The 72089-nt window shown below is 43.9% G+C and overlaps 1 protein-coding gene across 1 annotated transcript; it reads right to left on the minus strand.

The window, feature by feature from the left end:
- Positions 1–21229: 21229 nt before the first annotated feature.
- LOC137368838 (gonadotropin-releasing hormone receptor-like) lies at positions 21230–53553 on the minus strand. Its single transcript, XM_068029044.1, has 3 exons — positions 53008–53553; positions 40368–40575; positions 21230–21474 (listed from the first exon to the last, which is right to left on the minus strand). The coding sequence occupies exons 1-3, from the start codon at positions 53551–53553 to the stop codon at positions 21230–21232; spliced, it is 999 nt and encodes a 332-aa protein (XP_067885145.1).
- Positions 53554–72089: the final 18536 nt, after the last annotated feature.

Raw genomic sequence — 72089 nt, forward strand, 5'->3', positions numbered from 1 at the left:
GGACAGGACGAGAGGTGAGCCACCACAAACAGTACAGCTCACAGATTCAGAAGGGGACACATTACCTGCATCCTTCTTAGTCAGAGGTGGAGAGACAGTGAGCTCACAAATAGCTCGTGACAGAATTACAAATGTCTTTGATACTCATATGCTGACTTCATTTCATCAAAGATTGAACGATGAGAAGACTGGGTATGGTGATTATCAAGTTTGTGACTTCTGTCTTCCAGGCCAGTATACAAGTGTCACAGGACATCCATGAGGACAATTCTTCAGAGGACCTCATTCCTCCTGAGGGTGCACTACCACAGGATATACAACCATAAACCAGTGTAGATTCTCGCACTTTAGTGGATCCAGTTAGACAGTTAGCTGGGTCTTCACCTGGTGACTTACATTATCAACATCAACTTACACAATCCTGGGGTTTACCATTGACCAGAAACTGAACTGGAGTAGCCATATAAGTACCGTGGCTACAAGAGCATGTCAGAGGCTAGGAATCCTGCAGCAAGTAACTCACCTCCTGACTCCCCAAAGCCTGTCCACCATCTACAAGGCTCAGGTCAGGAGTGTGATGGAATACTCTCCACTTGCCTGGATGGGTGCAGCTCCAACAACACTCAAGAAGCTCAACACCATCCAGGACAAAACAGCCCACTTGATTGGTACCCCATCCACAAACATTCACTCCCTCCACCACCGATGCACAGTGGCAGCAGTGTGTACCATCTACAAGATGCCCTGCAGCAATGCACTAAGGCTGCTTAGACAGCACCTTCCAAACCCGTGACCTCTACCACCCAGAAGGACAAGGGTAGTAAATGGTTGGGAACACCACCTGCAAGTTCCCCTCCAAGTCACACACCATCCTGACTTGGAACTATATCGCCGTTCTTTCATTGTCGTTGGGTCAAAATCCTGGAACTCCCTTCCTAACAGCACTGTAGGTGTACCTTCAAGAAGACGGCTCACCACCACCTTCTGAAGGGCAATTAGGGATGGGCAATAAATGCTGGCTTAGATTAAAAGAACAGGTTTAAAATGTTGCAAAAAACAGTCATAGAGTGATACAGCACTGAAACAGGCCCTTTGGCCCACCAAGTCTGTGGTAACCAACAACCACCCATTTATACTAATCCTACATTAACCCCATATTCCTTATCACATCCCCACCCTCACTCAATTCTCTTACCGCCTACCTACACTAGGGGCAATTTACCTATCAACCTGCAAGTCTTTGGCTGTGGAAGGAAACCAGAGCACCCAGTGGAAACCCATATGGTCACAGGGAGAACTTGCAAACTCCACACAGACAGTACCCAGAACTGAACCCAGGTTGCTGGAGCTGTGAGACTGTGGTGCTAACCACTGCACCACTGTGCCACCCTGAGGATTGGGAGTGGTTTAGAAACCAGGAAAGGGCCACCAAAAAGGTGACAAAAAGGGAAAAAATAGAATGAGAGTAAATTAGCCAGAATTATAAAAACAGATTCTAAGAGATTTTATAAGTGTAGAATAGCTAAAGTACACGTTGGTCCCTTAAAAACAGAGACAGGAGAAATTATCATCTTCACAGTAGAAAACACAAGTTTTATACCAGAAGTAAACGGCTAACCTAGGGGCTAAAAAGAGTGAGGAAATTAAGGTAATCAATATCAGCAGAATAAAAGTATTGGAGAAGCTTAAGGGACTAAAATCAAACAAATCCCCAGGACCTGATGGCCTACATCTTAGGTTTCTAAAAGAGATAGCTGCAGAGATAATGGATGCACTAGCTATAATTTTTCCAAAATTCCTTAGATTTAGGAATGGACCCATCAGATTGGAAGTTGGCAAATGTTACACCGCTTTTCAAGAAAGGAGGGAGAGATAAACTTTGAACTATAGGCAAGTTGACCTAACATCAGTCATTGAGAAAAGACTGGAAACTATTATTAAGGAAGTCTTAACAATGCACTTAGAAAAGCACAGTATAATTAGAACAAGTCATCATGGTTTTACTAAAGGGAAATCCGGTTTGACAAACTTATTAGAGTTTTTTGAGGATATAACTAGTAGGGTAGATAAAGGGCAACCAGTATACCTGGATTTCCAAAAGATAAGGTGCCACACAGAGGTTATGAGGCAAGATAATGGCTCATGAAGTTGGGGGTAATATATTAGCATGGATAGAGGAAGCAAAGAGTGGGCATAAACGAGGCATTTTCAAGTTGGCGGGCTGAGAATAGTGGAGTGCTGCAAGGATCAGTGCTGGGGCCTCAGCTATTTACAAAGTATATTAATAACTTAGATGAAGAGACAGAGAGTAATGTATCTAAGTTTGATGATGATTCAAAGGTAGGTGGAACGATAAGCTGTGGGGAGGACACAGAGAGGCTGCAAAGAAATATAGACAGGTTAAGTGAGTAGGCAACAAAATGGCAGATGGCGTGTAATGTTGGGAAATGTGAAGATATTCACTTTGGTCGTACGAATAGAAAAGCAGAATTTTCTTTTAAAAGGTGTGCAATTTGTAAGTGTTGTTGTTGCTTGGGTGTGTTCGTACAAGGAACACAAAAATTTAGCAGGCAGATACAGCAAGCAACTAGGAAGGCAAATGGAATGTTGGCCTTTATTGCAAGGGGATTGGAGTACAGGAAAAAAGATTGAGGTGGGTGGAGTTGTGTATGTGGACAATGGGAAGTCACTGCTCTTCAATTCTATGAATGAAAGCATTGACACGGATGTGTTCATTTCACCGTCTGCCTTATGAACACAGTTATATTGTTAGAATAACATGGTTCTCACATACCCAACTTTCGCACAAACTCAGGAGCAGGGGGAGAGGATGCTGCTAAGGAAGGCTTTTGCTGCTCAACAGCTGAATCTGCAGCACCAGCAGCAGGCAGCACGACAGTGAACAAATGGGAGTGTCAGCTGAGCCTGCATGTTCAGCCATGTCTAACAGACTGGCAAGTTCAAAATTGGACACCAACATGATCATTCATTAAAAACTTATCGATGAAACACAACATCGTTACTTCCACATTAAATGCAATGTCTGTACCTCCTCTGTAAACATCAAAGTAAGCCAACCATGAGGCATGCCATTACATTTAGCTCTCTGACTAAGCTAGTCCAAACAAATGTAGGTGATGCACATATGAATAATTTAGAACATAGCTGAAGGACACCTGTGCCACCTTTGTGATCTCAATAACTCTTATTTGTGCTTATGGCCACTACGTCTTGGTGCAAGCCCAACATGAGCAGCTGACTTGGAGGCTGTCTGCTCAGTGCGCTGCCTCATTGTCTGTGATGACTGTGGCAGGCATCCTCTGGAGGTCCGGGTTTTGGCCTAATGGAGGTCTTCTACACTGGTGCAACGGCATCCTCCTTGGCCATGCTTTCTGGATGTAACAGTGTCAATGTCGGAGGGAATGAGGAAAGGCCACTCACCCTGGGGGTGTCCTGAGACGATGGCCCTGGGGAAGTTGGCAAGCATTTCTCATCCAACTGGGTGTGCAATGGCACCTGCCTGCCTCGCTGAGGGGTAGAGGCACCTGGAGGGAGGCCCATGTGCCTTGTCCCCCTTTCACCCAGCCACTGTTGCACTGAACCCATGGCTGGAGTGATGGAATGCAGGTTGGAGTGCATATGGATCGAACGATCTTCCTGCCTCTCCATGGGGGTCACCAACCTATCCATGGAAAGGCATGTGCTCACATGCCTGAGATATGGTGGAGCGCATGGCTTGAACAGACTCCACCATCACCCACGCAAAGCTGCATGTGACCTCTGACATCTCCGAGATGTGTTCCCCTACCTTTTGCTGCATGTCCAGCAGGTTTCTAGAGGCTGCTACCAGAGGCCCGTTATCAGCGTGGGTCTCAGCAGGGGCCTGGTCCTCAGCAGTCCTCCAAGTGTCAGGGGACCCGGTTGTCACAGCCTCCATCCGCTGCTGCAACGTGTTCATGTTGTGATCACCAGATTGTGATGCTGAACGCAACCTCTCTGTGACCCACGTGGGTGAAACTGTGCTGGCGGAGGTTGATGAAGAGGCAGGTGATGGTGCATTCTCTGGGACAGTGGTCTCATCGTCCCGGGAGGTGGAGTCTTCAGGCTCCTCCCGCGGTTGAGGCCTGGCCCTGGGATTGTGATGAACTACAGTAGTCAACAAACAGAACCACATTAAGGTTCATCACAGTATGAGGGCTGCACATCTCTTCACATTCCACCTGTGTGTCCAAATACTATCATCAGGTTGAATGTATTTTAATGCTTAAGTCTAGCCTTTAAGCCTTGCCCTCTGCTACTGCTCTTCCTCCCTCCTCTCCTGCGAGCTGCAAAACCTCTTCCTCAGCAGCGGTGAGCAGCCTCAGGTCAGGAACACCACCTCCTGTCTTTGACCTCTCTCACACATTATGGGCTGGATTTTATGCAGGAGGTGGGGCTCCTTGCAGGGGCCGAAAAGGCAGGGGGAACCCAGCCTCTGCATTTTTTCTCACACCTGGAGCGATCCTCCAGTCCTTTGGGGTCAAAATTTAAGAAGGCGGGATCCCTGTCCCTTTAAACACTTAGTAGGGATGGGGATTCCGCCCCCAAGAGCTGCCAGGACCGGCAGCTCAACACAATCGGCAACGCCACTGGGGGCAGTGTCCACTGCCAGTACTGCACAGGCCTCAGACCCAGACCCAGCGTTGGAACTGCGACCTGAGGTAGGTGAGGTGGGATTGTTGGGGCCGGTCAGGAAGGCCCCGGTGAGGGTGGGTGAGGGGTGGGCATTCGGGCCAGGGGGAGGGGTGTGCCGGGGATACAATAGTTCCCAGGGTGGGGAGGGGGCTCCTCTGTCAGCCACAAAGGAGGGACACCCCCTCAATTCCGCAGGGAGGGTACCTCGTCTTCCAAGGTGTCCTCCCTGTGTGGTGGAGGCCACCCCTACCGCAGGTAAGCTCCCAGCAGCAGCAGGAAGAGGGCTTTAATTGGCCATTAATAGGTCACTTAAGGGCCTCAATTGGCCTCTGGGCACGAAGGCTGATGTCGGCCTATCCTGCCCTCGGGAAGATCGGGTCCGGCAATCCCGGCATCAGGTTCCGTGGCGGCCACTGCCGCACTGCTTCTCAGGCACCTCCCTGCCACCATGGAACCCGACATTGCGCTGGGAACAAAATCCAGCCCTATGTCTCTGCTTACCCTGCAGGGAGGTGGTGGCATAGTGGTAATGTCCCTGGACTAGTACTCCAGAGCCCAGGCTAATGTACTGGGGGTAAGGTTCGAATCCCACCACAGCAGATGGTGAAAGTTAGTGGAGCAGTCTTGAAGGGCCGAATGGCCTACTCTTGCTCCTATTTTCTCTGACAAAGTGCAGAGTTATTGACATGTCAAGTGATACCTAACCCCGTTTTCTGCATGCATCCCCATCACACAAGCTGTCCTGTCAGTCTGACGTTGCTTCCAAGTGCTCACATATACCAGACTTTCACACGATTTGATGTCAATTGCCATGCAACACATGCCTGGCATACTTGCCCACTTGCAAATATAAATTGTTGTTGACACCACAAGAGACTCTTTGGTCCATGCAACCCTCAAACTTACTCTGGCAGTTTGGAGCAGGTCATTGACCCTTTTCCTAGACTGCACCCACATTCTCCGATGGACCCCACAGTTGCTCCCCTCCTCTGTCACCTCCATCCAAGATGGTTTCTTGGTGCCATCTAGGGTAGATATCACCTCTCACCTTTCCATAACGGCTTGGAGGAGAACCTGCAGGGTAAGATCGCTGAACCGTGAGGTCTATGTCTGCTCACAGACATTGGATGTGATGGGGTGGAGGTCAATGGCGATAAATAACAATACAGAAATGAATGATGGGGTGAGAAGTTTTAGCCGGAGTGAGGGACAACATCTGTTGCTCGGGAGTAATAGATAATTGACTAAGAGTATGGAGTTGGGCAGGAGCGTTGTAGCCATGATGCAGAGCATCCCTGTTTGTCCAGGGGGCCGTTTCATTGCACGGCCATACCTACAGCATTGTTAACTGACGGCGGCTTTCACCAATGAAAAGCTTCCTCTGACGTGTGATCGCATACGTCTCCCGTGCCTGCTGCCGACCCTTTATATTTTAATATTAATCGTGTGGGAACCGGCTCCCAACGCAAAAGTGGAAGTGCTGCCCACTAGCACTTCCGCCATCGGGAATAATGTTCCACGAGTCAAATACCACCCGCCAAGTGAGCAAGAGAAGACACTAGCGGCAGGGACAGCTGTGGAGAGTACACATCAGGAGGCACAATCCTCTCCAAACTCTGCTCAGATGGACACAGATGCTGAACCCCAGGGACCATTGTTGGGAAGGAGAAAGCTGGAGGTGCATCAACAACTTAGCCAGTTACTGAAGAATATACCATTCACCCTTTCTATAATAACAGGGAGGATGGAGGAGTCCAACTCGATTGCTTGTGGACTAGTGGCGTGGGGAATTACAGGAATGGCTGCCATGGAAAGAGGGCCACCTCCATGGAGCATCAAGCAAGACTCTCAAATGAGTTCATACAGACCATAATCATGGCCATGCAGACTTTGGATGCAAACTTGACTGCTGCCTTAAACAGGATGACAGATACCTTACAACGTGTCTATGATCTTCACCAAGCTGGTCTACAGCAGGGTGCTAGGAGTGATGTAGCGCTGTCCCAGGGGAAGGATGATGGTGAAAGTGTACATGAAAGTGGGGCCTCACACAAAGTGCTCCCGCCACTCACCTGTTGCCACCCACCACCACGCTCGCAGCCCCCTCACGCCCTGCCAGTATCTGACATGTTGCCTTGTCTCTCGATGGACAGGTTTTTCCTTGCACAGGTGCAGGTGGAGCGGAATTTGACAGGCCCTCAGGGCCTCCAAAACCCAGAGGGCAGAGCCCAAAAGCATCTCAGCAGTCAGGGAGGGATCCGAGCAGCCTGCCTCTACCTCTGCTGAAGCTACACAGGATGCACCAAATAGAAGTGGTAAGAAGCTTAAGTTCAAGAAATTGGAATTCACCAAGAGCATGTACGTCAGTGTTTGCCAAAATGATAAGCTTTCTTTCATTCTAATTCCACATAAAATTTATTGATTAGCATCACTTCCACCTCTTCACCATAATGCATCCCAAGTATCAACTTGCCCTTTCACTTGATTCACAATGAATGTCAATACATGACGGTCCCATTGTGTGGAGGTGCGATGTGTGGATGAGTAGTTTAAGGACTGTTTAGTGCAAAGGGAGGAGAGGTGGTGCTGGTGCTGGTCCTGGTGGTGGGAGCAGTTCGCTAGATTTCATTTGTTATGTTTCACACTAGGTGAACATTAGCGATATTAGGTCATCCCTGGTATCTCAGGCAGCAATGTAAAACTAGTCTGGTTGGGTGCCCCATCCTCAATCTCCTCCTCTTCCTTCTGTTTCTCCTCCTCTTCTATGCTCTCCTCATCCAAAAATGAGTGATGAACCTCTTCGTCCTCCTCTACCTGCAAACCTCGCTGTGCTGATCCCCACGGCATGTTGTCACTGCCATAGATGGTGATGGTCTTCAGCAATAATAACAACAATAACTTGCATTTAAATATTGCCTTTAATGTAGTAAAATGTCCCCAGGCACTTAACATGGGTTATGAAACAAAATTTGACATAAAGCCACAAAAGGAGATAATAAGAAGGTGACTAAAAGCTTGGTCAAAGAGGTAGGTTTAAGGAGCATCTTAATGGAAGGTAGAGAGGTGGAGAGGTTAAGGGAAGGAATTCCAGAGCATAGGACTTTGGCAGCTGAAGGCATGGCCGCTGGTGGTGGAGCAATTAAAACCAGGATGCAGAAGAGGCCAGAATTGGAGAAATGCAGACATCAGTGTTGGTTGCAGTGTTGGAGGAGGTTACAGAGATAGGAAGGGGCGAGGCCATAAGGGGATTTAAAAACAAGAATTTTCTGATGTGTTGTCAAACACATCCAACACACCTCCCATCCTGAACTTGCCAATTTGAAATCAAAGGTTGATAAAATAAAACTGTATCCACATAAACATTCTCTGCCAAATGTTTGCCAGTGAGAGTCAAGACACCAGTTTCAATAATTGATCTTTTATTTAGATGGGGCAAGAAAAGTTTAAAAACCCACCTGAACTGCTGCTTAAACTTACCTCCATTTTTCTCGTTAGTTTCTTGAGTCCAGAAGACGCGTGCTATTCATGTAAAAATTGGAGACAAGTTAAGAACAATTTAAGAGATACCTTGTTAAGATCACCTAAGCATGTTAATTATGGGAATAAGTACCTGCCCCCATCCAATTAGGAAATCCCTGACTTCGGTGAGTTGATTTCTTGCTAGCATTCAAACGTGCCTTCTTTAAACCCCAAAGTGGGCATGTTGGGGCCAGGTTATGCTCCCTCTCTAAAAATCAATTTTTTTTTTACCCCCTCTCAATCTGTCCATTCTTGAGGGTTGAAATTCCTCCAACCCCTTCCCTCCTTATGCCAAGCAATATGTAAGCAAGCTGAACCCATAGTTTCAGATGGGATCAGTATTAGGGAAACTCGAAGTCAGAATCCTACCCTAATGCACCCTTGGCAGCAAAGCAAGGAAGCAGGGATTTCAGGGCCTAAATCTGTATGTTTAGGAAGGTGGTAGTGTGGAACAGATGCCAGGTCATCACATACAAAACAGTTCATTCTTCATGAGCAATCTATTGCCAAGCCGCCGAGGGAAGACATGGGCCTATGGAGGTCAGGGGCATTACATTGAACTTGTGGGATGCTATGTGTCATGTCAGCTTTTTCTAAGTTGGCTGTTAAACTCTTAAAATTGTTCACCTTGTGAGAAAAACTCTAGTTCAGCCTCAACTGGAGTATTGTGTCCAATTATTCTGGGCAACACACTTTAGGAAGGATGTGAAGGCTTTTGGAGATGGTGCAGAAAATATTTACAAGAATGGTTGCAGGGATGAAAGACTTCAGTTACTTGGATGGATTGGAGAAGCTGTGGCTTGTCTCCTTGGAGAAGAGAAGGTTGAGAGGATATTGGATAGAGGTGTTCAAAATCACGAAGGGTCTAGATGGAGTAGATGGAGAGAAACTGTTTCCACTGGTGGAAGAGCCGCGAACCAGCGAACACCGATTTTAAGGGATACGATGGCATAGTGGTAATGTCACTGATCTAAAAAGACACAGACTAATGCCATGGGGACATGAGTTCAAATCCCACCACACCAGTTGGTGGAATTTAATTCAATTAATTAATAAAAATCTGGAATTGAAAGCTAGTCTCAGTAATGGTGCCATGAAACTATCATTGACTGTTGTAAAAACCTATCTGGTTCACTAATGCTCTTCAGAGAAAGGAATCTGCCATCCTTACCTGGTCTGGCCTACATGTAACTGCAAATGTGGTTGCCTCTTAACTGCCCTCTGAAATAGCCTAACAAGCCACTCGGTTGTCAAGGGCAATTATGGATGGGCAACAAATGTTGCCCTTGCCAGTAATGCCCACATCCCATGAAAAAATGAAAAAAAGGTGATTGGCAAAAGAACCAATGGTTCAGTGAGGGGTTAGAATTGGAATGCACTACCTGAGAATGTGGGAGATGTAGATGCAAACAGGGCTTTCAAAAGGGAATTGGATAAGCATTGTAATGGAAAAGATTCGTAAGGCTACGGGGAAAGGACGGGGAAGTGGGACTAACTGAGTTGCTCTTGCAGAGAGCTGGCAAGGACATGACAGGTCAAATGGCCTCCTCTCTGCTGTAACCACTCTATGATTCTATCATTCATCAAAGGTACACATCATGTCCTCATTTGATACATAATTGAAATGTCTAAGAAAATTACATAATGTCAAGCAGGAATAGCAGCCACATATAATTTTATTATACAGTCACAGAATCATATAGTTATACAGTACAGAAACAGGCTCTTCGGCCCATCGTGTCTATGCCAGCCAGCAAACACCTATCTATTCTAATCCCATTTTCCAGCACTTGACGCATAGCCTTGTATGCTGTGGCATTTCAAGTGCTCTTCTAGATACTTTTTAAATGTTGTGAGGGTTCCTGCCTCGACCACCCCTTCAGGTAGAGAGTTCCAGATTCCAACCACCCTCTGGGTGAAAAATGTTTTCCTCAAGTCCCCTCTCAACCTCCTGCCCCTTACCTTAAATCTATGCCCCCTGGTTATTGACACCTCCGCTCAGGGAAAAGGTTTCTTCCTATCTACCCTATCTATACCCCTCATAATTTTGTATACCTCAATCAGGTCTCCCCTCAGCCTTCCCTGCTCTAAGGAAAAAAAACCCTAGCCTATCCAGTCTCTCTTCATAACTGAAATGCTCCAGCCCAGGCAATATCCTGGTGAATCTCCTCTGCACCCTCTCCAGTGCAATCACATCCTTCCTATAGTGTGGCAACCAGAACAGTACACAATACTCCAGCTGTGGCCTAACCAGCGTTTTATACAGCTCCATCCTAACCTCCCTTCTCTTATATTCTATGCTTTGGCTAATCAAGGCAAGTAACCCATATGCTTTCCTAACCATCTTATCTACCTGTGCTGCTGCCTTCAGTGATCTATGGACAAGTACTCCAAAGTCCATCTGACCCTCTGTACTTCCTAGGGTCCTACCACCCATTGTATATTCCCTTGCCTTGTTAGACCTCCCAAAATGCATCACCTCACACTTCTCAGGATTAAATTCCATTTGCCACTCCTCTGCCCATCTTACCAGCCCATCTATATCGTCCTATAATCTAAGACTTTCCTCCTCACTATTTACGACACCACCAATTTTCATGTCATCTGCGAACTGACTGGTAATACCTCCTATATTCACGTCTAAATCATTAATGTACACTACAAACAGCAAGGGTCCCAGCTCTGATCCTTATGGGACACCACTAGTCACAGGCTTCCATTCGCAAAAACAACCCTCAACCATCACCCTCTGCCTCTTGCCACTAAGCCAATTTTGGATCCAATTTGCCAAATTGCCCTGAATGCCATGGGCTCTTACCTTCTTAACCAATCTCCATTGCGGGACCTTATCAAAAGCCTTACTGAAGTCCATGTAGACTACATCAACTTAAATAAAAGCAAAATACTGCGGATGCTGGAAATCTGAAATAAAAACAAGAAATGCTGGAAATACTCAGCAGGTCTGGCAGCATCTGTGGAGAGACAAATAGAGTAGACTACATCAACTGCTTTACCCTCATCTGCACATCTAGTCACCTCCTTGAAAAATTCAATCAAGTTTGTTCGACACAATCTCCCCAAAGCCATGCTGACTATCCTTGATTAATCCCTGTCTCTCCAAGTGGAGATTAATCCTGTCCCTCAGAATTTTTTTCAATAGCTTCCCAACCACTGATGTTAGACTCACCGGCCTGTAATTACCTGGTTTATCCCTGCCACCCTCTTTGAATAATAGTACCACATTCACTGTCCTCCAGTCCTCTGGCACCTCTCTTGTGGCCAGAAAGGATTTGAAAATTTGTGTCAGAGCCCCTGCAATCTCCTTCCTTGCCTCACATAGCAGCCTGGGATAGATCTCATCTGGGCTTGGGGATTTATCCACTTTTAAGCCCGCTAAAACTGGTAACACCTCCTCCCTTTCAAAGCTAATTTGTTGAGTATATCACAAGCCCCCTCCCTGATCTCTACACCTACATCATCCTTCTCCATCGTGAGCACAGATGCAAAGTAATCATTTAAAACCTCACCTATGTCCTCCAGCTCCACACACAGATCACCACTTTGGTCCCTAATGGGCCCTACTCTTTCCCTGGTTATCCTCTTGCCATTAATATACTTATTGTTATTATTATTAACAAGTATTATAAAAATATTGTGATTTCATTCTTAACTAGCCATTTATGTAACCTGGTAACATTAATTAGCTGGACAGTAAAACCAGCTGATTGAAGGTGCCTGAAATGTCCATCAGCTATAAAAACTGTGGGAGGCAGTGGAGAACTTCCAGCAGCTTAGATCAGCTGATAGTTTTAACGTGAAGTCCGGTCAACCTCTGCTGCAATGTCTTGGTTCTGTTTGTGTCTCTGTCGTCCACCTTGTCTATTCTCTTTTCCATTGGTCAAGTGGCTGATTTTTCACCCAGTGACAACAGTTGAAATTGCCCCCAGTGTCCTCTGCACATGCAATTTTCTTGCACTATGTGGCAATCTTCTGCCATTGGAGCAGCTACAATGATGATCTGCCTTTTTATGTTGCAAAGTGAGATGCTGATTGGAGGTTGATTGTTATGTTGATTGGAGGCAGCTATATGAAAGAATTGGCTTTTGGAAAGCTGGGGGGGTGGAGGGGGATGGGGTTGGTGGGGGTTGGCCCTACTCTTAACTATTGTTTGTAAAGTATGGCCTAGCATTACTTACATTTCAAGTAATGAACAGAATTAGATCACAATAAAAACATTAATACCATTTTTGAGGCACCTTTTTAGCATCAGATTGTTTGGGTTTGCACTATTTTCATTTTACACCATGGACTGGTACAGATAGTAATCAATAGAAATAAACGGTGGGGTAGACTTTAAACTTACTGCCAGGGTGTGAAACTGCCGTTGCAGATTGGACCAATGCAAATGAAAATCAATGGTTTCTCTAATGGGTGGACAATCTGTAACGCCGGTTCTATGCCCGAACGGCCATTTTAAAACCTGCCAATGTTTCTTGTATGTGATTTTCTTTTGCTCTTGAGTGTAATAGTGTGAAATATAATGACACAAAACCCAAATGAAAAGTAAAAATTGATTCTAAATTATGATAATTACATAATCAAGTGCACGGCTTGGTTTGCAATACTGTTGTCTACAAATGAAGGGACATAAAATTATGAATGATTGTTTGTGATATTTATGGACTTATGTTAATTGTGCATTTGTATAGAATTCTTTTGGTAATGGTGACATTAACAGTATCAACCTTGGCTCAGTAGTAGTCCTCTTGCCTTTGAGTCAGAAAGTCATGGACTGAAGTCCTCACTTTAGGGATGTTAGAGGAAAATGAAGGTTAACAGTCCAGTGCAAAGCTGACAAAGTGCTGCACTATCCAGATGAGCTGTTAAATTGAGGCCTTGCCAGCCCTCTCAGGTGGCACTACTTGAAGAAGAGTGAGGGGAGTTTTCCCTGGAGTCCTGATCAATATTTATCCCTTAACAAGCATTCACTAAAACAAATTATTTGGTTATTATCAGGTTCCTGTTTGTGGGACCTTGCTGTGTGCAAATTAGCTACCACGTTTCCTACATTATAACAGTGTCCACACTTCAAAAGTATTTAATTGGATGTGAAGTGCTTTGGGATTTCCTGTGGTCATGAAAGGTGCTGCAGAATTACAGGATTTCTTTGTTTAGTGAGGGTGGACACAGAAGTTTTTCCATGTATGAAAGTGTATTTTAAACTGCACAAAACCAAAATGAAGGATTTAAATAACAGAATGATTACAAACATTTGATGTGGGATTTAACACAAACATCTTCAAGATTATGAAAGTCAGAACAGATTGCAAGGGCAATACTTTGAAAAGCAGCTCTGAGATTTTGGGTTTGAGCCTTCATGCTGTTAATACAGTGAATCTGCTATAGGGTAGTCATATCTAATGGGAAATATATGATAGGCTTCACTCTTACATGTTACACAGAGTGTATGGAGTATAGAAGTGCCACTTTAGTGGAACAGAAGTGGTATCACTTTAGTGGCAGTGATTAATGGAAGGTTCTATATAGCGCTTCAGTATCAGAGTCAAAGTCCCAACGCATGTTAGATAGAAATAAAAACAGAAAATGGTGGAAATACTTAGCAGGTCAGGCAGCCACTGTGGAAAGGGAAACAGAGTTAAGGCTTCAGGTTGTTGATCTTTCATCAGAACTGGAAAATGTTACAGACGTAACAGATTTTAAACAAGTACAGAGGCAGGAAAGGGGCAGGTGGGGGGGGCGAGGGGGGGGGGAGCAGGTGCGGGGAGAACAAAAGGGAAGGTCTGGTGTAGCATGGAAGGCAGGAGAGATTGAGAGATTAAATGACAAAAGTGATGAAAGGCAAAAGGAAATGGTAATGGGACAAGTAAAGAAACAAAAGGTGGGCTAGAGGAGGTGTAAATGGGAATAGGAGATTCATTACCATCAGCTGCTGTCCAAAGAAATGGGGGCAGAGATTATGGTCTGAAATCGTTGAACTTAATGTTGAGTCCCAAAGGTGGTAAAGTGCATAATCGTTGAAGGCCGAAAACAGAGAGGCCAGGGTGGGACAGAGATTTAAGATGACAGGCGACTGGAAGCTTGGGGTCAGGCTTGCAGTCTGAAAATGGAGGTGTTCCACAAAATAGTCACCCAATAACTGTTTGGTGTCTCCAGTGTGGAGGAGACCACATCATGAGCAGTGAATACAGTATAGTAAATTGAAAGAAGTACAAATAAATTGCTGTTTCACCTGGAAGAAGTGTCACAGAGGACACAGTCCCTTCAAAATGCTGACAGGGGAGGGAAAGATGGTGGTGGCATCACGCTGGAGGTCGCAGAAATGGTAGCGGATAATCTGTTGAATGTAAAAGCTGATTGGGTGGAAGGTGAGGACAAGGAAAACCTTATCATGGTCCTGGGAGGAAGGGGAAGGGGTGAGAGCAGAAGTGTGGGAAATAGAATGAACAAGATATGGCCTGCACAACCCTGCTACTTAGTTACCTTAACAAAACGAAATGATAAGAAAGAAACATTGGAAATGCTCAGCAGTTCAGACAGCATCTGTGGAGCGAGGAACAGAGTTAATGTTTCAGGTTGATGACCTTTCTTTAGAAGTCCTCTCTCCACCAATGCTGCCAGACCTGCTGAGTAATTCCAACATTTTCTGTTTTTATTTCAGATTTTCAGCATTCACAGTATTTTGCTTTTGTAAACAGGCAATGATGCTGTATTTTTGTTCCCAACCGGTGTTATAGATCTTTAATATCATGCTGGGGGTGATGGTATTACAACAGGATGATGAACTAGCCCAATATAGAAACCTCCCATTTTCAATACCATGGATCCAACCTGCTGCTTCACTGACCATTTGGTGAAACGAAAATGTATTTCTCACCACATGGAACTTTTTAAAAGAATCTCCATCAAAGACCAATTTTTGCCTCGGATGAAGAACAGGTGGATATTGACTGCTACCATCACTCCCCCAATTTTTGCCATCGTGAGACCTTGGCCTCATTCACTGGCTCTTGGAGAGATAATGCAAGTAGTTAGTATTGATTCACTCAAATGCAAATTAGATGGATTTCTTTCACAAAATAATATTCTGGGACACAGTATTTGAGTAACTTGAGGCATGACATGTGGTAAGCATAGATTACTTTGGAGAATCAAGTGACTTCAGACCTATGGCTCCCATATCTCGCCACCACTGGGGATTCCTTGCCTTATGTCTGGGTCTGCTATAGACAAATTGATCGAGATTGATTGCTATGATTGTCCAATAACTCCATTATTAGTTTATCATGGATGGTAGAGGTGAATCATGGTCTTTTTTCATCTAGCAATTCCTATGTGTCTGGGACGATGGATTGAATTAGCATCAGATAAAATCAGGTTTGGTTTGAAACAATAAGTGTCTTTATTCTACAGTAAGGTGAATGTACACAGCAACAGACATGATCATATACACTTATTTTCAACAGGTAAAAGTTATTTTTACACAATTATGTAAAAATAATAAACATGCAATACTACCCCAGTGAGCTGTGGGAACCCTGATACAACTTGCCAGTTGTGGGTGGGCAGGAGGTTGGCTGGCTCCAACACTGAGCTGGCTGACAGTTGGAGCCTGGTAAGGGATTGGGGGTAGTGGCTTAGGGGCGGGGTTGGAGGTGGGGGTGAGATCACCCTACGGGAACCTTGGATGAGCTGGAATTTTTTTTGAGGCCTAGCACCTCTACTCCCCATGGTTCCCATCATAAAATAATTAAGCACTGCTTGGATGGTTTACTGAGAGGACTCCAGCCTGCCCTTTAGGATCGCTGGTTATGATGTGATCTATGACTTTAACCCCTTAGAGGGACTAAACCACATCAGGCGTACATCCCTATGAATCTTCTTTAATTAAGTTCAAACTGGACAAATTCTTATAGACACTTATTTGGGTCCAAATAATTGAACTAGTTTTCCCTCAAAGAAAGAAAACTAACAGAGAATATTACCATTTTTCAGATAGCCTATTTTTAGTAATTATGGCTAAGTTATAAATATCCCAGATATTATAAGGATCTGGGAAACTTTCTTCAATATGTATCTCTCCACTTAAAGAGACACAGGCAGGGGATTCTTGTATACAGAATACTACCTGAGACAATTTATTAACTTTTATGTATTTATCTAAGAATTGAACATGCAATACACTTTTAAGTGGGTAAGTATATCACAATATCAAATATTACTAAGAGATGTAACACACAATCTTATTTCTAACATAGAATCCAAAAGTTTAACCTTGCTAATATTACAGCAAAATATCTTAGAATATCTATTAATAATTCAAAGTAAACTTTTACATTAAATTCCCTGAGCCATAGGTTGAGAAGTATTGTTGAAGAATTCAACACTTTTTTGCTTCAGAAACCCTCATGTTTATACTGTTTCTGAGGTATCATCTGACCTTTTAGCATATAGGTGTTACCTTTCTGTGTGTGTTTTTCTTGCTTTCAAGATCCATATATGGGAATATCATTAACTATCATCTCCATTTAATGTTTTGCTGGAATTCCCCTGCTCTTGAAGTTGTGAGCATTTTTCTGGTCAAAATATTTATAATTGGCTTTACTTGACATCTGTTTTTGTAAGCTGCTTCTTAATTTATTTTATTATCTATAATTGTGTTTTATGGTAGGTTGAACCCTCTTTGTGGGTCAATCTGCCTACATTTACCAACAGCATCAATTAATTAAATTTATGGCTACCTTTTACTAATGTCATATAGGACATTTCAATGTGCATTTATCCTCCCAATTCCCTGGCAACAGAAACACTGAAATGGATTTACCAACTTGTTTCTGGTTCACATTCTATTGTAACAGGGACCTTGAAAGACCTTGAAATTTCTAACTCTACCTTTTTAAAGGGGAATTTCAGTGAGTCTTGAAAACTAACCATTTATTCAATCTTTAATTCTAAAAGGTATAATATATTAACAATATCTAAATTCTACCTAATTAAGCCTATTATATCTATATTCCATCACTGTTAGGCTGTTCAGCACCTGTTACAAATGGGCGGAGCACCATCCATTTGTACTTTGAAATGGTGATCGGAGACCTCCAACATACATACCACATGCGAGCTTCCTCCTAAACAGGTAGGTTCTCCTACCCAAGATGGTGATGGCTGGAGCGCCAGTACAAATGGGATGGTAAGTGACCTAATGCCATTTTGGAGACACTACTTCTCAGTTCAGACGGATAATGGGAGTTATAAATGGCCCTCATATTTTACAAATTGCAATGTTTTATTTATATTATATACATCTTCCAGTACTTGCCTCCCCTCACATGCACCTTGCAAACTGATTCACTCCACATGATATCAAGAAACGGCTGAAGGCACTGGATGCTGCAAAGGCTATAGGCCCTGACAACATTCCGGCAAAAGTATGAAGACATGCTCCAAATCACTCTGCTTCTCTTTCCACAGATGCTGCCAGACCTGCTGAGTGATTCCAGCATTTCTTGTTTTTGCTCCAAATCAAGCTGTTTCAATACAGCTACAACACTGGAAGCTACCCAACAATGTGAAAAATTGCCCAGGTATGTCCTGTGCACAAAAAGCAGGACAAATCCAACCTGGCCAATTACCGCCCTATCAGTCTACTCTTGATTATCAGCAAAGTGATGGAAGGGGTCGTCAACAGTGCTATCAAGCGGCACTTGCTCAGCAATAACTTGCTCACTGACGCTCAGTTTGGGTTCCGCCAGGACCACTCAGCTTCTGACCTCATTACAGCCTTTGTCCAAACATGGACAAAAGAGTTGAACTCCAGAGGTGAGGTGAAAGGCCCTTGACATCAAGGCAGCATTTGACTGAGTATGGCATCAAGGAGCTGTAGCAAAAATGGATCAATGTGAATCAGGGGAAAAACTCTCTGCTCGATGGAGTCATACCTAGCACAAAGGAAGATGGTTGTGATTGTTGGAGGTCAGTCATCTCAGTCCCAGGACCTTGCTGCAGGACTTCCTCAGGGTAGTTTCCTTTGCCTAACCTTTTTCAGCTGCTTCATCAATGACTTTTCCTCCATCATAAGTTCAGAAGTGGGTTGTTTGCTGATGTTTGTACAGTGGTCAGCACCATTTGCAACTCCTCAGATACTGGAGCAGCCGATGTCCAGATGTAGCAAGACCTGGACAACATCCAGGCTTTGGCTAATAAGTGGCAAGTAACATTTGTGCCACACAAGAGCCAGGCAATGACCATCTCAAACAAGAGAGAATCTAACCATCTCCCCTTGATGTGCAATGGTATTACCATTACTGAATCCCCCACTATCAACATCCTGGGGGTTACCATTGACCAGAAAGAGAACATAAATGCTGAAACTACAAGAGCAGGTTAGAGGCTGAGAGTTTTGTGGCAAGTAACTCACCTCCTGTCTCCCCAATGCCTGTCCACTATCTACAGGACACAAGGCAGGAGTGTGATGGAATACTATCCACTTGCCTGGATGGGTGCAACTCCAACAACACTCAAGAAGCTTGGTATTATCCACAACAAAGCAACCCACTTGATTGGCACCCTATCCACCACCTTGAACATTCACTCCCTTCACTACCGATGCACAGTGGCAGCAGTGTGTACCATCTACAAGATGCCCTGCAGCAACGCGCCAAGGCTCCTTAGACAGCACCTTCCAAACCCGCGACCTCTACCGTCTAGAAGGACAAGGGCAGCAGATGCATGGTAACACCACCACTTGCAAGTTCCCCTCCAAATCACACACCATCCTGACTTGGAACTATATCGCCGTTCCTTCACTGTCGCTGGGCCAAAATCCTGGAAATCCCTTCCTAACAGCACCGTTGGTGTACCTACACCACAAGAACAGTGGACGTTCAAGAAGGCAGCTCACCACCACCTTCTCAAGGGCAAATATGGATGAGCAATAAATGCTGGCCTGGCTAGCAACACCCACATCCCACGAACGAATTTAAAAAGTTGTTTTTTGCAATAATGAGGAAAGCAATGGCCCAGAGATTTGTCTGGGCCCAAACAGGAAGGTCAGGGTCATGACATTCACTGCATGCACCTATTGGCATGATCACACAGATCATGTTCATTTGGTGCTGCTAGAACTACTTTCATTACTCATTGGCTTCACACCTTTTGGAGTGGAATGGTTGGGGCTGTGATATCAGGCTGGATGCAATTTAAAGGCAACCAGCACCTCTTAAAGGGGATCTGCACACTTGTTGCCCCCATTATCCCCGATGCCACATTAGAGGCCCTGGTTCAGGCACTTGACAGGAAGAGGGAGATACTGTTCCCACGGCTGGCAGGAAGCTTTCCAGGCAACACCTCTGGCAGTAGCGAGAAGAGGTCACAGAGAAGATTAATGCTTGGAGTTTTGCTCCCAGGACACGGTTCCAAAGCAGGAAAAAGTTCAATGGTCTCACCAGCATCGTCAAAGTAAGAACCCTCAGTTCGCTTACTCTCTGCTCACACTTCTACCATATGCAGCCTCACTGCTCACAACATTCCCTTCCCTAACTTCCCTTCAGTCTCCTACTGCACCACACTTCACTTTGCCTATTCACACAACCTGAATCTCCTACTCTCACTGCTATTGGAACCCTTACTTCCCTACACCTCACATCTTACATGCAACATGAAAACTATTCTACCATGAAAGGCATTTCCCTAAACACCTCACAAGACTCTCACTAACACACTTCCTTCTTGGAGGAGAAGGCTGTGCAACAACCTGTGCAAGGCGGCTGCAAATTGAGGAAGCTGCTTGCACATCCTGACCCTCGTGGAAGAAAAGGTGCTAGTCATCATGGGCAGAGGCAGAGTCTCAGTTGTGGTGACTGGCAAAGCTGGAGTTGATGTCACACGGGGTTTCATCACACTTATACTCGTTTTCCCTTCTCACTTTTATTTCATTTGACACATTCTGCAAGAGAACCAACAAATGTTTTCACCAGCCACTTCTCTTTCTGCTCTTCCTTTAGCTACCCATGTTCCTCTCTTTTATTTCAGATACTGATTAAATGGACACCCGTGTGATATTTCAGGAAGAGGAGACGAGCATTCCAAAAGATGCAGCATTTTGCAAGCACCAGCTCAGATACTGGCACCATGCATACTTCAGAACAGAGGCAAGAGGAGGGGCTTCATTTGGTGACTCATTGGGCACAAATGTGCATGAGCTCGGGCAGAGGGATAGGCTGCAACAAGTGCCAATTCACTGGAGGGCGAGAACTTATGCTAATTGTGCTGCAGAAGACTCAGCTTCTACCTTTCAGCCCCAGCTTACCACAGAGGGGCAATGGGCAGAATCCAGGAAGTGCTAGATGCATTAGGCAGCCTGCCAACAAGCTTCAGCACACTGGATCAGAGGAGTCCAACTCCAATTTGTTTTTGTGCTTTATGCAGAGCACGGAGACCATTCTGTACAGCATGGAATGACTGGTCAGCTCTATGAACATGCTAGTCCTACAACAGGCATAGGATCCTTGTCTAAATTACATAATGAGCATTTTAATACTTCTGGTGCACGCTTTGGATGCCTAAGGGGAGCTTGTTGAATATTGTGGGTGGAGCACATTCACTGCCAAATGAGCGCGTGCATGTTGACCCCACACTGGGCCCTGAGGCACCCATTTTATGTATGTACTGGCACAGAACTATCCATTCCTAGATACCCCATAAGTGTCCCAGTAAAGTACTCTAAACAAGAAGTTACCTAAAAAATTGGAACCTAAATAATTTGTTGCATGGATCATCAAGACATGGATTATACGTATGTGGGTTGTCACAACATGGACTGTACAAGTGCTGGGACAGTCGCAACCAGGCGACCAGACTGTCACAACATGGCTGGCATGCGTGTTCGGGATGTTACAGCATTACTAGGGTTCTGTGTCTGAGCTGAGATGATGGAATTGTGCAGAGACTGAGAGCAGCAAAATAGCTGGAGTGGTGAACCATGTATCATTAAAAGACAAATGTCACATTTAAGAATGAACTAAAGAGAAAAATATCCATAAATAAGTGGATCAAAGCAAGGATTTAGTAACCCAAAGACAAATAAAAAGTGATTAATGGGTTCAGGCAACTTTATGTGCAGATCTGGATCAAACCAGTACCAAATGCCCATAACATAGTATGGAGTCCAGCAGATCATGAAAGAAGTAGCAAATGCAATGGTCATTTTTATTGTTTTGATGCGAGCTTGTGGTAAGATATTCCTTGATCGACTCAGGTCCATCTCTGTAAGATAAATATTTAGAGAAATTCAGCACTTTCAAAAGTAAAGTGGAGGTCAGCAGTGATCACCAAAATTAACAACATGTAAAACAAGGCATAAAGTTTTTGTAGATTCTAAGATAGCCTTGAGGAAGAACATTGAACTGTGCAAGTCAACTGGCAAACCAGCTGGTCTCAATTGAACCAGGCGGTAGTATCTTCTGACATGTAATTATCTTCACAGACTACTCCATTCTTCCCCAACTTTGCAGTGGCACTATCCATCGCCAGCCATAATTCTGCACACAAAATGTAACACTGTACATGCTAAAAAGAAAATGGGAGTGGTTGGTGCTATGCTAGTATATTGGTCTTTCACATCTGGTACCTGGGATTGAACCCAGCCTAGACTGATAGAATGAAATTACCCTTTTATCTATAAGAGTACTATGGAAAACGAGCTTGGCAATCTTCACCAAATTGGGATTGGTATTTTCCATGGGAAAAAGTACTCCCAATTTAGTATTGCTAGCATTAAATTGGCAGCTTCACTTAGAAGGGTAGAAATTCCTCTTGGGTGGTAGTGTAGAACAAGCAATATTGCACAGGCTGCCTATTATATGCCAACTCCCTTGAGAGGCAACTCTATTGAAGTCAGAGGCTGATGCAATTCTGTCAGTTTTGCATTGCGCCCAAGCCAAATTTCAACCCCAGAAAAGCTCGCATTATGGCAGAGTGTGGCACTTAGTTTACTGCCACTTAGTTTACTGCTCATATTTTTTTTAACATTCCCTGAAAAGTTTTAGACTAAGGCTATATCACACAAGCCAGGCACAGTGAAAGCATTTTTTTCCCAGAATGCCATGCATGAAAGTGAAACAATGGCAGCTCCACCTACAATTTGATAAGCTGTATTGTCCATGTCCCCACAACACACACTTCTAAACACTAGCCTGAGGTTTTGATAGAATTGCAGTATCATACAGGATAGAAGGAGGCCAATATTACCCATTATGCCTACCTCGGTTCTTTAAAAAAGCAATCCAATTATCCTCACTCTTTTCCCATAACACAGAAAGCTTTTCCTTTTCAAGCTTTTACCCCATTCCCTTTTGCAAGTTATTATTCAATCTGCTTCTACCATCCTTTCAGGCTCTGCATTCCAGATCGTAACCACTATCTGCATAAAATAAGTTCCCATCATCATCCCTCTAGTTCTTTTGCCAATTATCTTAAATCTGTGGCCTCTGGTTATCAACAACTCTCCTGCCAATAGAAACAATGGCCTTGATATTGACCCAAACAGCCTCGCACTCCACCTCCCCACCCCACCCTCTCCTGTGAGTGAGAGAAGGTTGAATGAGTGGCTAAAATGCAAATATTCCTCAATGTGCTCCCAACCCGAAGCTGTGCGACCATCATAATTTTCATGGCTTCTGTTAGCTGGTCTGAGGACATTTCTATGTAGAGGCAAGAGCCTCATAAATGTATTTAAATTGGTGTCCAATGAAGCAGAGATAACTTCAGGAAAAACCTTTTTTATGACGTGTGTAGCTAGGATCTGGAATGCACTGCCTGAGAGTGTGGTGGCGGCAGATTCAATCGCTGCTTTCAAAAGGGAATTGGATAATTATCTGAAGAGACAAAAATTGGAGGGCTACAGGGAAAAAGCCGGGGAGTGGGATTAGGTGAGTAGCTCTTACAGAGAGCTGGCACAGACACAATGGGCCAAATAGCCTCCTTCTGCGCTGTAACCATTCTCTGTTTCTAGGATTCTATGATGCGTTGAGGAGGGAGCTGCAATTGGTAGCAAAGAAGGCAGCAACGGAGGGTCTGTGCTCACAGAAGACCATAACCACCCATCAGTGTGTTCAGGCAGAGGATGAGTTACCTTCATCTCGTTGAGGAGCAGTGCTTTAGGTGGCTTGAGATGACATGTGGTCACTGACTTCTGCAGCCTCCTCGAGGAAGACTTTCTCCAAGCTTCACCTGACGATTATCAGTTAATGTTACCGGTTAAAAATTATCACTTAAAGTAACCACTGCCATGAATTTCTTTGCTTCTGGCTCCTTCCAGGCTGCCATACGAGACATATCAAGAGTGTTACAGTCGGCAGCTCACACTGTAGTAGGCAAGTGATGGATGGATTATTTCCTAGGGCCAGAGATATATAATGTTTTTGTCTGATGAAGACAGTCAGACAGAGCAAGCATTGGGGTTTACATCTCGGACTTCCCACAGGTGCAAGGCATCATAGATTACATGTACATAGCAATCAGAACAGCCCCCGACCAGATAGCAGCATTTGTGAACCACAAGGCCTTCCACTCCATCATAAAAAGAGGTTCATGCAGGTCTGCACACAATTCCCTGGATTCTGGGAGATGCTTTCCTAATGTGGCAGTCGAATATCCCTACAAGGTTTTGAATTGGGATCAACCTCATGGTATGGCTGCTTGGGGACAAGAGAAACGCTCTTCAACTGTGGCTCTTGACACCTTTGAGGAACACCCTGCACTCAACAGCAGGAGACACATCACCATGCGATGCATTATCAAGCAAGCCATAGAAATTCTGAAGCTAAGGTTCAGGTGCCTTGACAGGTCTGCAGGTTCTCTATGGCAATTGCCAACCAGGGAATTGTTGCATGCTGCATCCTATACAACATAACAAGGCAAGGAGTTCTGGAGGATCATAATGAAGAAGACACTCATGACTCCCCATCAGATGAGGAGAACAATGATAATGGAGAAGATGGAGACCCGGATGCATGGCCACTGGAGTGTAAAGGATGTAGTAACAGCACACAGATTCACTTAGACCAATATTAATGGCACCATTGTCGCCACACCCACCATAGCCCCTCACACAAGCTGTCATGTGGTCCTCAATACCCTGGTCCAACATCCCTTAACTTCTGAGATTCAGAACATCTCTTGAACCTGCACACCCATTAAGTTAAATCCTGACTGTGAAGTCTCCATTCAGTCATGGGAAGCACTGGAAGAATGTGAGTTAAAAAAGTTTAATGTGCTCCAAAAATCAAAGGATCAAAACAAAATAATGTGTTGACCCTCTGTGATCTAAATATTCTTTTTCTATGCCTGTCACTTCAATGTACTGCTGCTCCAGTGGCCTCAGCAGAGATGGTGGCAGGCTGCCATGTACCTATTTCAGACACATGAAGTGTTCATGTGTGACGATCTCTGGGTTTTGGAGCCTGTATAGTCCCTGCTATTGACTCATCCTGTATTTGTACAAGGACAGTGCAGGCCAGCTGAAGTGGAGGCACCATCATGGGCATTGCATGAGGGGGTGGCAATGGATAAGATGTTCAGATCTCCTAAGAAACATTAGTCCTTGCCTCACCTGTTCTGCCATTCTCTCTCCCCAACAAAGTGCAGTCCAATCTGTTACAGCCACATGGTGTGACGTTGGTGGCTCCCACTGTTCAACTTGCCACCTGACTGCAGCAAGTGTATTTGTATTAGAGTTTAATCCCTTTGGTGTTTTATTTTTCACATAAACAGACAGCGATAGGTTTTCTTGTATGTTTTATAAACAGAAAGTCAATTGTTTACTGATCATCATGCATTTATCCCGAAATTGTCGCAACATCATTCACTCATACATTCACTCACACATACACACACAAGAAGAAACAGATAGAAAAGGGAAAGATGTAGGTAGGTTTTAGTGGGAAAGAAGGGGTCCGACAAACCTATTGAATTCTCTTGAGACTCAAATTCTAGATAGTTGCAGGCCTGAGATGATTGTAGATGTCTCTCTTGATTGAAGGTTCTAGTGAAGATGGTGGGTCACTTCAGCTACTGTATAATGTAGATATTAGATATTTTCCAGCAGTGCTGTGCTTTCTGGCTTACTGGAAGGCCAGCTGTTCCAAGTAACTTCACCTTCTGGGTCAGTCTCTCTCTCTCTCTTTCTCTGGCTGCTTTTGTTTTAAGATAAAACTGTGTTACCTCTCACCTCCTTTTAGAAGCCACTCTGGTTTGTTCCCCCTGGTGATTGCCCAGGATGTGGCTACTTCATACCTCCTTTGTTTTAGAAGAAAACATTCAATTCTGGAATATTTTCAGAATAGTTGTAAGATGGATTTCATTAACACTTTTTGTCTTTGAAGATTTTTCCTTTGTCTTTGTCATACTGTGGCTACAAGAGCAGGTTAGACGCTGGGAATTCTGTGGTAAGTAATTCACGTCATGACTCCCCGAAGCCTGTCCATCATCTGCAAGGCACAAGTCAGGACTGTGATGGAAAACTCTCCACTTGTCTGGATGAGTGCAGCTCTAACAATGCTCAAGAATCTCAACACCATTTAGGATAAAACAGCCAGCTTGATTAGAATCCAATCCACCACCTTAAAAACTTTCACTCCCTCCAGCACCGAAGCAAGAGTGTGTACGATTTACAAGATGCACTGCAGCAACTTGCCAAGCATCCTTTGACAACATCTTCTAAACCCACAACCTCCACTACCTAGAAGGACGAGGGAAGCAGATGCATGGGAACTCCACCGCCTGCACGTTCCCCTCCAAGTCACATACCATCCTGACCTGGAACTATATCACTGTTCCTTCACTGTTGCTAGGTCAAAATCTTGGAACTCTCTCCCTAATAGCATTGTGGGTGTACACCACATGGACTGCAGCAGTTCAAGAAGGTGGCTCATTAACACCTTCTCAAGGTCAATTAAGGATGGACAATAAATGCTGGCCTTGCCACAAGAATGAGAGTTTTGTGGATTGCACATTTATAAAGCGGTCACCCCGCAGCTTAAGAGTATTCAGACAGAGAACGAATGGATGACCGTTAGGCAGTCAAAAAGGACCAGGCAGGTATTGCAGGTGACCCCTGGATGCATCTCACTCTCCAAGCAGTATTCCATTCTGAATGCTGGTGAGAAGGATGGTTCCTCGGTCAGAGTCTGGACCACAGCACCACAGCTGGTTTAGCTGTACAGCAGGACAAGAGGACTATTGGAAAAGCAATAGGAATAGGGGATTCGACAGTTAGGGGAACAGACAGGAATTTCTGTGGCTGCAGACTTGAGTCCAGCATGGTATGTTGCCTCCCTGGTGCGAAAGTCAAGGATGCCACTGAGCAGCTGCAGAGCACTTTGTGGGGGACAGGGAGGGTGATCAGCAACAGTCGTGGTCCACATCAGACATCAGTACCAACAACATAGGTAGAAAGAGAGATGAGGTCCTGTAGGTAGAGTTTAGACAGCAAGGGAAGAAACTAGCTAGCAGGACTTCAAAGATGGTAATCTCTGGATTACTCCCAGTACCAAGTGCCAGTGAGCATAGAAATAGGAGGATACAGCAGATGCATGGCTGGAGAGATGGTGCTGGAGGGATTCCTGGAATGTTGGGACTGGTTCTGCAGCAGATGGGTGGTCTACAGGTAGGCCAGGTTGCACCTGAACAGAGCTGGAACCAACGTCCTTGCTGGACAATTTGCTCGTGCTTTTGGAGAGGGTTTAAACAAACTTGGCAGGGGTGTGGAAACCAGGAGGTAATGTTAGAGAGGAAAACCAAGGTGCATAGAGAATTGGGAAAGACAGATGGCACTACAGTAGCAAATAGTAAGATATTAGGTGGGGTTAGAATGTATTAAGGACAAATTTAGGTTTACTGTGCATGTATATGAATGTGTGGAATGTCGTAAATAAGGTTGGTGAGCTGCAGATGCAGATAGCCACATGGAAATATGATGTCTTGGCGATAAATGAGGCCTGGCTCAAAATAGGGAAGGACTCAGTACTAAATATCCTTAGATCCATAGAGCCACAGAAAAATTACAGCACAGAAGGAGGCCATTCAGCCCGTCTTGTCTGTGCCGGCCGAACAAACTAGCCACCCAATCTAATCCCACCTTCCAGCACCTGGTCCATAGCCTTGCAGGTTACAGCACTTCAGGTGCATGTCCAGGTACCTTTTAAAAGAATTGAGGGTTTCTGCCTCCACCAGCATTTCTGACAGTAAATTCCAGACACCCATCACCCTCTGGGTGAACAAGGTTTTTCCTCATGTGTGACTTTGTACACCTCTCAGTCTCCTCTGTTCTAGGCAAAAAAACAACCCTAGCCAATCCAATCTTTCCTCATAGCTGCAACTTTCAAGCCCTGGCAACATTCTTGTAAATCTCTTCTGTACTCTTTCCAGAGCAATTATGTCCTTTCTGTAATGTGGTAACCAGAACTGTATACAATACTCCAGCTGTGGCCTAACCAGCATTTGAAACAGTTCCAGCATTACATCCCTGCTTTTGAATTCTATACCTTAGCCAATAAAGTAAAGCATTCGATATGCCTTCTTCACCACTCTATCTACCTGTCCTGCCACCTTCAGGAACCTGTGGACATTCACTCCAAGGTCTCTCACTTCTTCTACCCCTCTCAATATCCTCCCATTTATTATGTATTCCCTTGCTTTATTTGTCCTCCCCAAATGCATTACCTCACACTTCTCTGGATTGAAATCCATTTGCCAATTTTCCGCCCACTCAACCAAACCATTGATATTTTTCTGGAGTCTACAGCTATCCTATTCATTAGCAACTACACGGCCAATTTTTGTGTCATCAGCAAATTTCCCAATCATGCCTCCCACATTTAAATCCAAATCATTAATACACCACAAACAGCAAGGACACAACACTGAGCCCTGTGGAACGCCACTGGAAACAGTTTTCCATTTGCAAAAACATCCGTCGACTATTACCTTTTGTTTCCTGTCCCTGAGCCAATTTTGGATCCAACCTGCCACATTCCCCTGTGTCTCATGGGCTTTCATTTTACTGACCAGTCTGCCATGCGGGACCTTGTCAAATGCCTTACTAAAATCCATGTAGACCACATCCACTGCACGACCCTCATCAATCCTCCTTGTTACTTCCTCAAAAAAGTCAATTACGTTAGTAAGACATGACCTTCCCGTAACAAATCCATGCTGACTATCCCTGATTAATCTGTGCCTTTCTAAGTGGCAGTTTATCCTGTCCCTTAGAATTGATTCTAACAAATTACCCACCCCCAAGGTCAGACTGACTGGCCTATAATTATTAGGCCCATCCCTTGTACCCTTTTTAAACAATGGTACAACGTTTGCAGACCTCCAATCCTCTGGTACCTCGCCCATATCTAGTGAGGATATGAAGATGATCCTTAGTGCATCCATTATTTCCTCCCTAGCTTCCTTTAACAACCTGGAATGCAATCCATCCGGCCCTGGTGATTTATCCACTATCAAGGATGCCAGACCCTCTAGTACGTCTTCTTTCATTATGCTTATCGTATCTAATATTTCACATGCATCCTCTTTAACGACAATGTCTGCATTAACACTTTCCTTTGTGAAGATAGAGACAAAAAGCTCATTAAGAACCCTTCCCACATCTTCTACATCCACGTATAAGTATCCTTGTACATCTCTGATAGGCCCTACCCTTTCCTTAGTTATCCTCTTGCTCTTAATGTACTGATAAAACATCTTCGGGTTTTCCTTGACTTTGCCTGCCAATAATTTTTCATATCTTCACTTTGCTTTTCTCTTCACCCCTACACTTTCTATACTCCTCTAGACTTTCTAAAGTATTCTTGGATACAACATATTCAGGAAAGATAGGAAAGGAAGCAAAGGGGGAGGGGTAGCTATATTGTTTAAGAAGAACATTACAGTGCTGGAGAGAAAGGATGTCCTAGAAGGGTTGAGGACAGAATCTATTTGGTTGGAGCTAAGAAACTATAGAGGTACCATTACTGGGTATATTCTATAGGCCACCTACTAGTGGGAAGCATATAGATGAACAAATTTGCAAGGAAATTACAGAGAGGTGCAAGAATTATAGAATAGCTATAAATGGGGGACTTTAATTATCCTAATATAGACTGGGATAGTAATGGCGTAATGGGCAGAGAGGGGGTAAAAGTTTCTTGAGTGTGTTCAGGAGAATTTTCTGCATCAGTATGTTTCCAGTCCAACAAGGAAGGAGGCATTTCCGGATCTAGTTCTGGGGAATGAGGCAGGTCAAGTGAATCAAGTGTCAGAAGGCGAACATTTAGGGGACATGATCATAGTATCATAAGGTTTAGGTTGGCGATGGAAAAGGACAAGGAGAAATCCAGGGTAAAAATTATTAACTGGGGGAGGGCCAATTTCAATGGGGTGAGAATGGATCTGGCACAAGTAAATTGGCAGGCAAAACTGTAACAGAACGATGGGCTGAATTTAAAGGGGAGATAGTTCAGCTACAGTCAAGGTACATTCCCACAGTGTGGGGGGCAGTAGGGGGGGAGGTGCTGCGAGAAGGGGGAGGGTAGGGCAAATGAATCCAGATCTCCCTGGATGATGAAAGGGATAGACCAAAGAACAAAGAACAGTACAGCACAGGAACAGGCCATTCAGCCCTCCAAGCCTGTGCCGATCTTGATGCCTGTCTAAACTAAAACCTTCTGCACTTCCGGGGACCGTATCCCCCTATTCCCATCCTAATCATGTATTTGTCAAGATGCCTCTTAAACCTGCTTCCACCACCTCCCCCGGCAGCAAGTTCCAGGCACTCACCACCCTCTGTGTAAAGAACTTGCCTCGCACGTCCCCTCTAAACTTTGCCCCTCGCACCTTAAACCTATGTCCCCTAGTAACTGACTCTTCCACCCTGGGAAAAAGCTTCTGACTATCCACTCTGTCCATGCCACTCATAACTTTGTAAACCTCTATCATGTCGCCCCTCCACCTCCGTCGTTCCAGTGAAAACAATCCGAGTTTATCCAACCTCTCCTCATAGCTAATGTCCTCCAGACCAGGTAACATCCTGGTAAGCCTCTTCTGTACCCTCTCCAAAGCCTCCACGTCCTTCTGGTAGTGTGGCGACCAGAATTGTACGCAATATTCTAAGTGTGGCCTAACTAAAGTTTTGTACAGCTGCAGCATGACTTGCCAATTTTTATACTCTATGCCCTGACCAATGAAGGCAAGCATGCCGTATACCTTATCCACTTGCGTTGCCACTTTCAGTGACCTATGGACCTGTACGCCCAGATCTCTCTGCCTATCAATACTCCTAAGGGTTCTGCCATTTACTGTATACTTCCCACCTGTATTAGATCTTCCAAAATGCATTACCTCACACTTGTCCGGATTAAACTCCATCTGCCATTTCTCCACCCAAGTCTCCAACCGATCTATATCCTGCTGTATCCTCTGAGAATCCTCATCACTGTCCGCAACTCCACCAACCTTTGTGTCATCCACAAACTTACTAATCAGACCTGCTACATTTTCCTCCAAATCATTTATATATATTACAAACAGCAAAGGTCCCAGCACTGATCCCTGCGGAACACCACTAGTCACAGCCCTCCATTCAGAAATGCACCCTTCCACTGCTACCCTCTGTCTTCTATGACCGAGCCAGTTCTGTATCCATCTTGCCAGCTCACCTCTGATCCCATGTGACTTCACCTTTTGTACCAGTCTGCCATGAGGGACCTTGTCAAAGGCTTTACTGAAGTCCATATAGACAACATCCACTGCCCTTCCTTCATCAATCATCTTCGTCACTTCCTCAAAAAACTCAATCAAGTTAGTGAGACACGACCTCCCCTTCACAAAACCATGCTGCCTCTCACGAATAAGTTCATTTGTTTCCAAATGGGAGTAAATCCTGTCCCGAAGAATCCTCTCTAATAACTTCCCTACCACTGATGTAAGGCTCACCGGCCTATAATTTCCTGGATTATCCTTGCTACCCTTCTTAAACAAAGGAACAACATTGGCTATTCTCCAGTCCTCTGGGACCTCTGGGACCTCACCTGTCGACTGTCAAGGCCCCAGCAATTTCTTCCCTTGCCTCCCTCAGTATTCTGGAGTAGATCCCATCAGGCCCTGGGGACTTATCTACCTTAATGCTTTTCAAGACGCCCAACACCTCCTCCTTTTTGATAATGACATGACCCAGACTATCTACACTCCCTTCCCTAGACTCATCATCCACCAAGTCCTTCTCTTCGGTGAATACTGAATACTCATTTAGTACCTCGCCCATTTCCTCTGGCTCCACACATAGATTCCCTCCTCTGTCCTTGAGTGGGCCAACCCTTTCCCTGGTTACCCTCTTGCTCTTTATATACATATAAAACGCCTTGGGATTCTCCTTAATCCTGTTTGCCAATGCCTTTTCATGGCCCCTTTTAGCCCTCCTGACTCTTTGCTTAAGTTCCTTCCTACTGTCTTTATATTCCTCAAGGACTTCATCTGTTCTCAGCCTTCCAGCCCTTACGAATGCTTCCTTTTTCTTTTTGACTAGGCTCACAATATCCCTCGTTATCCAAGGTTCCTGAAAATTGCCAGACTTATCCTTCTTCCTCACAGGAACATGCCGGTCCTGGATTCTAATCAACTGATGTTTGAAAGACTCCCACAAGTCAGATGTTGATTTACCCTCAAACAGCCGCCCCCAATCTAAATTCTTCAGTTCCTGCCTATTATTGTTATAATTAGTCTTCCCACAATTTAGCACCTTCAGCCGAGGACTACTTTTATCCTTATCCACAAGTACCTTAAAACTTACGGAATTATGGTCACTGTTCCCGAAATGCTCCCCTACTGAAACTTCGACCACCTGGCTGGGCTCATTCCCCAATACCAGGTCCAGTACGGCCCCATCCCTAGTTGGACTATCTACATACTGTTTCAAGAAGCCCTCCTGGATGCTCCTCACAAATTCTGCCCCATCCAAGCCCCTAGCACTAAGTGAGTCCCAGTCAATAAAATCACCCACCACTACAACCCTGTTACCTTTACATCTTTCCAAAATCTGTCTACATATCTGCTCCTCTACCTCCCAATGTCTGTTGGGAGGCCTGTAGTAAACCCCCAACATCGTGACTGCACCCTTCCTATTCCTGAGCTCGCTATTGTCTCGCTGCATGACTCCTCCGAGGTGTCCTCCCGCAGTACAGCTGTGATGTTCTCCTTAACCAGTAATGCAACTCCTCCACCCCTTTTACATCCCCCTCTATCCCGCCTGAAGCTAGAGAGTAAGATGGAGCAGAAAAAGGGTGCTGATGAGAGATGTCAATTTGATAATATAAGCGAGAACCAAGCTGAATACAGAAGGTTCAGTGGGGAAGTGAAAAAACAAGTAAGGGAAGCAAAGAGAGAGTACGCGAAGAAACTGATGGCTAATAAAAAAGGGAATCCAAAAGTCTTCTACAGGCAAATAATTACGAAAAGGGTGGCAAAAGGAGGAGTGGGGCCAATTAGGGACCTAAAAGTGGATTTACAAATGGAGGCAGTGGGGCATGGCTGAGATACTAAACGAGTACTTTGCATCTGTTTTTACCAAGGAAGAAGATGCTGCCCAAGTCATCGTGTAAGAAGCAGTAGTTGAGACACTGGATGGGCTAAAATGAATGAAGAGGAGGTATTAGATTGGCTGGCTGTACTTAAAATTGATGTCACCAGGACCAGAGGAGATGCATCCAAGGATACTGAGGGTAGTGAGGGTGGAATTTGCAGAGGCACTGGTCATAATCTTTCAACCCTCCTTAGATACACCGGTTGTGCTGGAGGACTGGAGAATTGCAAATGTTACACCCTTGTTCAGAAAAGGGTGTAAAGAAAACCCAGCAACTACAGGCCAGTCAGTTTAACCTCAGTGGTGGGAAAACTTTTCGAAACGATAATTTGGGACAAAATTAGCAGTCAATTGGTCAAATGTGGATTAAATAAGGAAAGCCAGCATGGATTTGTTAAAGGCAAATCATATTTAACTAACTTGCTGGAGTTTTCTGATGTGGTAACAGAAAGGGTTGATGAGGTTATTGTAGTGTACACGGACTTCCAAAAGGCATTTTATAAAGTGCCACATAACAGGCTTGTTATCAAAGTTAGAGTTCATGGAATAAAAGGGACAGTAGCAGCAAGGGTACAAAATTGTCTGAGTGACTGGAAACAGAGTTCTGGTGAACGGTTGTTTTTCAGACTGGAGGAAGGCATACGGTGGGGTTCTCCAGGGGTCAGTGTTCGGACCCCTGCTTTTCTTTATATTAATGACCTAGACTTGGGTGTACAGGGCACAACTTCAAAATGTTGATGTCACAAAACCTGAAACTATTGTGAACTGTGAGGAGGGTGGTGATAAACTTCAAGAGGACATGAGCAGACTGGTGGAATGGGCAGACAAGGGACAGATGAAATTTAATGCAGAAAAGTGTGAAGTGATTCATTTTTGTAGAAAGAATGAGGAGAGGCAATATAAAGGGTACAATTCTAAAGCTGGTGCAGGAGAAGAGGGACCTGGGGGCATATGTGCACAAATCATTGAGGGTGGCAGGGCAGGTTGAGGAGGTGGTTAATAAAATATACATGATCCTGGGCTTTACATATACAGGCATAGAGTACATGAACAAGGAACTTATGATAAACCTGTATAAACACTGGTGCAGCCTTAACTGGAGAATTGTGCCCAGTTCTGGGCACCACACTTTAACAAAGATGTGAAGGAATTAGAGAGTGTGCAGAAAGGATTCACGAGAATGGTTCCAGGGATGAGGAACTTCAGTTACGTGGATAGGTTGGAGAAGCTGGGGCTGTTCTCCTTGGAGAAGAGAAGATTAAGAGGAGATTTTATATAGATGTTCAAAATTCATGAGGGGTCTGGACAGAGTAGATCGGGAGAAACTGTTCCCATTGGCAGAAGGTTCGATAACCAGGGGACACCGATTTAAGGTGATTGGGAAAAGAACCAACGGCAACATGAGGAGAAACTGTTCTATGCAGCAAGTGGTTAGGATCTGGAATGCACAGCCTGAGAGTGTGGAGGACGCAGATTCAGTCATGGCTTTCAAAAACAAATTGGACAATTATCTGAAGAGAAAAAATTTGCAAGCTATGGGGAAAAAGCAGGGGAGTGAGACGAGGTGATTTGCTCTTGCAGAGAGCTGACACTGACACGACAGGCCAAATGACCACCTTCTGTGCTGTAACCATTCTATAATTCTGTGATTCTACACTCCAAGAGAGAATTTAAAAATTACAACCAAGGTGCTGGTATCTGCACTAGTTCCTGCAACACTTGTGTCATGTGACAGTGTATCCTCAGCGAGTATCAGCTCTTCTGAGGAGTCGTTGTCCTCTCTCATCAGGAGCTCTTAGTTTTGTTGTGATGGAGGAGAGAAAAAAGGGATAATGTTAAGTGATGGAACTTTGAAAATGTACAGGAAACAAACACTGCAACAGAGTTGTCAATGTTCTACAGTCCACTGAAGGTAAAGTTGTTTTATGGTAGATGCGGGTGTGAAAAATTAATGTTCTCACCCTCTTCGCTAGACTGCCAGCCTCACCATTGCAAACACTGAGAGAGCTTGATATGCTACTGACCTCAAGTGCCTCCTTCTCCACCAAGGAAATCTCAACTGCTTCATAAGGTCCTCCACTGCTCCCCTGATATTCTGTGCTCTCTTCTCCTGCAAGGGTAGTACGAAATACTTATGAGTAACTCTGTGGAATGTGTACATTTGATGGATGTAAATGGTGAAGGTAAGAATCAGGCACATGCATAAAATGTGTGAGTGGCATTCCTTTGAGGATCGAGCTAACAGTGTCATTCCTGGATATATGAATGACAGTAGTTGGAGGTGACAGAGGTCATACGAGATGAGATGAAGATTGGCGTCACTAGCACTGGTAGAGATGGAAACAGGAGGTGAGCATGCCAAGGGAGTGCGAGTGAGAGGAGTGAATCGGTCTAATTTGCTGTGATGAAGGTGATGTCAGGGTAAGGAGTAGTGTGAATGGCATAGGACTGACAAGACAAAGTGAGAGGGGGGTGCAGTGCAGAATCTGGGAGAATATAGCCATATGCTCACCTTTCCTGACCTGGTCAGGTCATTGAACTGCTTACGACACTGAATCCAAGACATTGGGGTTACACTCCTGCTGCTCACCTCCTCTGCCAGCTCCAGCAAAGCCTTCTTGATGGAGGCAGCAGGCTTCTTTTCCCCACTGGTTGAGAACAACACCTCCCTGTTACTCCTTATTGCCCCCAGCAGCCAAACCAGGATGTGTCTGAAAATCTTTCTCTTCCTTTATTCATCCTTCAATTTCCTGGTTTATCTTTTACCATGTAACCCTACAAACCTGTTCCTCAATTTCATGATTTTGATCATCTCTATTAAATCTCCTCTTAACCTTCTCTGCTGTAAAGAGAACAACTCCAGCTTCTCCTGTCTCTCCACACAACTGAAGTCCCTCATCCTGTTACCTTTCTAGTAAATCTCTTCTGCACTCTCTCCAAGGCCTTGACATCCTTCCTAAAGTGTGTTTCTCAGAGTTGAACATAACACTCCAGCTGAGGCCTAACTAATGTTTTCCAGAGGATTAGCATACCTTCCTTGCTTTCATACTCTAATTCTTCTATTAATAAAGTCAAGGATCCCAATTTTTAACAGTCTTCTCAATTTGACCTGCCAACTTCCTACACCCCCAGGTCTCTCTGTTCCTGAGCCCCCATTTACATTGTACCATTTAGTTCATATTGCCTCTCCTCATTCTCCTTACAAAAATACATAATTTCACACTTCTCTGTGTTAAATTTCTGTGCCACGTGTCTACCCATTTCATCAGTCTGTCTATGTCCTTCTGAATTCTGTTACTACGCTCCTCATGGTTTGCTACATTTCCAAGTTTCATATCATCTGCAAGCTTTGAAATTATGCCCTGGATACCCAAGTCCAGATCATTAATATATAGCTCCCCCTAGTCTGAAAAACAACAGTTCATCACTATTCTCTGCTTTCTGTCCCTTAGTCAATTTTGTATCCACTCTGCCACTATCCCTTTAATCCCATGGACTTTAATTTTGCTTACAAGTCTATCATGTGGTACTTTGTCAAATACCTTTGGAACGTCCAGAAAGACATCTACCTTCATCAACCCTTTCAGTTACTTTAACAAAGAACTCAATCATATGATTTAAGTACAATTTGCCCTTAACTAATCCATGCTGGCCTTCATTTATTCGCCCATACTTTTTCAAATGCCAATTAATTTTTTGCTGGATTGTTGTCTATAGAAGTTTCCCCATCACTGACATTAGGTTGATTGGTCTGTAGTTGCTGAGTTTATCCCTCTCCACATTTCTAAACAGGAATGTAACATTTGCAAACTCCCAGTTCTCTGACGTTTCACCCATATCCAAGAAGGATTGGAAAATTACGACCAGGGCCTCCGCATTTTCGACCCTTACTTCCCTCAATGAACTAGGATGCATCCCATCCAGACCAGGTAACTTTTCTACTTTGGAGACTGCCAACATTTTTAGTATCTCTTTTTCATCTATTTTTTATCATATCCAATCTCTAATACCTCCTCCTTTATGGCTACATCAGCAGCATTCCTTTCTCTAGTGAAGTCAGATGTAAAGTACTCATTTACTACCTCAGCCATATTTTCTGCGTCCACAAGATCTCCTTTTTGATCCCTAATTGATCCACCCTTCCTTTGTCTATCCTTTTACTATTTATGTGTTTATAAAAGACTTTTGGGTTTCCTTTTAAGTTAGCCACTAATCCATTCTTATGCTCTCTCTTATTTCCTCTTAAATCGCCTCTGTACTTTATCAACATTCTGGGGGTTACCAATGACTAGAAACTGAACTGGACAGACACATAAATACTGTGGCTACAATAACAGGTCAGAAGCTGGGAACTCGATGGCGAGTAACCCACCTCCTGACTCCCCAAACCTGTTCACCATCTACAAGGCACAAGTGAGGAGTGTGACGGAACACTCTCCACTTGTCTGGATGAGTGTGGCTCCTAAAACACTCAAGAAGTTCGGCACCATCCAGGACAAAGCAGTCGCTTGATCGGCACCCCATCCACCACCTTAAACATTCACTCCCTCCACCAGCGACACACAGTGGCAGCTGTGTGTACCATTCATTAATGTGAATGCACGGAGTGGGTTTATAAGACTGGTGGGGTACAGGTGCAGATTGCCATGTGGAAATATGATGTTGTGGCTATAACGGAGACCTGGCTCAAAGAAGGGCAGGACTGGGTGTTAAATATTCCTGAATACAAGGTGTTCAGGAAAGATAGGAAAAGGAAAAAAGGGGGAGGGGTGGCAGTATTAAGGACAGCATTGCAGTGCTGGAGAAAAAGGATGCCCCAGAGAGGTAGAGGACAGAATCAATTTGGCTAGAGATAAGGAACAAAAAAGGTGCAGTTACATTGCTTGGTGTTGTCTATAGGCCACCAGCTAGTGGGAAGGACATAGAGAAACAAACCTGCAAGGAAATTACAGAAAGGTGCAAAAACTATAGGGTAGTTATAATGGGGGACTTTAATTATCCAAACATAGACTGGGATAATAGTAGTGTAAAGGGCAGTGAGGGGCAAGAGTTCCTAGAGTGTGTTAAGGAAAATTTACTACAACAGTATGTTGCTAGTTCAACGAGAAAGGAGGCACTGCTAGACCTGGTTCTTGGGAATGAGGTGAGCCAAGTGGATCAAGTATCAGTAGGAAAGCATTTAGGGGACGGTGATCATTGTATCATAAGGTTTATGCTGACTATGGAAAGGACAAAGAGCAATCCAGGGTAAGAATAATTAACTGGGGGAAGGCCAACTTCAATGGGTTAAGAATGGAGCTGGGGTGAATAAATTGGAGTCAAAAGCTGGCAGGAAAACTGGTAGATGAACAATAGGCTACCTTCAAAGAAGAGATCATTCGGGCACAGTCAAGATATGTTCCCTCAAAAGGGAAAAGTAAGGTAAACACATCCAGAGCTCCCTGGATGATAAAAGAGGTGGAGGTTGATAAAGAAGAAAAATTGTGCTCATGACAGATGCCAGGTAGAAAATACTATTGAGAACCAAGCTGAATATAAAGGTCAAGAGGGGAAGTGAAAAAGCAAATAAGAGAAGCAAAGAGAGAACATGGAGAGATTGGCAGCTAGTATTAAAGGCATATATAGGCATATAAATAGTAAAAAGGTGGTAAACGGAGAAGTTGGGCCGATTAGGGACCAGAAAGGGGATTTACACATGGAGGCAGAGGGCATAGCTGAGGTATTAAATGAAAACTTTGCATCTGTCTTTACCAAGGAAGAAGGTGCAACCCAGGCAATGTTGAAAGAGGAGGTAAGTCAGACACTAGAGGGGTTTAAAATTGATAAAGAAGAAGTATTTGATAGGCTGTCTGTACTTGAAGTAGATAAAGCATCAGGGCCGGATGAGATGCATCCAAGGATACTGCGGGAAGTGACGGTAGAAATCACAGATGCATTGGCCATAATCTTTCAGTCTTCCTTAGACTCGGGGGTGGTGCCAGAGCACTTGAGAATTGCAAACGTTACACTTTTGTTCAAAAAAGGGTGTAAAGATAAGCTCAGCAACTACAGGCCAGTCAGTTTAACTTCGGTGGTGGTAAAACTTCTAGAAAAAATAATTCCGGACAAAATCAATTGTCACATGGACAAATGTGAGTTAATTAAGGAAAGCCAGCATGGATTTCTTAAGGGAAAATCATGTTTAACTAACTTGCTGGAATTTTTTCAGGAGGTAACAGAGAGGGTTGATAAGGGCAATGCTGTTGATGTGGTGTACATGGACTTTCAAAAGGCATTTGATACAGTGCCACACAAGTTTGTGAGCAAACTTGTAGCTCATGGAATAAAAGGTATGGTAGCAACATGGATGTGAAATTGGCTGAGTGACAGGAAACATAGAGCAGTGGTTAATGGATGTTTTTTGAGCTGGAGGAAGGTTTGTAGTGGAGTTCCCCAGGGATCAATGTTGGGACCCTTGCTTTTCCTGATCTATATTAATGACCTAGACCTTGGTGTACAGGGTACAATTTCAAAGTTTGCCGATGATACGAAACTTGAAAGCATTGTGAACTGTGAGGAGAGTAGTGTTGAACTTCAAAAGGACATAGACAAGTTGGTGGAATCGGCGGACAGGTGGCAGATGAAGTTCAACGCAGAGAAATGTGAAGTGATTTATTTTGGTAGGAAGAACATGGAGAGACAATATAGAATAAAGGGTACAATTCTAAAGTGGATGCAGGAGCAGAGGGACCTAGGTGTATATGTACATAAGTCATTGAAGGTGGCAGGACAGGTTGAGATAATGGTTAATAAAGCATACAGTATCCTGGGCTTTATTAATAATGGCATAGAGTACAAGAGCAAGGAAGTTATGTTGAACTTGTATCAGACACTAGTTCGGCCTCAGCTGGAGTATTGTGTCCAATTCTGGATGCCGTACTTTAGGATAGACGTGAGGGCATTGGAGAGAGTACAGAAAAGATTTATGGGAATGGTTCCAGGGATGAGGAATTTCAGTTATAAAGATAGATTGGAGAAGTTAGGACTGTTTTCCCTGGAGAAGAGAAGGTTGAGAGGTGACTTGATAGAGGTATTCAAAATCATGAGGTGTTTGGACAGAGTAGATGGAGAGAAACTGTTCCCACTCATGAAAGGATCGAGAACGAGAGGGCACAGATTTAAAGTATTTGGTAAGAGAAGCAAAAGTGACATGAGGAAAAACTTTTTCACGCAGAGTGGTTAAGGTCTGGACTGCGCTGCCTGAGAACGTGGTGGAGGCAGATTCAATTGAAGCATTCAAAAGGGATTTAGACAGTTATATGAAAAGGAAGAATGTGCAGGGTTATGGGGAGAAGGCAGGGGAATGAAACTGAGGGAATTGCTCTTTCAGAGAGCCGGTGCGGACACAATAGACCGAATAGCCTCCTTCTGTAATGATTTTGTGATTCTGTGATAATATATTTTAACACATTACAGCTTTTTCTGAGCATTGAACACATAGGCCCACCCCTAATCATAGGTGACTGGAAAGATTGCAAACATATAGCAAACATACGATTAAACTTTGGGCGCAGAATATTTGTCATCTTGATGATTATTTTGGAATTGCAGATCAGCATGATGAATAGAGGGATAACAAATAGGAATCCAAAGGTGAAGAAGTTGTAGAGTGCCTGGTCCCACTGACCCTGAAAGCTTTCAAGAGTCGCACATTGTGAGAAGGGGAATGGTTCTGAGTAGTGGATCATTTTGAAGAGCCATAACTACAAAAAAGAGAAATAAAATCAATATCAGTCATAAGAAGCAGAGCAATTCTTTATATTTCTACATTCTCAGGATATGGGCAAGGCTGATATTTATCATCCATTCCCCTACTTGCCCTAAGAAAGTGGTGGCCCTTCTTTGAACCGTTGAATTCCGTGTGGTGAGGCTGCTCAGTTCATTCATTCTGAGCAGCTTGCCACGCCACTTGAGAGGGCAGTTAAAGATCAACTATGTTGGTGTGGGACTGGAATCACATATAGGCAGATTTCCTTCCCTCAACAACAATAGCTTTTATTTATTCAGCCCCTTTAAGATAGCAAAACATTTCAAGAATATTTGTGAATCAGTTGGGTTCTTATGAGATTTCGATAGCTTCATAGTCATGTTTACTCATACCCACATTTCCAGACATTTTTTGTAATGTATACAAAAGTTGAATACTGTGGATGCTGGCAATCTGAAAAAAAAAACAGAAAATGCTCGAAATACTCGGCAGCTCTGGCAGCATCTGTGGAGAGAGAAAGAATTAACATTTCAGGTCTATGACCTTGCATCAGAACTGAGCAAAGTTAGAAAAGTAATAGATTTTGAGTAAGTGAAAGGCAGGAGGGAGGGAAAAAGAACAAAACAGGTCTGTGATACGGTTCAGGGTAGGAGAGATTAAATGACAAAAGGTTTCATCGTGGGCGGCACAGTGGCGCAGTGGTTAGCACAGCAGCCTCACAGTTCCAGCGACCTGGGTTCAGTTCTGGGTACTGCCTGTGTGGAGTTTGCAAGTTCTCCCTGTGACCGCGTGGGTTTTCGCCGGGTGCTCCGGTTTCCTCCCACAGCCAAAGACTTGCAGGTTGATAGGTAAATTGGCCATTATAAATTGCCACTGGATTAGGTAGGGGGATGTGGTAGGAATATGGGAATATAGTGTAGGATTAGTATAAATGGGTGGTTGATGGTCAGCACAGACTCGGTGGGCCGAAGGGCCTGTTTCAGTGCTGTATCTCTAAATAAAAAAATAAAAGCAAAAGGGAGTGGTAATGGGACAAGTAACAAGACAAAAGATATGTCTAGATGAGGTGTGAATGGCAGGATAGCTGCTGCCCGAACACAAAGCAAAGGGATTAAGAAAGAAACGAGAAAAAACTGAACCAGCAAATAAACATGAAATAAGGTGGGGCAGAGGTTATGATCTTAAAATTGTTGAGCGCAATATTTAGTCCAGAAGGCTATAAAGTGCTCAGTCGAAAGATGAGGTGTTGTTCGTTGAGCTGCATTGGAGTACTGTAGCAGGAAAGGGTCAGAAAGGTCACTGTGGGAGAAAGATACAGAATTGAAACAGGCAACAGGAAGCTCAGGGTCATGCTTCCAGATTTTTTTGAAATGCTCTATCCGTTGTATATTTTAATGCCTTCACCTGAAAGGATGTGTGTCAAAATCTGGTCATCTGTGGATTTGATTCATTGTCCATTATTGAGAAATAGCTGCCTCAGCATCTGCCTCAGCTAGTCAATGGATCAATTGCATTTATCCCGTTATAAATTTTGGGGGAAAAATTGGGTTCCGTAGGTCCATATTTTGGGCACTTATTAGCCTTCTAAATGTCAAAAACCAGGTCCTAGATGCACACATACACTTCTTGATGGGATGTGTGCCAGCCACTAACTTGGCACAATAGTTTGTGCACACACACCACCGACAGCATGCAAAGCAGATAGATTATGACATCAATTAGTGTGCATTATTGATTTGATGCAAGCCCTGCTATATTTGAATGCCACTCTCTAGCCAGCACAAAACACTTTATCTCCCACATCTGAACATAGATTAATTGGCATTTTTTTTTCATTTGTTCATTCAAGGGATGTGGGCGTCACTGGCTAGGCCAGTATTTATTACCCATCCCTAATTGCCCTTGAAAAGGTGATGGTGAACTGCCTTCTTGAACTGCTGCAGTCCGTGGGGTGTAGGTACACCAACAGTGCTGTTAGGAAGGGAGTTCCAGGATTTTGCCCCAACGACAGTGAAGGAACGACGATATAGTTCCAAATCAGGATGATGTGTGGCTTGGAGGGAAACTTGCAGGTGATGGTGTTCCCATGCATCTGCTGACCTTGTCCTTTGAGGTGGTAGAAGTCGCAGGTTGGGAAGGTGCTGTTTAAGGAACCTTGGTGAGTTGCTGCAGTGCATCTTGTCAGATGGCACACACTGCTGCCATTGTGTGTCAGTGGTGAAGGGAATGAATGTTGAAGGTGGTGGATAGGGTGACGATCAAGCAGGCTGCTTTGTCATGGATAGTGTCAAGCTTCTTGAGTGTTGTTGGAGGTGGACCTATCCCTGCGAGTGGAGATTATTCCATCATACTCCTTACTTGTGCCTTGTAGATGGTGGATAGGCATTGGGGAGACAGGAGGTGAGTTATTCGCCTCAGAATTCCCAGTCCTGACCTGCTCTTGTAGTCACAGCATTTATGTGGCTAGTCCAGTTCAGTTTCTGGTCAATGGTAGCCCCCAGCATGTTGATAGTAGGGGATTCAGCAATGGTAATGCTATTAAACATCAAGGGGAGCTGGTTAGATTCTCTCTTGTTTGAGATGGTCATTACCTGGCACTTGTATAGCATGAATGTTACTTGCCGCTTATCAGCCCAAGCCTGGATGTTCTCCTGGTCTTGCTATATCTGGACATGGGCTGCTTCAGTATCTGAGGGGTTGGATTTTGTTCTTCTCCAGGCATTGGGGTCTGTGGCGGGCCTGAAGATGCCTCTGGGAGAGGGCTGCCACACACCCTGACACCAGGACGGACCGGCCTAATATTACTGGCGGCGCGAGGCCTAGTGGTGACCTCCCCTGCTGCTCGACAACAGGACCCCCCATTTGAATATTTAACTAAATTAAAATTAATGAATTAATGATACTCACGTTGCCGCCTGATGTCCCGCTGCGATCTTTGGCTTGGTGGCTGGCACTCCTGTGCCTTCGGATTCCAGCCTGCAGAAACAAGGCCACACTGGTGGGGGGGAGGGGGTAGTGGAGGAGGTAAATTTATGAGTGCGGGGGGGTTGTGGAACGGGGTCAAAGTAACGTCATGGGTGTAGGGAGTGGTGGGAAGGGTTGGAGTTTAACGTTTATGCAGTTTGGTGAGGGGGATGATCAAATGGACAAGGTTAAGTGTTTTTTGGAGTGTGGGCAAAGGGCAAATAATTAATTTCATTGTCATGGGGGGGTGGGAGAGGGGCAGAAGCAATGCCTGTATTTCTTTTAATATACTGTAACGATAAATATTTAAATTTCCCTGTAGGGCTCAAAGCCCTTTATAGATATTGTCAGCACTTGCACACAGGCAGCTGATGCCATTGCCGAGGACGGACAGCCAGCCCTCTCCATGTGATCGGGGGGGTGGGGTGGGGTGGGGGTGGTGGGGAGTGGTCGGCCTGCCCTGGCTATTTAAATAACCCACCGCATGAAAGATTGCGGCAGCTCCACGACATGCGGCCCGCATGGGCGGGCCACTGTTATTCTGGCCTGCTACTGACATTGGCAGTGGGCACAGGTGATTCAGCCCTGAGGAGTCTCAAATGGTGCTGAACATTGTGCAATCGTCAACGAACGTTCCTACTTCTGACCTTATGATGGAGCAAAGGTCATTGATGAAGCAGCTGAAGATGGTTGGTCCTAGGGCACTAATCTGAGGAACTCCTGCAGTGATGTCCTGGGACTGAGATGATTGACCTCCAACAACCACAACCATCTTCCCTTCTGCTAGAAGAACCTCCCACTAGTTTGACTTATAGGGATCATAAACTACTAACAGGTTAGTTATTGAATTATTTCTTCTGACTGTTGTTTAATTGCATCATTTGTTTTTGGAGCTTTCCTATACTTGTCTAAAGTTTCAATAATCTACAGGAAATGATCTGGTTTACACTCATGTACTTTTTTGGTGATTTAAAGGATTGTGCTGAAACAAGCCTGATAGGCTGCCCTCTTGAAATTGAGCACGACTGGAAAAATTAAGAGAGACCATGCAGAGCAAGACAAGCTGCTAGAAGAAGAAGGAGAAGGAGAGGGAATAAAGGCCCTCAGCAGTAGGACATATCTGCCGAAGGTATTTAGGGAACAATTCTCTCACCTCAATTTCAGCAAGGCCCAATGTATGAGATGTCTTCATTTCATGAAAGAGGTTGTGACTGAAATCTGCCAACTGCTGCAACAATTTGTTGTTGTCAGTCCCTCAAAACAAGGATGACGTTTGCCAGGCTTCATGATTTCTGTGTCCTCAGGTGACTCAGCAAGCCAATCCTGGAGCCACAGATCTTTGAGCAGGGAGGACAGGAGTTGTCCTGAGGAAGGGGAAGTTCTCAAGCCAGGGTTCTGTACTCTCTCCTTCCGCTTTCATCACTTCTCCACAGCAGAGTTTAGGCGGTCAGTTTCCGACTGCGTTGTGGTTGTTGGGTGAGGCAGTGTCACATGGTACATTTTGTGGCACGTTCCATCCATGCACTGAACTCAATTTGTCCCCTTTTCAATGAGGCCTTCAGAGTGTCTTTAAAGTGTTTTCTCTGTCCTCCTCGAGATCAGGTGCCACCCTTAAGTTGTGAGAAGAGGATCTACTTCGGAAGTCGATTATTTGGCATGTGGCTGCAGTGTCCAGACCAGCGGAGCTGATTTCACATAATCATGGTTGTGATGCTGGAGGAGTTGACTTCAGTGAGGATGCTGGAATTTGTCACCTGTCTTTTCACGTGGCTTTGAGCATCCTGTGCAGACGTCAATGGTGGAAATTCTCCAGCTCCCGGTGGTATCTTTGGGTAGGTGACCCAAGTCTCACTGCAATATAGTAGGGTGGTGACATCAGCAGCATTGTAGACTAAAGCCTTTGTCCACTTTTCGATATCTCTGATGTCGAAGACCTGGTTGAGAATGTTTAGCAGGCTGTGCTAGCACAGCCGATTCTGTGCTGTATCTTCACTTCGATGGCGACCTTTGCAGAAAGGCAGCTGCTGAGATATGAGAAGTGACTTCTAAAGTCTCCCCATCAATATCAATAGCTTTGTGGAGTGACAAAGATCATATCTCTGCAGTTCCACTGGATGGCCTGAAACCACAATGGGTCTCTGGAAGGATGTCTACACTGACGGGTAGGAGGGGGTTCAGGAGGATTCGTGTGAGAATCTTCCCGCTAGTGGATGGAAGGGGTATGCATCTATAGTTCTCACAAATAGATATATCACCCTTCTTGAAAAGTGAGACAATGATGGCATTGCGGCAGTTGGGAGGTTCAGGCAGGTTCTAACAAAAGTTCACAGACCTGAAACGTTAATTCTGTTTTTCTCTCCACAGATGCTGCCAGAACTCCTGAGTATTTCCAGCGCTTTCTGTTTTTACAATAGAGTACACCATCAGCGTCCTCAAACAAGACTTCCTGAACCACTCTGGAGGAGCCCTGTTGTACTCAGTTGAGCAGGTATCAAGATTTGTGGTAGTTTGCTGATGCTACACAATCTGGCCATTATGAAGGACAGCCCTTGCCACCACCTATCAGGTGAGAAGGTGAGAAGCAGGAGTATGAAGAAGAATAATAGGAGGAGCAACTGGAGGAGAAGCAAATGCAATGGAAGTGAAGGAACAGAAAGAGGAAGGGAGGGCACAATGTAGACAGCCCCTTTCTGCCCAGACTCTATGTGATGAAGTAATTAATTAGCGATACCAATAACCTCAATCGCATCTGCTCATTCACCAACAGTCACACATTCTTTACCTTTCCTCTAACACTGACCAGCACATTGTTCTCCTTCCGATAACACAGAAATATAAGCCACCAAAAAATGCATTTTCCAATCAAAATTTATAAATTAACTGATGACATAGTGCATACATAAATAAACTTATCACTCTTCCAATTGCCTTGGCCTCTCTTAGTGTTCCTCAGAAGTGCTTCCCCAGTGGCTGCAGCATTGGTAGTGGAAGGCTGCTGATCTTGAGTTGAGGAGACTGCAGATGGCCTTGGAGGCCTCAAGCAGCACTGGGCCTAGAATACCTGGCTTCAGACTGCATCATCTTAGTGTGAGCTGCAGCAGTTTGGCCTGGCTGGCTGACAGGCAGCAGCAAGGGCACTGGTGGAGTCACAGAGGTGGGAGCACAATTGCTGTCATCCTGAGAGAGGACAGCAGATTCTTGCTCCACGGTACCTTGGTGAGACCACACCTGCAGTATTGTGTACTGTTTTGGCTCTTTACCTAAGGAAGGATATACTTGCCACAGAGGGATTGCAACGAAGGTTCACTAGACTGATCCCTAGGATGGCGGGACTGTTCTACGAGGAGAGATTGGGGAGAGTGGGCCTATATTCTCAAGAGTTTAGAAGAATGAGAGGTGATCTGATTGAGGCATACAAAATTCTTACAGGCTCGACAGGGTAGATGCAGGAAGGATGTTTCCCCTGATTGGGGGGTCTAGAATCAGGGGACACAGTCTCAGACTAAGAGGTAGGCAATTTAGGACTGAGATGAAGAGGAATTTCTTCACTCAGAGGGAGGTGAATCTTTGGGATTCTCCACCCCAGAGAGCTGTGGATGCTCATCATTGAGTATATTCATGAAAGAGATTGATAGATTTCTAGATATTAAGGACATCAAGGGATAGGGGGATAGTGCAGGAAAATAGAGTTAAGGTAGAAGATAATTGATGACGGGATTGAAGACCAATAAATCCCCAGGTCCAGATGGTATACATCCCAGAGTACTTAAGGACGTGGCCCTAGAAATAGTGGATGCATTGGTGGTCATCTTCCAAGATTCTATAGACTCTGGAACAGTTCAAACAGATTGGAGGGTAGCTAATGTAACCCCACTATTTAAAAAAGGAGGTAGAGAGAAAGCAGGGAATTATAGACCAGTCAGCCTGACATCGGTAGTGGGGAAAATTCTAGAGTCCATTATTAAAGATTTTATCGCAGAGCACTTGGAGACAGTGGTAGAATCGAGCAGAGTCAGCAAGGATTTACGAAAGGGAAATCATGCTTGACAAATCTACTAGAATTCTTTGAGGATGTAACTAGTAGAGTTGATGAGGAGGAGCCAGTAGATGTGGTTTATTTGGACTTTCAGAAGGCTTTCGACAAAGTCCCACATAAGAGATTAGCGTGTAAAGTTAAAGCACATGGGATTGGGGGTAGTGTATTGCAATGGATAGAAAATTGGTTGGCGGACAGGAAACAAAGAGTTGGATAAATTGGTCTTTTTCTGAATGGCGGACAGTGACTAATGTGGTACCGCAGGGATCGGTACTAGGACCCCAGATATTCACAATATGCATGAATGATTTAGATGAGGGAACTAAATGTAATATCTCCAAATTTGCAGACGACACAAAACTGGGTGGGAGGGTGAGTTGTGAGGAGGATGCAGAGAGGCTTCAGGGTGATTTGGACAAGTTGAGTGAGTGGGCAAATGCATGGCAGATGCAGTATAATGTGGATAAATGTGAGGTTATCCACTTTGGCAGCAAAAACAGAAAGGCAGATTATTATCTGAACGGCTATAAACTGAGACAGGGGAAGATGCAGTGAGACCTGGGTATTCTCGTACACCAGTCGCTGAAGGTAAGCATGTAGGTGCAACAGGCGGTAAAAAAGGCAAATGGTATGTTGGCCTTCATAGCGAGAGGGTTCGAGTACAGGAGCAGGGATGTCTTGCTGCAATTATATGGGGCCTTGGTGAGGCAACACCTGCAATATTGTGTGTAGTTTTGGTCTCCTTATCTGAGGAAGGATGTTCTTGCTATAGAGGGAGGACAGCGAAGGTTTACCGGACTGATTCCTGGGATGGTGGGACTGACGTATGAGGAGAAATTGAGTCAGCTAGAATTATATTTGCTGGAGTTCAGAAGAGTGAGGGGGGGAATCTCATAGAAACCTATAAAATACTAACAGGATTTGACAGGGCAGATGCAGGAAGGATGTTCCCGATGGTGGGGGAGTCCAGAACCAGGGGTCATAGTCTAAGGATCCGGGGTAAACCTTTCAGGACTGAGATGAGGAGAAATTTCTTCACCCAGAGAGTTGTGAGCCTGTGGAATTCGCTACCACAGAAAGCAGTTGAGGCCAAAACATTGTATGTTTTCAAGAAGGAGTTAGATGTAGCTCTTGGGTCTAAAGGGATCAAAGGGTATGGGGTGCAAGTGGGAACAGGCTACTGAGTTGGATGATCAGCCATGATCATAAGGAATGGCGGAGCAGGCTCAAAGGGCCAAATGGCCTACTCCTGCTCCTATTTTCTATGTTTCTATGTAAGATCAGCCATGATCTAATTGAATGGCAGAGCAAGCTCGAGGGGCTGAATTGCCTACTCCTGTTCCTATTTCCTGTATTCCATGCAACCACTGCCTCAGCAATCCTGGTAATCTGTTGGGAACAGATTGATGGACTACTGAGATGCCCCGGAAGTCCCTTTGAATGATAGTATCCGGAGTCATGTGACATCAGCCGAAGCTTGCATGCCAGCAAGCTGAGCTTCCACTGCAGCATTGAGATCTCTGGTGGAAACTGTTTGTGCTGCAATGGAAGCTAAGACATCGACCATCAGTAGTTGCATTGTAATGGGTTCCACAGATGTGTTGATGAAGGTGACCAGCCGTTCTATGTTGGAAAGATTGGGCTCCAAGCTCTGTGCAAAGCCCTGTGCCAAATTTGTGCTAGATTTATCTATGCTCCTTGACACTGAGCGCAGGCTCTCTGGCAGGCTTCCAGTGAACCAAGCATTTGCTTATGTATATCCATCAGCCATCTTCTGTAGCCTGGGCCATCGCAGTCCTCATCTGACTCCTCTGCACCAGAACTAGTGTGCAACCTCGCCCTCCCGCAAGCTGGCACTGTGCTATCATTCTCCCCACCCCTGGCAACTGTGCATTTATGCCTGGTGTCTCACCACATGCAGATCCCACCTCTAACCTTTCCTATAAAGTATGTGCAGTGTCAGTTTCTGAGCTGATGGCAGTGAGTATAAAATCGAGTGAGGATGTCTCTTCATCTTCACTGTCTTCTTTTTGGATATCTGAAATTAAAAAGTAACAACTGTGTGGGGTGTGGTGAGGGGAGAGGAGATAGTAAGAAGTACATGCTTACACTCATTGTAACCTCTCACTCAGAAGGGATTGAGGGATGGGGGAGAAGTGGGATGAGGGAAGGAGGAATAGGTACATAGATACCCTCAGCATCGATCACTTCAGTGCCACCAGTGGCCATTCCTCAAAGATACTCATTCGTATGCTGAATTGCCGACTCCTACTCCTAGTTCTTATGTTCTTATGTTCTTATGTATGATGGACAGCACTGTCTCCTCCACAGGTGTGATTATCTGCCTCCAGTTCTTTGTTGCTACCTGCTGTTATGCTCCACCTTCTCCTACAAGAAAGAGGTACATGTGTCAGCAAGTGTCATGCAATATGTTTGGGTGATCTGATTGCCATGGTTGAATAGCTGTCAGAACTGTGAGTTGTGGGTGTGAGGCTTGCAACAGTGCTAGGTGTGTGAGGGTGAAATAAAGCATATGAATTTTACTGAAGGTAGTCTAGTCTAGACCCTTGCTTGCCTCTTTCTTGATCTATCGTCAAGGTTTCCACTCCAGATTGTATCCAGTAGCCTCTGCTGTTGGCATGCATGTGGTTATTGAGTGAATCATGCTTGAGTGTGGTTTCCTCATCTTAGTGACCTCTGACAATTCAGCACTCTCGCAGTACTGTACTGAAGTGCCAGCCTGGATTATTTTCATACGTTTCTGGAGTAGAACTTGAAACCACAGACAACTGATTCGTGTGAGAGTCAAGGCTGACACCTGACACTTTATTACAATTAAAATAAGACATCTGTAGATCTATATTTTATATGTTTCTTCCAACAGAATATGACACCATTCACTTCTTGTAAACCATATCATATCCTGGCTATTCACAGTAACTGCAAAATGTATTCACTCTCCAGACTCACTTGTGAAATCATAGGGCTGAATTTTCCCAACCCAGTGATGGTGGGATTGGAGGCGGGGAAGCCAGGAAAATAGTGGGGAGCCACTTTGGGATGGCTTCCCAATGCATTTCCATCACCGGGGTATTTTCCCAGGGGTGGGCTGGGAATCAGATCAGTTACCTGCTCCACAGAAGTGGACAGCCAATTATGTTGGTTAAGGGCCCAATTAGGACCGATTTTGCAGCCTTGCTGGCATTTTGCTGCTGGCAGAGTGACTCCTGCTGTGTATGGAAGCTGCCAACTCAGTGGAGACAGCCTCCCTGCGGCAGGCTGGGGGCCCAACAGAGCCGGAGGCTCCATGCCCCATTGACGAGGTTGTAACCATGAAAGACCGCTAGACCTGCCAACCTAGATGTTGTTTATTTTTCACTACTGTGGAGCCCAGCAAGAGCACCTCCATGTTTAGGCACCCTTGTGGTCCCCGACCTGTCTCAGCAACACCCACTTGTTCTCCCATTGGGGCTGCTGAGATTCCAGCAGTGCCTGCCCTCTGATTGGGCCTACAGCATCGAGACCCTGCTCGCTGTCTTTAATAGGATGGTGAATGCAGAGGCAGCCAATTAGGAGGCTGTCTCACAGAAGATTGCTGAGCCAGTCTCGTTGCTGGCCAGTGTCAGCTCAGAACCCCATTTGGTTCTAACATCGGGATCCCGAAGCTCACGGCAAAATCCAGCTCATAGACTCAGAGAATGATATGGCCCAGAGGAGGCCATTTGGTCCATTGCCCACTCTTTGATAGAACTATCCCACTTCCCTCCTCTTTCCTATAGCCCTCTAAATGTTATCCCTTTGAGTACTTATCCAATTCTCCTTCGAATATTACAAATGAATCTGCTTCCACCACACTTTCAGGCTGTGCACACAGATTACAACAACTCACTGTGTAAACAATTTCCCCTCTGCTCCTTTTGTCAATCGCCTTAAATCTGTGCCCTCTGGTTACTACCCCTCTGCCACAGGAAACAGTTTGTACTTAGTTACTCTAGTAAAACAACTCATGATTTTGAACACCTCTGTCAAATGTCCTCTCAACTTTCTCTGCTTTAGGGAAAACAACCCCAGCTTCTCGAATCTCTCCAAATAAATGAAGTCCCTCACCCCAGTAACATTCCAGTAAATCTCTTCTGCATTCCCTCCAAGGCCTTGACATTTTTCATAAAGTGTGGTTCCTGGATTTGAGCACGATATTCTAGCTGAGGCTGGAGCAATGTTTAATAAAGGTTTAGCATAGCTTCCCTTGCTTTTGTACTCTATTAATAAAGCTAAGAATCCTATGTATTTTTTAACAGCCTTCTTAAATTATCCTACCACCTTCAAGGACTTGTGTACATACACCCCGGGCCTGGTTCCTGCATCCCATTTAAAATTATACCATTTAGCTCATATTGTGTCTCCTCATTCTTCCTACTAAAATGTGTCACTTCACACATTTACATTAAATTTCATCTGCCCATTTTACCAGTCTATGTCTTCCTGAAGTCTATTGCTACCCCCTGCATTGTTTACTACATTTCCAAGTTTCATAACATCTGCACACTTCAAAATTGCACCCTGTATACCCAAGTCCAGGTCATTAATATATTTAAAAAGAGTCTTGGGCCTAATACTGACACCACTGTATACTTCCAGCCAGTCTGAAAATGAACTGTTCACCACTACGCTCTGCTTTCTGTCCCTTAGCCAATTTAGTATCCATGATGTCACTGATTCTTTAATCCTATGGCTATAACTTTGCTAACAATTTTATTATGCGGTGCTTTGTCAAATAATGTCTGGTTCTCAACAGCCAACTCTTTCTCGTTCAGATAATTAACTTGTACTGTTGTGGTTAGTATAATCAAAGAGCAAAGTTAATGCCATTATTGACTAGGTGAGGTTTTGAGTGATGGTGAACCAGGAGGAGCTAGTCCATTCAGAAAGAAAGGGTAGGAATGAAAGATAGGAAAATTCGGGACCGTAATGACTCCAATACTCCATGACAATATGAGTTGAGAAAATTAGGGGACAATGAACAAGCAAAAAGGTGGATTTATGACTAGCATGTAGGTGAGTCATATGAATGAAACAGAAACCTAGACCAGATACACTGTAGAGGCTGTCATAGACTTTAAAAATTTGCTTCAGTTTGATGATAATTGCCACCAATAGAAACGCTATCAAACGGCAGTCTGTAGTTGAAATAAGAACATATTAGTGCTAAAGACCAAGATTTAGTAAATGAAGACAAGGTTGTTGGCTATTAACTTTAAAATTAAAGCCAGGTTCTACTTGGACTGGAGATAAAAACTTAGGGAAACAATAAATTTATTTTCAGTAACAGCTGTTAGTATTTATAGCTATGACAGCAAACTTTTAGCTCTCTATAATATTTCAAAACACTCCGCCCAATAATACTTATGAAAGACATGCACATCACACCTGAGGTAAAGCCAAGAGCAGACTGAAGAGCCAGACCGCGCCGATCATGCACTTTCCAGTGTGGAGACCTTTTGTTAAGCTTTTCAAGGGCTTTGTAATGGTCAAACAGCGATCCACGCTGATCATCACCACCAAGAAGGCAGGGCAGTACATGGAGAAGAGTTTGAGAAAGTTGAGGACCTTACAAAGGAATTCGCCGCCGTACCACTGCACCGTGATGTTCCAGGCGCCGTCCATCGGCATAACGATCAGGGTCTCCAGCAGGTTGGCCGCTCCGAGGTTGTCGAGCAGCAACTTGAGACGCGACGCTTTCTTCTGATGCTGCTTGGACAGCTTCACGATGAAAATCGCATTCGCGGTAATGGAGAGGATGAAGAGGACGAAGGTGATGGCCACCCTGATGACACCCGAGATGGTCAGAGTGGGCAGATGCAGGGAGCAGTTGGACGCAGGGGCTGCCAGGCTCTCGTTGAGAGGGGGGAAGCAGTTCTTTCTGGATTCCATGTAGCGCAACAAAGTGCCATTCTTCTGGGAAATTAGAGACATTTAGGGCATTGGAAAAGTGAATCTAACTGTGTCTGCATGGGTATAACCAACTCGCTGTTACCCTCTCGCTGTGTCTGCCTGCAGCAATTTGGCAAGGTCAAATTCAAGCACAGGTAAATGTGATCCGTCACCAAGGTTTATGAAACCCTGGTAATGGAGAGTGTATGTAATCCCTCTACAAAAGTCTGCAGCACACTCGATTTTATTTGCTAGCATTATTAGGTTGGTCCTTGGAATACATTTTGTTTTAGCCTCATTTCATTGTTTCAAATTTTGGTCCTATTTAAATTATAGTCTCTCTGAAAATAAATAGTTCTGCTTTTAGTTTTGTTGATAATTTAAGTCAACTATGCCCCTCCTCATTTCAATTGGCAATAAGAGGACTATTGGTGAGTAGAGATGCTATCACGGAAAAGGATGAGAAAGGAGCATATTTTATTTTTAATTCATAAAAATATGTTGGCAAAAAGCATTAAATTGCACTAAAGTTAAAGGCAAGTAGAGTTCAGTCCTTCATTCATTCATTTAAGCATTCCTAATTTCAGAATATGACCCATCATTTCAAACCAACTGAAGAGCTAAAAACTCCTGGAAACAATTTTAGCTTTTTGTGTTTGTGGTACTTTTCAGTTATTGTAAAGAAAGAACTTGCATTTTTATAATACCTTTCGTGCCCTCAGAATGTCCCACAGTCAACCAATTACTTTTGAAGTATAGACACTGCTGTTATGCAGAAAGCACAACAAATTTGTGCACAGCAAGATTCCACAAGAAAGCACATCAGGTAAGCAACTAGTTAATCTGCCTTGGTGCTGTTGCTTAAGGCATGAATATTGGTTAGGAACACTCAGGCAACTGGCGTCTGCTTCCAGTAGTGCTATGGAATTTTTAAGTCCACCTGAGATGGCAGGTCTCAAGTGAAAGATGGCACCTCCAGCAGTGCAGCACTTCCTGAAGAACCAGTTTAGATTATGTGCTCAAATCTGAGGAGTGGGTCTCAAATCCATGACCTATGAATTCATAATTCTGCAAGTGTTGAAAAGCAAAAATGCAGGCAGCTCAGTCTGTGCACTCTCATTTCAGCCTTTCATACTGCTCATTTAATTGCAATGCCCTTGACATTTTGGTCTGCCTAGTGATTCATTATCTTGCTGATTCTCTTGCACATAGATGCTGTGGCTGAGGCAAGACATGATCTCGCTCCTGACCTCAACTCACTTGAACAGATTTGGAGAATATGTTGACTTTGCAAATACCAAACATTGAAACTACAATCAGATTTTTTGCTGGCAAAAATCAATATCCATCTGCATCAGCTGTGGCTTGGTGATAGCATCCTCACCATTGAGTTCAAATGTTATAGGTTGAAGACCCACTCCAGAGTCTGTCCTCTCAAGCTGACACAAAAGAGCAGGGGAAGTGTACCATATGTTCTGGCAAATACTATTCCTCAACCAACAACACTAAAAGACTGGTCATTATTATATTGCTGTTTGAAGGACAGTGATGTGCCCATATTGGCTGCCATGTTTCCTACATTAAAACAGTGACTACATTTCAAAAAAATTAATTGGCTGTAAAGTGTTTTGGGGCGTACTTTTTAAAATTTATTTCATGGGATGTGGGCATTGCTGGCCAGCATTTGTTACCCATCCCTAATTGTCCTTGAGAAGGTGGTGGTGAGCCGCCTTTTTGAACCACTGCAGTTCATCTGGTGCGGATTCACCCCCAGTGCTGTTAGGGAGGGAGTTCCAGGATTTTAATCCAGCGACAGTGAAGGAACGGCGATATATTTACAAGTTTGGATGTGTGTAGCTTGGAGGGAAACTTGCAGGTGATGGTGTTCCCACGTGTCTGCTGCCCTTGTCCATTAGGTGGAAGAAGTTGCAGGTTTGGAAGGTGCTGTCGAAGGAAGCGGGGTGAGTTTCTGCAGTGCATCTTGTATATGGTACACACTGCTGCCACTGTGCATTGGTGGTGGAGGGAATGAATGTTAAAGGTGGTGGATGGGGTGCTGATCAAGTGGGCTACTTTGTCCTGGATGGCGTCGAGCTTCCTGAGTGCTGTTTGAGCTGCATTCATTCAGGCAAGTGGAGAGTATTCCATCACACTCCTGACTTGTGCCTTGTAGATGGTGGACAGGTTTTGGGGAGTCAGGAAGTGTGTTACATGCCACAGGATTCCTAACCTTTGACCTGCCTTTGTAGCCACAGTATTTGTATGGCTGGGCCAGTTCAGTTTCTGGTCAATGGTAACCCCCAGGATGTTGATGCCCTGAGGTTGTGAAAGATGTTATATAAATGCCAATTGTTTCTTTTCTTTAATTCTGTTAATTATGGATTCTTTCTGTATATCAGTCAATCTCCTGTGTTCATGTACACAGTACAATAGCATAGTGAATGGGCTGGATTTTGGAGTCCCAATGGCAGCGAGCACTGAGATATTCGCCGCTATCAGCAAAAGTTGATACAGGGATGAGTACGAACATACCCCCTCTGTGGATCCTTAACAATAGGTACCTGAAGACATGGAAAGCCATGATGACACCCGCGAGCACCCAGCATACAGCTTGTAATGGGTCAACAATCCCATGTTTGGGTTCCATAACGATAGGTTGTCGGTGCACCAATCGGTATGGGCATCCCAATTCTTTTATATTGTTCAGACTACCGGACAAGCAATTGCAGGCCTACAGGCGTGTGGGGACTTAACCCTTGTTATGATACATGGGATTAACCATCAAGAGGAAAACAGACCAATCAGTTCCATCGATGATCTTACTTCACAATATCTTGACTGCTTTGACAGAATTAGCAGTTTTAAAGGGGACCAATCAATTCGCTCTGTTGAGAATTTCACTCAAGAAATAGAAAAGTTGAAGAAACGTTTGACATTGCTTGAGATGGTGGAGGAGTACCTGAAGAAAACAGAAGCAAAACATGAGTTACAAGAAAGCTTTCTGAGTGAGCAAAACAAGGCCAAAATGCTGGCTGATCAGATAGAGGAGATGAAATTGCAAAAGGCAAGGAACAAAGCCTTAGGAAATGGTGAGATTGCATACCAGGAAATTCATGTTAGGTCTCGACATAACAAAGCAAAATACAAAATGTTAGAGCGGAACCACAGGTCCTGAAAGAAAAGATTCATGTGGTTTCATCTCAGCCAAGGTCACAGAAGGAGACAATGAGAAGCTCCTGACCATGCATCACTGCATGATTCCATTGCAAACATGATGAGATCCAAAACCAAGTCTCAAGCAAAGTCTATGCACACTATTTCCGAGAAGAGTCCATGTGAAACTGTTCAGCAATCCAAGAGCAAACATACAGTTACCAAGTCAGGACCTATGGTTACACCATCACTACATTATTGAGACTTATGAGTCTTATGTTATAGCCTTGGGCAATATATATTTGTAATTTACCCCTGTTTGCTCAACTGCATATTGTGATGCTTTATCAGTTTAAAGGGATAATTTTTATTTAGAAAAATGGGGAATGTTGTGGTACACCTGTAAGAAGGTGTGGTTATGTTTTCAATGTACAACAGTGTAACGGAAATGATGTAATGTACCATGTGACTTCTACTTATTAGAGTTCTTCGAAGCTGTAACAAGCAAAGTGGATAATGGGGATCCTGTAGATGTAGTATATCTGGACTTCCAGAAGGCATTTGATAAGGTGCCGCACAAAAGGTTAATACACAAGGTAAGTTCACATGGGGTTAGGGGCAATTTATTGGCTTGGATAGAGGATTGGCTAACCAACAGAAAACAGAGAGTCGGGATAAATGGGTCTTTTTCTGGTTGGCAAGATGTAACTAGTGGGGTGCCACAGGGTTCGGTCCTCGGGCCCCAACTAGTTACAATCTATATAAATGACTTGGATGCGGGGATAGAAGGTACGATAGGCAAATTTGCAGATGACACTAAAATAGGTGGGACAGTAAGTTGCAATAAAGAAATAAGAAATCTACAAATGGATATGGATAGATTAGATAAATGGGCCAAAATTTGGCAAATGGATTTTAACGTGGATAAGTGTGAGGTTATCTATTTTGGTCAGAAGAATAGAAAGGCAAATTATTATCTAAATGGAGAGAAACTTCAGAGTTCTTCGGTGCAGAGGGATCTGGGTGTCCTCATGCATGAATCGCAGTTTGCAGGTACAGCAGGTGATAAAGAAGGCAAATGGAATTTTGGCATTTATTGCTAAAGGAATAGAGTAGGGAAGTGTTGCTGCAACTGTACAAGGCATTAGTGATACCGCACCTGGAGTATTGCGTACAGTTTTGGTCTCCTTACTTGAGAAAGGATGTAGTTGCATTGGAGGCAGTTCAGAGGAGGTTCACTAGATTGATTCCAGAGATGGAGGGCTTGTCTTATGAAGAGAGATTGAGCAGTTTAGGCCTTTACTCTCTGGAGTTTAGAAGAATGAGAGGAGATCTAATTGAGGTATATAAGATGATTAAGGGGATTGACAAAGTAGACATAGAGAGGATGTTTCCTCTTGTGGTGCAATCTAGAACGAGAGGTCATAGTTTTAGGATAAGGGGTAGCTGATTTAAAACAGAGGTGAGGAGAAATTACTTCTCTCAAAGGGTCGTGAATCTATGGAATTCACTACCCCAGAGTGTGGTGGATGCCGGGACACTGGGTAAACTTAAGGAGGAGATAGACAGATTTTTAATTAGAAATGGGTTGAAGGGTTATGGAGAATGGGCAGGAAAGTGGAGTTGAGGCCAAGATGAGATCAGCCATGATCGTATTGAATGGTGGAACAGGCTCGAGGGGCTGAATTGCCTACTCCTGCTCCTAGTTCTTATGTTCTTATGTTCTTACTTGGTGGAGTCTGTAGAGAGTAGGCATCCAGACCTGACCTATGTAAGATCGCTAGTTGTATGCTTGCAGTACAGTTACAAATAAAGAACCTACATTATCTGTTACCCAATCCCTTATGCGTAGTTGGTTTTTGTGTGTAGTCAACATGAACACAAGGAGAAGTAAACACAACACTCAGTCTCTCTGCCAGTGTCCCACCAGCACCTCGAGTAGCTGAGATGACAGAGAAGGGTCCTGTACATGTGCAGTAGCCCCTCAGCATGCTGGGGCCCTCCAAGCCTCAGGCAGCCAGAGGACAACTGCTAAGGACATCCCAAGCCACGGGGCAGCAAGGTCAGCAGACTACCCTCACATCAGCTGCAAGCGCAGAGGGAGCACCATGTAGCAGCATGTGTGAGAAATTTTGGAAGAGCACCTAGCTGCACTTGGGGTTCACTGATGAATCGTGTATCCAAGTGTTAAGCCATGTGTCTGTTGTGCTGCTTAATAAAGGATTAATGTACTAGTGCTACATCTTCCATTCACTGCTGCTTTTCGGGATTTCACTTACACGCTGGCACCCCCAAGGAGCTGGTTGCGAGGGACTATGCTGTGTACAGTTAGCGCTTTAGCCTTGCCACTGTGCAATGTGCACTTGGGCAAAATGAATGAGGCAACAGCAGGCATGCATAAAGATTAGGCTTTATTAGTATAGTTTCAACAAGCAGTAAGATTATAGAAACATCAAAGTATAAGCGCTTCCTGAGCCTCCCTTGCACGTATCTCATTGTGCTTTGTCTGTGGTCCTTGGTTTCCTTTATCATGCATCACCTGGTCAGCAGCCTCCTCCACATCCTCATCATCAGAGGTGGTATTGTGATCCACAATATCCTCATTGTTCAACGCCTCGCTTTCTGCACCACCAGGTTGTGCAGTACATAGCAGACCACCACGATACATGAGACTTTCGCTGGGAAATACTGAAGGGCTCCACCGGATCGGTCAAGGCACCTGATCGTATCTTCAGGAGATCACTGGTCTGCTCGATGATCATTCGGGTTGACCCCTGGCAAGTGTTGTACCTCTCCTCTGCATCAGTGTGTGGGTTCCCCACAGGCATGAGTAATGAGTAGCCCTTGCTTCCGGGTATCCATCCCTGAAGATGTGGGGGTGAGGGAGGGTGGTGTGAGGAAAAGCTGTGGCACCTGGGACTGCTGAAGTATGTAGGCGTTGTGGCTGCTTCCTAGAAACTATGCAAAGATCTGAAGGATCTGTCTGCAATAATTAAAGACCAGTTGTACATTAAGAAAGTGGAAGTCCTTCTTGTTGATGAAGGCTGCTGGCTAGTCTATGGGAGCCATGATGGCCACATGCGTGTAGTTGATCACACCCTGCATCTGGGGGAATTCAGCGATGGCCCAAACCCATTGGACCTGCCAGCTTGACTGTCTGGATGGGTGTGGTAGTGCATATAGTTGCTGGCCCACTTGATAAGCCACGGACTGAGAGATCCCACACATATCTCTGGTGGATCCCTATAAAGATCCAGAGTGTAGAAGTTCAGTTCCATGGTGACCTTCAGTGCTGCTGACATTGGGTGTTCATCAAGTCACATGGGGCTCAGCTGGACCTGCAGCATGGCACACAGATCAGCAATGGCCTCCCTGGAGAGGTGGAGTCTTCAGAGACACTGCTGCTCAGACATCAGCAGATAATTGAGCCTTGGATGGTAGACCCTCTCTTGAGGATAGCCCCTTCTACGTGCAGGAGGCTGTTTGCACACCCCTCTATGTCCTTCTCCTGTGTCCCAACTCTGATGCAGACCATCCTTTTGGCCCTGAGGTTTCTGATCTCCCCGATGCCTGTGCCCGAACCTCCCTCTCTCTCTGCTGCTCCTCCTCCTCAATGCGGGCCCAGAGGCCTGGTTGAATGAGGCCTGTGGAAGTGGCCTCTCTATGCAAGGCCTTTTATGCAAATGACATCCCCATTTCCCCCAACAGTTTCTTCTCCTCGTGCTGTTGCCCTGATGGCACTCTGGCAGCATGCCCTTGCAATGCGGGCACCTTATTCCACCCCCCCCCCCCCCACTCCTAGAGTCATAGAGTCAATAATGGCACAGAGGAGGCCATTCAGCCCATCAAGTCCATGCCGGCTCTCCACAGAGCTATGCGATCAATCCCACTCCCTGGCTCAATTCCCGTAGCCCTGCAAGCCTGCAAGTCCCTCCTGACTTTGTTTGCTGATGCCCGTGCTACTGTATTCACCCAGGCACAGCACACCGGCTCTCTCGATGGCTGCTGGAGAGAGTCAAGACTTTGCCCCCACTTGTTTGCCACATCCTTTTACTGGGGGAGGTTCTGAAGCCCCATGGTTCCCATGAACCATTGGTAAAATTCAAAAAGCTATGTAAAATTGCTATCAATTGGTCAGTTAATTGCCTTAATTACCTTCCCGCTGCGTTGATGTGTCAGGCACCATCGGTAAAATGTGGAAATGACATGAAGATGCCCCGATTTCCCCCCTGCACCATCCCGCCCCCCACCCGCCCCCCCCACCCCAAGCCTGTTCCAAAAGGCCCTGTAAAATTCCGGCCTACCTTTCTAACAGGTACTGCAACACCTTAAAGATTAAGCTTGTGAAGGAGAAATATACCTTTTCCACTCTGTGCACCAGCTTTGATGGTTCCTGTAATATGACAGCCCAATAGGGGGATCAACGAAGACGAGTAGGACACTGATATGTTTCATATCCCAAGTATAAAGAAAACTAGACTCACAGTTTCTGCATGTGTAGGCTTTATTCAGATGGCTGACTGGATCTCCTTAGTTTCACTTTTGGAACCAAGCCCCCGTAGGGCTGACTGTGCATAGTGAGCAGTCTTTCGTACACAGCACAGTGCAATTACTGAGCAATCAAAAACAACATATTTTCCACTTTGTAGACTAAAGAACTTACTTTGCATTAAACCATCATAAGCATCAAACAGGTATATATTGAGTCATTTCTTATAGTTTATTTGTTCCTCTAAGTACAGAAATAATCTTCGAGATTTGGAGCTGTCCTATAATGGCGCTGAGATTGATGAAGACATGGTTGTGGTTCAACATGATCATCCTGATGAGATAGATGATCAAAATTGCTAATCGATTACTAATCAGAAAAGGAAATGTATCCTCGTAGTCACGATCATCGAAATCTCCAGATCTGCTCACAGTCCAGTGTCTCACATTCCACTTGATGTTGTTATCCAAGAGATAAGGGTTGGGACCGAGCATCTGCTTGATCTGCTTAGGTCGTGATAGAGACGACGTGAGCTTGTGGTTACAATTTGGACATTTGATGCAAACCCACTCTCCGACAGCAAATCATAGTTTTCTTGCGCATGTTCGCTTATTGGAATACACTTTTTCTTTCCTTTGTCGCCTTGCGATTTCTTTTGCATTTGCTTTGACATTTGCATTGGATGGCATTGTTGGCTGAAGAATGGTCTTCAGAATGACTACAGAATGAATGTGTAAATACAAAAACAGACTCAAATAAAACACAAACACTAATTTATAAATATAGCCCTCAATAAATAACACAACATTGCCTGACCCTCTCTTCATACTCATTAAGATCCTTCAAAAATGCCTCACCACTCCCGTCAATGAAAGCTTCCAGACATTATGAGCCATCTTGCTCTAAACAGATGTGCAAAATAAATGCCAATTTGTGCTTTGTTGGTTTGGGTAAGACTTGTTGGGTGGTTTGGAGACAATTTCACACTTCCACTCTGTGGGGTGCAGATAAGAGATCATTGCAAGCATTTAGTGAGCCCTGTCTCCAAAGGCAACTGAATTCTATGACCTCTTTATTTCATCTAAACCTGAGCACACTATCCACCTGTAGTGTTGTGCTGTGTTTTATTAAGTCTTCGTTAAAGATAACTGCAGGCTTTATATTCAGATTCAACACAAACACTATTTATTGTCATACTTTTCTGCATTGCATGATTTCAGGTACAGGTCTTTTCCTCACTGGTGTGTGTTTGCTCTCTGTAAAACCATGTGCTGAGTGTGCCTCTCAAAATGGTGTCACATTAAATATGTCTGATGATGTCATCAGTTGCATCCGTGGCCTGGTCTCTTAAAAATATGGTTTCTGAAAGGTGAAGTTACCATTATACTACATTACACCACCCACAAACAAGGTCTTCGCTTCATAACCCTTTAAATCTTAACAACAGTTTCTGGCAGATCACACTAACTCATTTAATTTCTTGTGGCATTGTTTTGTGGTTCGTGGAATGATGCTGTTAGGAGTCACAGCCTCTGTAACCTTCTTCCATGCCAAGATGCTAACATTTCTGGGCTCCCTACACTTATCATTACTGATAAGCTGGTGACGCTTTGCCACCATCTCATTGAGAACTGTATTGAGGTCTTCTTTACTGAAGTTATGACACCTGCTCCTCTTAACTGCCTTTTGTGTTGTCGTCTTCTTTACTGTAAGCCAGTTAATAAATCAGTAAGTGCTTTACAAAAAACTGTTTATTTTACTTAGCTTGTCTTTTTAAAGACTGTCCAATACATTTACCCATTTATTTTAAAGTTTATAAAGTTTTAAAAAGTTTTCATGGATTCCCCTCCAAGCCATACACGATCCTGACTAGGAAATACATCGCCCTTCCTTCACTGTTGCTGGATCAAAATCCTGGAACTCCCTTCCTAAAGCACTGTGGGTGTGCCCGCACCAGATGGACTGCAGCGATTCAAGAAGGCAGCTCATCACAACCTTCTCAATGGCAATTCGGGATGGGCAATAAATGCTGGCATTGCCAGTGATGTCCACATCCCATTAAATAATTTTAAAAAGTTGTCAAAAGTTTTTAAAAGTTTATAAATGTTTTTTAAAATTTATGAAAATTTTTTTAAAATGCTTCAAAGTTTTAAAAACCATTATAAAACACTGACCTCCCTTTCAGCTGAAGACTGACCTTAATGGGCGCGTCTTTGCCTTGTGATGTCATCAGGGAATGTGGCATCACCCAGAGCGCACTTCACTGGAGGGCCTCGCTGTTCCTCGAGTCGGCAAGCCATGCTGCAGCAAGAGGTTGAAATTCTCGCTGCAGCCAATGAACTATAAGAGTACGTGGTGAATGGTGAATGCCACTACTTTGCCATTTACTGCAAAATCCGGGCCATTATATTACTGGACTAGTGAGTTCAAATACCACGACAGCAATTTAAGAATTATGAATTCAGTTTATTAAAAAACTGGAAATTAAAAGCTGGTCGGTAAAAACTCAACTGGTTAACTAATGTCCTTCAGGAAGGAAACTTACTGTCCTTACCTGGTCTGGCCTATACATGATGCCAGTCTCACACCAATGTAGTTGACTACTAAGTATCTTCTGAGGTGCCTTAGCAAGCCACTCAGTAGTATTAAATTGCTAATAGCGAATCAAGGTAAGGCTCATCGCCACTTTCTCAGGGGAAATGGTGATGAGCAATAAATGCCATCCTTGTCAGCAATACCCATGTCTCGGGAATGAGTAATAAAAAAAGAAAATGCATTATTTAATAAGGAGAGGAAAATTACCCAAATGCAGCAGAAAATGTTATTTTGTGCTCCTTTCAGATGAAAGTGCAGTGGAATCTTCAAATGAAAGCTGTGGTCATTTACAGATGAGGCTGTAGGTCAGAACCCTCACTCTGTTTGATTCCTTACATCCTCCACCCACTCATGTCCCAGATTGTAGCCAGTTTAACATGGAGAAAAACCAGGCTCAAGTCTCCAGAGATTATGCTGGGATGCTACAATGAAATGATTTAACAACATATTAGGCTTTGTTCTCAGGTTTTGGATGACGCTGGCAAACCAAGACTTACTGCCCAACACTGAGTGAAAAGATAAGGATGCAAGCCAGTCTGTTTAAATTTAGCACAGCTGTGTGAGAACATCAGAGTAAAATATGCATGGGAAGGTGGAGAGTCAGCTATGAACAGACACACTGGTGCCAAAACAGATACATAATTAATTAAGACACACTGGATCTGCTAGGTTCTCAGTGATAGATGACAGACAAGCTACACAAAACTACCAGTGAACATCAACGCAAGCTCGAGGAACAGCATCTCATCTACCGATTAGGCACACTACAGCCTGCCGGACTGAACATTGAGTTCTATAATTTCAGAGCATGACAGCCCCCCATTTTACTTTCATTTTTAGTTATTTTTCTTCCTTTTTTTTTACATTCTTTTTTACATTTTTTACAATCTTTTTTTGCATTTATTTCATTTCGTCTTAGTTTGTTCAGTTTGCGTACCCACTGTTTTTTTCAGGTTTTTTTTCAGGTTTGCACTTGCTGCTGTTCAATATTCAGTGTATTCACACCTAATCTGTACTAATGCTTTGTCTTTCAACACACCATTAACATATTGTTTGCCTTTGCTCCGTGACCTTTTGGTCAGCTATGTGGCCTGGTCCAATCTGCACCTTCTCCTTTGTTATCTCTTGCCCTACCCCCACCTCACTTGTTTATAATCTGTGACTTTTCTAATATTTGTCAGTTCCGAAGAAGGGTCACTGACCCGGAATATTAACTCTGCTTCTCTTTCCACAGATGCTGCCAGACCTGCTGAGTGATTCCAGCATTTCTTGTTTTTATTTCAGATTTCCAGCATCCGCAGTATTTTGCTTTTATTATATACACAAAACTATCTGCTGGTTGATGAGGTGTTAGGTTATGAGTACAAAGCCTGAAATGTTAGCCTATGGAAAAAGAAACATTTGATTTGGCATTTCTATGAATCAAAGCGTGTGGGAACAAGAAGGGAACAGGAAACTAGTAAGAAATACAGAGTCAGACACTCATGAAAGCAATGATAAGAAAAGGTACATAATCACAAAATTGTTACAGCGCAGAAGGAGGCCATTTAGCCCATTGTGTTCGCACTGGCTCTCCGAAAGAGCAATTCTCTCAGTTCCATTCCCCTGCCTTCTCCCCATAACTCTGCACATTCTTTCTTTTCATATAACTGTCTAATTCCCTTTTGAATGCTTCAGGCAGCTCATTCCAGACCTTAACCACTCGCTGCGTGAAAAAGTTTTTCCTCATGCCGCTTTTGCTTCTCTTACCAAATACTTTAAATCTGTGCCCTCTCATTCTCGATCCTTTCATCAGTGGGAACAGTTTCTCTCCAACTACTCTGTCCAGACCACTCATGATTTTGAATACCTCTATCAGATCACCTCTCAGCCTTCTCTTCTCCAAAGAAAACAGTCCTAACTTCTCCAATCTATCTTCATAACTGAAATTCCTCATCCCTGGAACCATTCTCGTGAATCTCTTCTGTACTCTCTCCAATGCCCTCACGTCTTTCCTAAAGTGCAGCGTCCAGAACTGGACGCAATACTCCAGCTGAGGCCGAACTAGTGTCATATATAAGTTCAACATCACTTCCTTGCTCTTGTACTTTATTCCCCTATTAATAAAGCCTAGGACACTGTATGCTTTATCAACCATTATCTCAACCTGTCCTACCACCTTCAGTGACTTATGTACATATACACCTAGGTCCCTCTGCTCCTGCACCCCCTTTAGAATTGTACCCTTTGTATTGTCTCTCCATGTTCTTCCTACCAAAATAAATCACTTCACATTTCTCTGTATTGAACTTCATCTGCCATCTGTCTGCCAATTCCACCTACTTGTCTATGTCCTTTTGGAGTTCCACACTATCCTCCTCACAGTTCACAATGCTTCCAAGTTTTGTATCATCTACAAACTTTGAAATTGTGCCCTGTACACCAAGGTCTCGGTCATTAATATATATCAGGAAAAGCAAGGGTCCCAACACTGATCCCTGGGGAACTCCACTACAAACCTTCCTCCAGCCCAAAAAACATCCATTAACCACTACTCTTTGTTTCCTGTCACTCAGCTAATTTCACATCCATGTTGCTATCATCCCTTTTATTCCATGAGCTACAAGTTTGCTTACAAGTCTGTTGTGTGGCACTGTATCAAATGCCTTTTGAAAGTCCATGTACACCACATCAACAGCATTGCCCTTATCAACCCTCTCTGTTACCTCCTGAAAAAATTCCAGCAAGTTAATTAAACATGATTTTCCCTTAAGAAATCCATGCTGGCTTTCCTTAATTAACTTGATAATTAATTGATATTTGTCCGTGTGACAAGTGATTTTGTCCCGAATTATTTTTTCGAGAAGTTTTACCACCACTGCAGTTAAACTGACTGGCCTGTAGTTGCTGAGCTTATCTTTACACCCTTTTTTGAACAAGGGTGTAACGTTTGCAATTCTCCAGTCCTCAGGCACCACCCCTGAGTCTAAGGAAGACTGAAAAATTATGGCCAATGCATCTGTGATTTCCACTTTCACTTCCCTTAGTATCCTTGGATGCATCTCATCCGGCCCTGGTGTTTAACCCACTTTAAGTACAGACAGCCTATCTAATACTTCCTCGTTATCAATTTTAAACCCCTCTAGTGTTTGACTTATCTCCTCTTTCAACATTGCCTGGTTTGCATCATCTTCCTTGGTAAAGACAGATGCAAAGTATTCATTTAATACATGAGCTATGTCCTCTGCTTCCATGTGTAAATCCTCTTTCTGGCCCTTAATCGGCCCACTTCTCCTTTTACCACCCTTTTACTATTTATATTCCTATAGAAAACTTTGGGATTTCCTTTAATGCTAGCTGCTCTTTTCATGCTCTCTCGTTGCTTCTCTTATTTGCTTTTTCACTTCCCCTCTGGACCTTCTATATTCAGCCTCGTTCTCAATAGTATTTTCTACCTGACATCTGTCATAAGCACACCTTTTCTTCTTTATCTTAATCTCTACCTCTTTTGTCATCCAGGGAGCTCTGGATTTGTTTGCCCTACTTTTCCCCTTCGTGGGAACGTATCTTGACTGTGCCCGAACTATCTCTTCTTTGAAGGTAGCCCATTGTTCATCGACCAGTTTTCCTGCCAGCTTTTGACTCCAATTTATTTCCCCCAGCTTCATCCTTACCCGATTGAAGTCGGCCTTCCCCCAGTTAATTATTCTTACTCTGGATTGCTCTTTGTCCTTTTCCATAGTCAGCCTAAACCTTATGATACAATGATCTCTGTCCCCTAAATGCTGTCCTACTGATACGTGATCCACTTGGCCCACCTCATTCCCAAGAACCAGGTCTATCAGTGCCTCCTTTCTCGTTGGACTAGCAACATACTGTTGTAGAAAATTCTCCTGAACACATTCTAGGAACTCTTGCCCCTCACTGCCCTTTACACTACTATTATCTCAGTCTATGTTTGGATAAGTAAAGTCCCCCATATAACTACCCTATAATTTTTGCATCTCTCTGTAATTTCCTTGCAAGTTTGTTCCTCCACATCCTTCCCAGTAGCTGGTGGCCTATAGACAACACTGAGCAATATAACTGCACCTTTTTTGTTCCTTATCTCTAGCCAAATTGCTTGTGTCCTCGACCCCTCTGGGACATCCTTTATCTCCAGCACTGCAATGCTCTCCTTAATCAATACCGCCACCCCTCCCCTTTTTTTCCCCTTTCCTAACTTTCCTGAACGCCTTGTATCCAGGAATATTTAACACTCAGTCCTGCCCTTCTTTGAGCCAGGTCTCTGTTATAGTCACAACATCATATTTCCACATGGCAATCTGCGCCTGTACCTCACCAGTCTTATTAATAACACTCTGTGCATTCACATACATGCACATTAACCCTGATTCAGACTTTATTACTTTCTCCCTTACTCTGACCCCACCTAATAACTTACTATTCCCTACTCTCATGCTATCTATCTCCCCCAGTATTCTGTGGGGTTCCCCTCGCCTTTTCAGCCCAGTGCCGGGAGCCTGACCTATGCGACAAAATTAGCCCATTTTGTGTCTTTCACAACCTTAGGGTATTCCAAAGCACTTTACAGCCAATGAAATACTTCTGAACTGTAGTCATTGTTACAGGAAATGTAGGACAGAAAAAGAAGAAACATTTTTACACAGGAGGTTGTGAGGCTCTGGAATTTATTACTGGGGTCATTGATTGAAGCAGAACCATGTCAACTTTTAAGAATGGTTTCAATAGGTGTTTGAAGGACTGTAGAAGAAAGAGATATAGGAACAGAGTAGGCACATTGCTCATGTGGTGCAGAGTCACTAACATAGATGGGGTTGGGCCAAAGGACCTGCTTCTATGTTGTAATTTCCTGTATTCTGTATTTCTATCAAGATCAGTAAATGTGTTCTAAAAAACAAGCTTATGATTTCACTAAATTCAGATGAAGCCTTTCTCCCAAGTTACATGTAGTAACACATAGCAACAGGTGGAAATATTGCCCTCATGTTTTTACTTATACCTCTGACTATGTAATTCATTCATAAGAACTTTAATTCCATCACTGTTATACAATTGATCTGTCCTGTACACAATAGCCATTTAAAATTCACAACAAAAGAAAGCTACAAATTTTCTAGATGACATTCCTTTAAAACAAAAATGAAAAGTTCTAGTTGAGTAAGTGGATTGATTTCTGTGACCTATCGTTTTCGCCCCTTAGTCTGAACCTAAGTCTGAATCTGAGCCCAAGCTGCTCCTTGCCTAGGTGCACATGAAGTCCTGGTGAACTTTTGAATATTTCCATTGACATATCCTTCACCATAAAGGTTGATTTGAAATCTTCCTTCTATTGCAGTTCATAACATTATATTTCTCTGCTCTTCCATCAATTTGTTATTAAATATTTCCAGTATGATGTTGGATAAGACAAGATGCCTTGAGTTATGAAATCAAAGACTAGTAGATCATGATTTTATCTCTCACTTAAAATAAGGACTGCTCTAGTTTCTTCTGTGTGTGTCTTCTAACTGCACATCTGTTGAGGTCACTGAGTGAGGAGACAGGGGGCTCTGCTGATGAAACCATCTTCCATGGTAAAAGGCTGAATGGCACCTGAAGTATAATCTTGGTCACACTTGCTGTTAAGGAGTGTTCTGACTTTTCTCTCAAATGATGAACCAGGAATGCTAAGGGATGATATTGGGCCAGCTTTTGAGGTCAATGGCAAAGGGGCTGCACTCACTGCTGACCTTCAGAAAAAGCTGTCTACGAAGATTTAGCAGGCTATAGAGCATTGATTTCCTCTATTCTGATGTGACTTTGAATCTGGTACCAACTATAGAGGATCTGTGGCATTCAGCGAACATGAAGTTATCATATAGACTGATGAGCCAATCAGATTGAAGCATTCGCATAGACAGCAGAGCAGGAAGTAAAAAGCACTGATTAAAATTAAATTTTAATCATTTTGCAGAAGTGAAATAAAGATTGGGATATACACATGTGATTAAAGTAGAAATTGAAATATCATGAACAAACTTTAAAAAGTATTTTTTATTATTTTAAAAATCATGAAATTTGTAAATGTTATTGTGAAAGAATGACACTCCACACTTATAAAATTAGTTTTCTCAGGGCCAAAGAGGTTGTTCAGCAGTAATTAGGAATTAGTACACCATTAATAATTCAGTTTACATCATTCACCAAGGCTAAACATTTTCAATGTTTTTTTAAAGTGAGAATAGTGTGTAAAAATGTGAAGTTCACATCAATTCACTGATTCTGTGTTGATTGCATCTGTGAAGGTTTTAACAGCACAGCCCATGGAAAAGCAACGTATCACTGACACCAACTTCCAGATTTCCGCATTTATCTGTGCATGTGCGGATACCAGAAGTTGCTGTCATTTTTACACTGTAATGATGGAGAGCACTGACAGTTTTGCTGTCATTACAACTGCAAACTCTGGGCCAATACGACATACATGATGGATTTTCACACAGTATATGGTTGAGTTAGTTCTCAATAATGTCTGGTGCACCTGAACATAGCCAGAATCGATTCTGTTTGATCTGTGACCAGCTTTGTTATCCACCTAGATGAACACTGTGTACCATCAATGTTCTGATATTTGAAATAGATACAGGATTTACCAACTGAAAGGTGTACATATGGCTGGAAGCAATTGGCATTCCATATATGCATGAATTATATGCAAGACTCCAGCATATCCAGCTTGATGGCTGATTTGGCTACATAGGTTTTAATTGAAGAAGGAAAGGGATTTTATAGCAGGATGGTTACTGCAATAACTTTTGCTAGAAAATAAAAATGGCATTAATGGGGAGTCATTGAGATGTAAAGAAATTGATGAGCCTTGTGGTGTTGATTTTGGACCACCCGCTGCAAAAAAAATGGGCATAGGGGGCTTGAAACATTTTCAGGTACAGACCTCATTTGAATTGTACCAACAAGCTCCAATTGCCAAACTGGGCACCGTGCTGGAGCTGACCAGTTGTGGGCTGGTTTGGAATTGGCCAGTTGCCCTCACCGAGATGGCCAGCAGAATGGTTGGGGCGGTGGGGTTGGTGTAGGTGCAGGAGAAAATGCTGGAAGGGGTTGAGTATGGTCCAGCAATGACTGGCAGTATTTTAGTGCAGCTTGAGTACTTACGGTCCCACAAAACTTCTCCCAATATGTTTTTGGACATTTCTGGAGTGTCCGCCAGCTGTCCCTTTAAGGAGCACTGGCTAGGTCACTTACGGCCTAGCATAAATGGGCACAGTATAGCATGAACTCTGTCTATTTGTATCCAATAATTGCAAACAACATTCTACAGGACCACAATTTGCATATTTAAGCAACCTCCCACTGCAAACAGGCAGGTGCACTACTCGCCCATCTCAAGCCCACCTTAAAATTCGATCAGGTGGGCCTTAGGAACATAGAAAGATAGGAACAGGAGTAAGCCATTCATTCCCTTGAACCATCTCCATCATTTAGTTACATCATGGCTGATCTACCCTTAAACTCCATTTACCAATCTTTTTGCGATATCCCTTAATACCTTTACCTAAAACAAATCTGTCTAACAAAAAATTGACCCAGTATCCATTCAGGTGCCATTCTCCTTCCATTTTCAACTGCTAGCTGTCCTATTTTCAGATGAGAAACTGGCAAATGGCATTTGAAAATCACCTCACTTTATACAAGATATGCATGACTGGACTTACTGCATTAGGAGATAAAGAGGCTTCAAAGTGTCCCGATATTGCACTTTTGCCAGGCAAATGAAACCTTCATAACTAATCCATTTAATAGTCATAATGGCCTCATTCCACTCCTTGTGCAAACGATATTTAACAGAATGAATTGTACTTATATAAATGAAGGTCCTTCCATCTGTCTCTAGTTACCTATAAACAAGATTGTTTACTGAACATATCCAGAGTAATTAGTTCAAATGGAAGGGTCAGATTGCCTGATCCAAATACAGGGGCTTTATTTTTCTAACATAAGCAATTAAATGAAGAGCTAGACAGTTTGCATTTTTAAAAACATTTTAAGAGTGCCTACTATTGTAATGAACAGAGGTCAATTGGAGACGAGCTCTATCTTGATCTGTAAATTTTTCTGTGATGACTTTTTAATACATTCTGTGGAGCACAGCACAGAATGTTCTGCCAGATGGAAGATATATTACTGCACAGACAGTAAGTCAGCCAATTGGAACATTCAACTATTAACAAGATAAAGAAACTCTTAAGCTGCATAAGAAAATTCAGCATCAGTGGAGCAGCGAACATGTCAGAGGAAACAATGATTTAGTGGCGGTGCCCTCCAGGTTCCTGTAGATTGA

This window comes from Heterodontus francisci, chromosome 4 (genome assembly GCF_036365525.1).
Source record: "Heterodontus francisci isolate sHetFra1 chromosome 4, sHetFra1.hap1, whole genome shotgun sequence".
NCBI lineage: Eukaryota > Metazoa > Chordata > Chondrichthyes > Heterodontiformes > Heterodontidae > Heterodontus > Heterodontus francisci.

Coding starts and splice junctions, on each gene's coding strand:
- LOC137368838 (XM_068029044.1), bottom strand. CDS start 53,553: ATGTCTCTAATTTCCCAGAAGAATGGCACTTTGTTGCGCTACATGGAA. Junction 40,576..53,007: donor TGCTCTTGGCTTTACCTCAG/GTGTGATGTGCA, acceptor TCTTTTTTGTAG/TTATGGCTCTTCAAAATGAT. Junction 21,475..40,367: donor TCTGCGCCCAAAGTTTAATC/GTATGTTTGCTA, acceptor TTTATCTTACAG/AGATGGACCTGAGTCGATCA.